At 45.8% G+C, this 60948-nt stretch overlaps 1 protein-coding gene across 2 annotated transcripts; it reads left to right on the top strand.

The window, feature by feature from the left end:
* The first annotated feature begins 551 nt into the window (after positions 1-551).
* TM9SF4 (transmembrane 9 superfamily member 4) lies at positions 552-57404 on the top strand. 2 transcript variants are annotated; one of them, XR_011025288.1, is made up of 19 exons: positions 552-689; positions 14862-14975; positions 15057-15156; positions 21852-22020; positions 26417-26549; positions 32795-32918; positions 34240-34358; positions 34450-34561; positions 35409-35479; positions 35564-35696; positions 39305-39386; positions 40460-40535; positions 42596-42679; positions 43590-43765; positions 46451-46514; positions 48056-48175; positions 51511-51600; positions 51695-57017; positions 57056-57404. XR_011025288.1 is itself a non-coding variant. In XM_068263362.1 (18 exons), exons 1-18 carry the CDS (start codon positions 675-677, stop codon positions 51842-51844), a joined length of 1932 nt encoding a protein of 643 aa, XP_068119463.1. In that variant the 5' UTR covers positions 552-674; the 3' UTR covers positions 51845-57404. The 2 variants fall into 2 exon arrangements, 1 of the variants encoding a protein (XP_068119463.1); XM_068263362.1 differs by having other exon boundaries at positions 51695-57404.
* Positions 57405-60948: the final 3544 nt, after the last annotated feature.

Genomic DNA, 60948 nt, shown 5'->3' with positions numbered 1-60948 from the left:
AGAGAGGCAGGACAGGTGGGGCAGCAGCACTGAGGGGTGGGGCAAGAGAGAGGCAGGACAGGTGGGAACGGCAGCACTGATAGGCAGGGCAGCAGAGAGGCAGGGCAGGTGGGGACAGCACTGAGGGGCAGGGCAGGTGGGTGCAGCACTGAGGGGCAGGGCAGGTGGGGGCAGCAGAGAGGCAGGGCAGCACTGAGGGGCACAGCAGCAGAGAGGCAGGGCAGGTGGGGGAAGGGCAGCAGAGGCAGGGCATGTGGAGCAGCAGCACTGAGGGACAGGGCAGCAGAGAAGCAGGACAGGTGGGGCAGCACTGAGGGGCAGGGCAGGTGGGTGCAGACTGCAGAGCAGTAGGTGGGGCAGCACTGAGGGGCAGGTGGGTGCAGAGCAGCAGAGAGGCAGGGTAGGTGGGGCAGCACTGAGGGGCAGTGCAGGGTAACAGAGAGGCAGGGCAGGCAGGTGGGGGCAGCAGAGAGACAAGGCAGGTGAGGGCAGCACTCAGGGGCAGGGCAGCAGAGAGACTGGGCAGGGCAGGTACACGTTCGGTGATGCCTATCGCTTCTTACACCACGGCAGTCAGCTGACCGGTTTGGTCGCTGGTTGCCATAACAATAAACCAGGCTAGGCCCAGGAACGGGTCACTTCCGCTGACGTCACCAGGGACACGTGGATCCAAGATGGCGGCCGCTGCGGTAAGTGCCCGGCCGGGAGGGTGTTCAAGGGGTCTGGGTGGGTGAAAGGTGACCCGGGAGAAGCCGGAGAGGGGGGACAACTCGGGGAGTGATATAAGGAGAAGCTAGGGCTAGCTAGGCGGAACCGGAAGTCGGCGTGATAGGCGTTTGACACCCGGAAGTGCAGTGTGTGACACCCCTTTCTTTGAAATCAGAGGGGAGCCCCTTGCGAGCAGAATGACCCCCTAAAGAGCAAACTATATTACTGCACCTGTTAACTCCGGAGTGCTGCCCTTTTCCCACCTCCACCCTGGGGTATCACGTTCTCTTCACCCTCATCATACTGGGGTATTACTTCCTGTTTACTCCCACCCTGGGGAGCTGACCCCTTCTCACCCTAGGGTGTTACTTCCTTTTTACTCCCACCCTGGGGTGCTGACCCGTTCCCACCCTAACCCAGGGGTGTTACTTCCTGTTTACTCCCACCCTGGGGTGCTGACACCTTGCCACCCTGGGGAGTTACGTCTTTCTCACCCCATCCTTGGGAGCTGACTGCCTTCTCACCCTGGGGTGTCACTTCCTGTTTATATCCATCCTTGGATGCTGCCCACTTTATACCCCCCACTTGGGAGTGTTGTTTCCTGTTCACCTTCACCCTTGTTTGCTTCCCCCTCCCACCCTGGGGTACTGCACCATCCTTCACTGTTGCATGAGGACCCAAAAAGGAGTGACCCCTGACCCCAGTATTGTCACAATGAAATACTGTGTAATTTGTTCCTCCCCATTTGTTACATGAATGAGTGGCCACTGAAGTTCAGGATGGGCACCCTGGGTGCTATTTGCTTCTGACTACTCGGCTGTTATGGAGCTTTAGATTGTTCCTCAATTCAATGACTTGATTATGCTTTTGTTACATTCCCATTTCATTCACTTTGTAGATATGCTCCGTAAGATACTACATTTTTGTCTTTATGTAGATAGAATTAATACAAATTATATGTAGCCTGTAATGGCGGCAATCCAATGCACTTCCTGACAATTTCCAGTACTGTATTCACAGGCACTCAAAATCCACCTGTGGCTGTATGGTGTGCTGCATATCCTTCTGTATCTTAAAAAAAGATTTTGTTATTTGAGGTTTGTTTTTAAGAATTTTATACACACCAGGGCGCCTTTCACTCATATTGTGTTTTTGTTACTGAAGCTGTTCAGTTACAGCTCTACTGTAACAAAATATAAAAAATACTACACCGAAATGCTCCAAAAAACGCTAGGCATGGTTAAAAAATTGCTCTGAAAATCAGCTTCAAAAACCCCTAGCGTTTGTGGATCCACTAGCGGTTTCTGGTGTGCACTGGCCCTTTGTGCATGTGATTGAATCACTGATTTGTGAGATAGTTTTCCCATGAAAATTAATGGGAATCGGTGGTAATCTTAATTGATAAATAACTTCATTTACCAAACTAGTGAATTGGCCATCAAATGTTTTACTCAGTCATTATTTAGACGTATACAGTCCATTTGTACATTGAAATATAAGGATAATCAAATCATTTTAAAATCATATGGGGGATGGGGTCTTCTGGGCTGTGTACCCAGGCATTCTTTTGCATTTTTTGTCTGCAGCGTACTGCACAGGCGCAGAACTACTGCGTATAACGTAGATTTGATTGACAGCAGTGCTTGCGCAAGAGCACTAGATGAGGTCGGCCTCTACATTGGCGGAAACCCTGGGAAACCCTGGCTGTGAGCAGAGATGCAGCGTGGGGCATGTCAGCTTTAAAAAGACACTGAAGCGAGAATAATTCTCGCTTCAGAGCTCATAGTGCCCCTGCTAAAACGCTGCTATCCCGCGGCTAAACGGGGGTCCCTTCACCCCCAACCCCCCCCCCCCCCCCCTGCAAAATCAACGACCAAATTGGTCATAAATTTTGCTCTTCCTCAGGCAGGGCTAACGGCTGCAGCCCTGCCTCTTAGCACGTCTATCAGACGCGCATCGCCGCCTCTCCCCCGCCCCTCTCAGTGAAGGAAGACTGAGAAGGGCGGGGGAGAGGCGGAGGTACGCGGCTGATAGACGCGCGGGAGGCAGGGCTGCGGCGGTTAGCCCTGCCCCAATGCGGAAGAGATTCCGCGATGTACGGAGGGGATTTGGGGGTGAAGGGACCCCCGTTAAGCCGCGGGATAGCGGCGTTTTAGCAGGGGCACACATGCCCCTGCTAACTATGAGGTCTGAAGCAAGATTTATTCTCGCGTCAGACTCTTTAAAGAGAATCTGTACTGTCCGATTTGTACAATAGAAAACATACCAAATCGAGTCACTTTGATCTCCTGGATACCTCTTTGCTGTTTCTGCCGCTCCCTCATGTTGCAGTATACTACAGGTTTTTACTACATGGTGAATTATCTGCACTCCAGTCTCGGATTCTGGAATTCTCACAGTTTCTCAGCATGTGACAGGCAACTGCCTTACCCCCTCAGCCTCACAAACTGCATCACTATCTGTGAGTAGTGCTGCTCATCAGGATTCCGGATATCCGTGTAACCCGGATATCCGAACTTTTTTCCACTATCCGATTTGGATTCTGGATTTAAAAAAAAAATCCGGATAGCTATTTGCGGATATTTGGGCGGATATCCGGATCTGAAATACTGTAGCTAAGGAGATGACGTCCTGGAGCCAAACGGAGGGCTCCCAGCAGAAGCCCTAGCAACCAATCACAGAGGGGAAACCTGGCCAGCCCCACCTGACCTCATTGAGCCAATCAGAGGGCTCCCAGCCTAAGCCCTGGCAACCAATCACAGAAAGGAACACTGGCCAGCCCCCCTGTATAATGAGGGCTGCCATGATGAGACATATCGTCTTAGCTTGCTGAATGCTCACTGAGAGACATGCTCCAGTGCTGGTGGACTAGCAAGGGGGCTGTCCACAGTTATAAACCTAAAGCTGTTCAGGGATTAACCCCTTCACTACTATCACTACACTATTGTCAAATCATTAATTAGCTGGATTGATGTCATAGTGTGACAGTGTGTGCTCCAGTGCTGCTGGGCCTAGCAAGGCCTGTACACAGTGATAAACCAAAAGCTGTTCAGTGGTTATTCCCTTCACTATCACTACACTATTGTTAAATCATTAGTTAGCTTGATGTCATTTGTGTGACAGTCATAATGTGTGCTGTGCACAGACCAGGCCATCTGCTGCCTGCTGGCCAGCTATTAGCCTTAAGTATAGGTTAGGGATTAGGGGATAGGGTTACTGTGTTATTGTGTAGTTGGTACTGTAGTACTGCAGTCAGTGCTAGTAGTTGTTAGAGTAGTAGTACTACTGTGTTAGCTTTCTACAGAACTGCTGTGCTGTGAGCAGTGCCTGTGTGACAGTTAGTGTGCACTAGTGTATTCTCCTCATCTGTCTGTCACTCTGCACGTGGCACTTGGCATATGGCACTTGCCAAGTGTCACGTGGCAAGTGCCAATTGCCACGTGCCATGTCCGGCATGCTCCTGGCACACATTACACCTGCTGCATTGCCCTGTTCCTGCTGCCAGTGCAGCTCCCACCACCAGGCCACGGTGCCACAGTCCACTGATACCACCTATATTTAACCCAAAAAACAATTGCTGTGTAATATTTTGGAGGTGTCTTGGCTGAAAACTGCCATGTCCATGTTGTGCGGTTGGACTTTGGACACAATGTGGGCTGCACGACTGCTGTCTGGAACCTAGGCCTAATGTTAATTGACAACCAATTTTTTTTATTTTTTTTTGGGGGGGGGGGGGCGGAAATTTTAAGTCCCCACATCATCACCGGCCACTTCCGGTGTTCTATCCGGATATCCGAATTTGCCCGGATATCCCGGATACTAGGGTCGGATATCCGGATCCGAATTGGAACCGGATTTTGTAAAGAGGGTATCCGAGCAGCACTGTCTGTGAGGAGTAAACAAAGCACACAGAGCCTGCAGGGGGCGTGCATAACTTGTATTCATTACAACAGAGACAGCCCATTCTTTCCTGGGTCGACCACAAAGCTTTGCAAAGAAGAGAAGATTAGATGTATTACAGAGACAGTGCAACTAGAAAAAGGCTGCAGTAATCCAGACCACATTAGAACGGGTATGGGAACTTATAGGATAGAAAAAATAAGGCTGAGAATTTTGTTACAGTCTCTTTAAAGAGGAACTCCAGTGAAAATAATGCAGTAAAAGTGCTTCATTTTTTACCATATTTATGTATAAATGATTTAGACAGTGTTTGCTCATTGTAAAATCTTTCCTCTCCCCGATTTACATTCTGACATTTATTACATGGTGACATTTTTACTGTGGGCAGGTTATGTAGCTGCTCCTAGCTGTTTTGGCTGTTAGAGACAGCTGTAAACCGCTAATTTCTGTCTGTGAACATTGTTACATCGTGGCAGTTTGCCCAGAGTACCGCGGTCCCAGAGCTTCTTGTGGGAGGGGTTTCAGCACAAAATCAGTCATACAGTGCCCCCTGAAGGTCGGTTTGTGAAAAGCATATTTCCCATGTCAAAGGGGGTATCAGCTACTGATTGGGATAAAGTTCAATTCTTGGTTGGAGTTTCTCTTTAAAGGGAACCTAAACTGAGAAGAATATGGATTTTTCCTTTTAAAATAATACCAGTTGCCTGACTCTCCTGCTGATCCTGTGTCTCTGATACTTTTAGCCACAGCCCCTGAACAAGCATGCAGATCAGGTGCTCTGACTGAAGTTAGACTGGATTAGCTGCATGCTAGTTTCAGGTGTGTGATTCAGCCACTACTACAGCCAAAGAGATCAGCAGGACTGACAGGCAACTGGTATTTTTAAAAGGGAAACATCCATATCCCTCTCAGTTTAGGTTCCCTTTAAAGGGATACTGTAGGGGGGTCGGGGGAAAATGAGTTGAAGTTACCCGGGATTTCTAATGGCCCCCCACAGACATCCTGTGCCCGCGCAGCCACTCACCGATGCTCCGGCCCCGCCTCCAGTTCACTTCTGGAATTTCTGACTTTAAAGTCAGAAAACCACTGCGCCTGCATTGCCGTGTTCTCGCTCCCGCTGATGGCACCAGGAGCATACTGCGCAGACCAAAGACCATACTGGGCTTGTGCAATACTCTCCTGGTGACATCAGCGGGAGCGAGGATGCAGCTGCGCAGGCGCAGTGGTTTTCAGACTTTAAAGTCTGAAATTCCAGAAGTGAACCGGAGGCGGGGCCGGAGCATCGGTGAGTGGCTCCGTGGGTACAGGATGTCTGCGGGGGGCCATTAGAAGCCCTGGGTAAGTTCAACTCATTTTCCCCCGACCCCCCCCCCTACAGTATCCCTTTAAGGCTCTTTTAAGGGGCTGGAGGAAGCCCCGGGTAAATATATCACACAGCAGCAAAATTTGGTTTATGCTTCCTTTTAAAGTAGCAATAGATGTTGCACCTATATAGCTGTCTGTTCCAACATCTTCTAAGCAAACAGTATTGAAGTCTGATAAAGGCTGCATTGCCGAAAGCTTAGTGTATAAATGGTATTATCCTGATTCAAAACATCTTGGTATTGTTTAAAAGGAAATAAATATGGCAGCCTCCATATAACTCTCACTTCAGTTGTCCTTTAAGCCTGGGGCACACTAGAGTACTATTTTGAGCGATTTTGGAGTTTTGAAAATCTTTTTAAAAATGCTTTGCTAATGCAAGTATATGGAGATGAGCCCACTAGAGCAATTGCGATTCTGAAAATGACAATCGCAGGACATGCAGAATTTTGTAAGCGTTTGGGCTCCAATATCTAGTATATGAGTTGCCTTAATCGCCAGAAAACGCAGCACAAATCACCAGCAAAATGCTGACACAAAACGCTTTGCGATTTCTAGTGTGCCTCTGGCTTTAACCTGCTTTTAAAGGGAACCCGAGGTGAGCGGGATATGGAGGCGGACATGTTTATTTCCTTTTAAATTTTGCACATTGCCTGGCTCTCATGCTAATCCTCTACCTCTCTAATACTTTAAACTAGAGACCCTGAACAAGCATTCAGATCGGATGTCTATGACAAATCTGACAAGATTAGCTGCATGCTTGTTTTAGACCCCACTGACCAGAAAGACCAGCAGGGCTGCCAGGCAACTGGTATTGTTTAAAAGGAAATAAATATGTCAGCCTCCATAGTCTCACACCTCATATTACTTTTAGTTTCAAGAGTTTTTATTAAAACATTTAGTTGGTTACAAAGTCGCTTTTCAAAAGCCCTTAATGAAGGGCGTACCATAACATAAACAGCATAGAAGAATAGTAACATATACTACTCAAAACGAGAGTAGAAAAATGTCAGAAAAACAGTAGTGGTTGTTTACAAACAGTCAAGTGATTTAAACTTGCTATCCGGGTGAGTATAGAGAACAATCAATGAAACACATATTGTTATTCAGAAAGAAAGGGCACAGGAGCGAAGACCCAGCGTATGGGAACAAGAAAGCCAGGGTTGCCATGTTCTGGTGAAGGCATCAGTGGTATCGTTGACTATAGCTAAAGTTCGGAGATTAGCATATCGGTTATAATGTGATCGGTAAGATCTATTGCTAGTGTTGGTTGTTTCCATTGACGTGCAATGTGAACTCTGGCGGCCTTGGCTATATGTTGTGAGAGTCTATGTTGGGGATAATTCCATCCAAGGGGTTTGTCTCCCAGGAGTAGGAGTAAAGGGTCTGGGGAGAGAGACTTTTCTAGAACCGTGCTCAAAATAGAAGTAACTTGATCCCAATATCTTTTTACAATGGGGCAGAACCACCAGATATGATCGATGGTTCCAGGCATGCCGCAACCTCTGAAGCATAGGTGGGAGTTGGACTGTGATATTGCATGCATTTTAATTGGGGTTACATAAGTTCTATGCAGTATTTTGTAGTTGGTTTCAATGTGAGAAAAATAGCTGCTGCCTTTTGTAAGTGTTAAGCAACATTTGGACCAATGCTTGGGGGTTCGAGTAGTGCCCAAGTCCTTTTCCCATTGTAGCATTGTACGAGTTTTTGCGAATTCTAGCGATTGAGAGAGCAGAGAATAGATATGAGATAAGGCCTCCTTCCAAAGCAGGGGTCTCAAACTCAATTTACCTGGGGGCCGCAGGAGGCAAAGTCAGGATGAGGCTGGGCCGCATAAGGGATTTCACAAAAAAGTCAATCGGCAGCTCCCGCCCCAAACCCCGGCAACCAACCCCCCCCCCTCCCCCCCCTTGCATTAATTTTTAATTAAAAATCAAATTTACACGTAAGTGAACTATTTTCCCTATTTTACCTTATAGTTTGCTTCAGTGCTCCCATTACAAGTAATCCGCCGTGTCCCCGCCGCAAAACGAGGGCTGCAGGGCTGCAGAGCCCCCAAATCGCCCGGGGGGCAATCCGCTGGCATTTCCTGGAAGGGGCAGAGCTTTCAGCTTCAGCTCTGCCCCTCCTGACGTCAATCGCGGCGCATCGCTGCCTCTCCCCACCCCTCTCTGTGAAGGAAGAGTGAGAGGGGCGGGCAGAGGCGGCGATGTGCCGCGATTGACGTCAGGAGGGGCAGAGCTGAAGCTGAAAGCTCTGCCCCTTCCAGGAAATGCCGGCGGATTATGCCCCCCCAACCCCCCCCCCCCCCCCCCCGGGCGATTTGGGTGCTCTGCAGCCCTCGTTTAGCGGCGGGAATGCGGCAGATTACTTTGGAGCACTGAAGCGAACTATAAGGAAGCTTTTGCCGGCACGGGCCACAAAATATTGTATCGTGGGCCGCGAGTTTGAGACCCCTGTTCTAAAGGTTGTAAGGCACACCAGGCTACACCTCAGATTACTTTTGAGGCCCCTTTCACACTTCCCACATCCCTTTCACATTACACGGTGTGTCGGGTGCCGTCGTGACAGCGCAAGAGTATCCGTGCAATGTCCGCGTCTTAACTGGAAGTGAGGCATATTTTCATTAGAAAGTATGCCTGACTGTAGGGTTGTACCGCAGTGGTACTGTGTGACCTTTTGGGATCATTGTGGTGCAATCCTATCCTAACAATGGCACCCCAATAGAGATTTCACCTGTGGTAGGTGCCTAAAGGAAAACCGAGTTGAAAATAAACTGACTAGAGATAAACCATTGTATCATACTCATAAAAATGACTTTTAGAATCCCACAGTTTTATTTTCTGTGTATCTGCTAAGAAAAAAGTATGCTCAGCTTTGTATTGTCTCATATGACGTTTTTCAGTATCCCAAAAGCTAATACTCGATCTCTGAACTATTGACCCTTTTTTTGTCTGGCCCCTGCACTGTGAAGCTGTTCTCTGCTTGGAAAGACTTTTATAGCAGTAATTCTTTATCAGTGAGGTAGGCTATAGGTCCCAATAGGAGAGAAACTGTCACTTGCATACCTGAATGTTAACTCTTTCAGGCAGTCATTTGTATGCTTGGCACACTTTACGTGTTTGGTTGCATTGCAATGGGAATGCATTATTGTAACATGCTTGTGCTTCAGTCATATTGCCTTGGAATAAACTTCATTGTATACAAGCCTTTGCTGAGGCCTCTGCGCCTAGCCTTTGTTGTGCTTGTCAGATCTGGTGCTGTCCAGAGACGGATCTGTAATGGCCAGATCCTGGAAACTGCACCTTCATCTGCCAGGTGGTCTTTCCTTTTTAAACAATGCACATTGCCTGACTGTCTTGCTGATCCACTGCCTCCTTAAATTGATACTGAAGCGAAAAAAACCTCATGATATAATGAGTAATAATGAATTGGTTGTGTAGTACAGATAATATATAGAACATTAGTAGCAAAGAGAATAGTGTCATATTTTTATTTTCAGGTATATAGCTTTTTTTAATAACATTGCATCTTTCTCTAATACTTGCAGTTCCCACAATACACTCAGTATTTCATATGATTTCACAAAGCAGGCTAGTAACCATTTTAAACTTTCTTCTCTGCAGAAAAACCGTAAACAAAGAAGAAACAATGAGACAGTTGAGATATGTGCTTCAAAAGACAGTGCTGTCCGTGACTCTGATAAAGTCACAGAGCTCACAGAAGCTCTTTTGCATAGATAAATTAAGTTTCTTAAAGAGGAAGTGTCGCGGAATTCTTAAAAAATTTGAAACACTTAGAAATAAGTACATTTTTCCCAGAGTAAAATGAGCCATAAATTACTTCTCTCCTATGTTGCTGTCACTTATAGTAGGTAGTAGAAATCTGACGTTACAGACAGGTTTTGGGCTAGTCCATCTCTCCATAGGGGGTTCTCAGCATGGCCTTTTTTCTTTATAAAGAGATTCCCTAAAAAAAGATTTACATAAAGATGCTGGCCAGCCTCCCTGCTCGCTGCACACTATTTTTGGCAGTTGGATGGAGCAACTGCCATTCACTAAGTGCTTTTAACCCCCTTGCCGTTCCAATTCTGTCGGCAAGGGGGCAGCGCAGCACTTTTTTTTTTTTTTTTTTTTTTTTTTTAAATCATGTAGCGAGCCCAGGGCTCGCTACATGATAGTCGCTGACAAGCGGCATCCCCCTACCCACTCCGATCGCCTTCGGCGATCAGAGTAAGCAGGAAATCCCGTTCAGAACGGGATTTCCTGCCGGGCTTTGCGACCGGGCGGGATGACGTCGGGACGTCAGAGGGAATCCCGATCCACCCCTCAGCGCTGCCTGGCACTGATTGGCCAGGCTGCGCAAGGGGTCTGGAGGGGGGGGGGCGGCGCGGCGGGTAGCGGCAAATCGGCAGTGAGCGGAAAATGCACGCAGCTAGCAAAGTGCTAGCTGCGTGCAGTAAAAAAAAAAAAAAAATTAAATCGGCCCAGCGGGGCTGGAGAAATCCTTCTGCGCAGGTTACCCCGAGCTGAGCTCAGGATAACCGGCAAGAAGGTTAAAAATAAAGAAAACCCTGAGAACCCCCTTATGACAAGATGGGCTATTCCAAAATCGGTTGGAAATGTAATTTCTACTACGGTACTTACTGTAAGTGACAGCAACCAAGGAGAAAAGTCATTTATGGCTCATTTTAATCCTGGGAGAAAGGTGCATCTTATTTGTATGTGTTTTACATCTTACGATTTTCGCGACAGTTCCTCTTTAAGGGCCTGTTTCCACTACACGCAGATTGGATGCAGAAAAACTGACTCAAATTAATTCCTATGGGAAAATATGCATCAGAAAAATCGCGTTTAGTGGAAACAGGCCCATAGACATTCATTGGAGTCAGTTTTCCTGCATCCAATCCGGCCCTTAGGGCCCTTTTACACTTAACCCCCTTGACGTTCTGATTCTTTCCGAATTTTAGGGTCTAAAAGCAGTGCAATTTTTTGCACCTTTTCAGACACTAAAACCTGGAGATCTGCAGCGGCCCAGCAATCACTCACCTCCCTGAATCCAGCGCTGCAGTTAAGCTCCTTCGGGTGGCGCTGCAACTCTAAAGTGAAATTGCCGGCTGTCGTCATGACGACAGCCGGCGATCTCACCAGCAGGAAGCAGAGCCCCGGAGGAGAGTAAGAAGAATGCCAGCCGACGTCGGGTTCCCCGGGAGGTATGTAGAAACTCTCCCGCTGCGCACATTGCTCTGCATTCAGCCTCCGGCGGCTACCCCGAGCAGAGGTCGGGATCACCGCTCTTAGCTGCGGTTTTCCACCCCGACCCTAGCTCGGGATAACTGCCAAGGAGGTTAATCAGTTGCTCTCAGTTAAAACGGAAAGAAAACTGATTTTCAAAGTAATGCCCATGTTTTCTTATTGCACCTTTTACACTTAACGCTTTTTAACTGAGCGGTTTTTCACAATGCACTGCTATGAATAAAACGCGTACTAACGCACACCAGCTGATTAAGGCCTCGTTCACATCTGAGGAGCGCAGATGGCCATGCGGTCCGAACGCAGTGCATCCGATCGCACGCCATCTGCGCTGCTGCGCTGCTGATCCCATCCATTGACAGTGATAGGATCAGCTCTGTGCTTCCGGGCAAAATGCAGGCAGCAGTACGCAAGCGCTTCCCAGCGCATCGTACTGCTGTGCAGCGCAGTAGATGTTAACGGTAGAAGGGCAGTCTATGCCCTTCTACCGTTCCTGCATTTCAGCACATCATACGTGCTTCTATATCCGCACGGAAGCGCGTATGATGTGAACGAGGCCTAAGTGTAAAAGGGCCCTAACTCTTCCTGTACTGGAAACAACATGACTCCTATCTGTGCTAAGACTGTTTTATTTCGTAGCAGTGCTACACATACAATTTATTATCACATATTTTCACGTCACATTCCCTTTAGTACTGCGCATAGGATGCAACAATTAAGGTAACATGAAAATCTATTGACTTCCTTGATACCGTTCACAATAGTTAAAGAATTCCAGAACGTTACACCTCCAGGAACATGTAATCACGCAAAGCAAGTGATTTCCCGTCGGGTGAATTAGAACTGGCGTCACTGATATGCGTCAAAGTGCAACTTCCCGTCATGCCGTGTGCCATAACGCATGCATGAAAACAGGTTCATATTCGCTTTTGCTAGTAGGAAAGGGCCCTAATACTTTTAGCTATAGACCCTGAACAAGCATGCAGATCAGGTGCTCTGACTGGATATACTGCATGCTTGTTTCAGGTGTGTGGTTCAGACGCTACTGATGCATGATGCCAGGCAACTGGTATTGTTTAAAAGAAAATAAATATAGCTGCCTCCATGTCCCTCACCTCGAGTTTTTAAAGCGACACTTCTGCTTATGAATTCTTTCTTTGTGGCAATACAGCTAAATCCAGGCAGAGCAGAGAGACTGGTGTTATCAGTTGTGGAAAATAGAAGTCCAGCATGCTTTCTCTGCACAGTTTATACTCCCCTATCCTGATTGAGTAGCACAGTGACATAGTATGTAGCAGTTTTGCCTTGCCTTGCCCAACAAAGCTCCCCAGTTAAAAATCTGGAACTGGACACTTATCTGCAAAACGTTACGTTCTCCCTGTGGATACTCTGGTTTACTCCCACATCCCAAAAACATAAATATGAATTGCCTCCCTCCAAAAAAGTCCTTATGCCTGGTACACACCATGCAATTTCCCGTTGAATCGATCATTTCTGACAGGTCTATTCTGGTTTTCAATCGGAAACCTGATCTGACCAAAATTGATTCGACTTGTTGATCTGACGGGAAATTGCATGGCGTGTACCAGGCATTAGACTGCAATCTGAGCATAAGGGCCCGTTTCCACATTACATTCGCATACTTCCAAACAGCTGCGAATTATAACGCGGTTTCGCTTAAAAATTCGCATACAAACGCGTATGAATTTGCACTTGCATGCAAATTCGTTTTAACGTTTTCCGCAACGGAATCGCACCGCACTAGTTGAAACGGGCCCTAAGACCATGACTGACTTTGTTATGCCTGGTACACACGATGCAATTTTCCCTCAGATTGACGGTTGAATCAATTATTTCCGACAGGTCGGAGCTGATTTTTCCGACCACTTCTATGCAAAATTTATCCGAAAAACAATCCAAAATCAGATCGTACCTGTTGGAAATAATAGATTGGACTGTCAATCTGATGGAAAGTTGCACTGAGTGCACCAGGCATAAGGGATTAGGTTGTGAGCTCCTCTGATGGACAGTTAGTGATATCACTATGTACACTATGTAAAAGCATTGCAGAGGATGTTAAAACACTAATAATAATAATACAATAATACTGTAATTTGCCATGGGCCCATTTGAAGTTTTTTTTTGCTTGCTTTTTTGTTTTATTTACTTATCTACTTTTTAGTTCTTAGAGTAATAAACACATAAGACAGATGTTTTCTCTTGAAGTGCTTATTCAGCCCCCTTGTCTTTTGGGAATGTTGCACTCCTGGTGATTTCTCCCAGATATCTCACTGTGGCCATTAACGATACAATGACATGGATGGATGTTTGTCTCCAATCATCGTTGTGATCGATCGGAAACGATCAGGCGTGCCCACTAAGGGCCAAGAACTCCAGGGCTGTGGAGTCGGAGCAATTTTAGGCATCTGGAGTTTTATAAACTGAGGAGTCGGATGATTTTTGCACCGACTCCACAGCCCTGAAAAACACACTAGCTGATCTGATCATATTGACAGGATCGATCCTAAAAACGAATCCACTCCATTCATCTGATCAAATTGGTTAGCATGTTTTTTTGCCATTAGTGGGCATGGCCGATTATTTCCAATTCTACGCAATGATGATTGGAAATAATAGATCATCCGCGGGATTGTACCACTAATGGCTACCTATAGCAAAATAAAGGTGAAGAGTGGACCATGAACTTACTCTACCCAATTCTCATCTCATGCAACTTTTCCCAATAAATTGTGCGCACAAACTACTGGTATTGGAGCTTGATCTCTTTACGCTTGTTACATTCTATAAGAGGATGGGTATATCAGGCAAAGACTGCCATACATGCACACATGGCCATCCAGTGTGGCAAAATGATCTCCAAACTGAATCTGATCAGACAGAGATCAGTTCCTACCACACACAGCAATAGACCGCACTGTTCGATCTGCCGCCACTTGTGCCTTGCTCCCAGTCAACAGTGATTTTCCTCCCTGCGCAATTCATAGTTTCAATCAATTTTTATCAATGATCAAACACGTACATCCATTTTCCTGCAGAATCAATCAAATCTGCCAGGAATTGAATAATGGAAAATGGATGTGTGTGTTTAGCGATGCTTAACTGGGACCTGAACGCCGAACTTCCTCTCTGCTCTAAAACATAAGCAACAGCATAATAACCTGCAAAGAAAAACATATTTCTGTTACAGCTGAGTTACTTCCTGCTTTCATGGCAGTACAGAAATGGTTAACATCCTTCGTTTGCATATTAGCTGTGTCTGCTGAGGACTGCGGAGTTTCTGTTCTGACACAGCTGGGAGCGCAAATTACGCTTGTGATTACTTACAGATGAGGGAAAATTAGACGGGCTCTTTCCTCTTAAAACACACAGGGTACATTTCTCTCTGTTTTCCTTGTCCTGTGCAAGAGTTCAGTTCCAATTTTAAGTATGAAAGCTGTTGACTGTATATATTCTAACAAAAGTCTGAATGAGTCTTTATACTGTATGCAGTGTATTGAGTTTCCCTGCCGTTGAGATAGTAATGTTGGCTTATGAATTGATTTTCATGGTTCTTTTGGCTTTCGTACAGTAAGACCGGTCCTCTATGGCTGAGTGACTCCTTCTGTGTTTTTCCTGTAGGTGACGTGTACCTGGCTGCTCCTTACACTCTGCCTCCTTCATGGAAGCAGCGGCTTCTATGTACCCGGCGTGGCTCCCATAAATTTCCGGCAGGACGCCCCTGTGGACATTAAGGTGAGACGACGGTCGCACAGTCATCGCTGGAGCGTGAGAATTACGACTTCTTACTGACCTTTTGTTTTATTTCTCCGTCAGGCTGTGAAACTGACCAGCTCCCGGACTCAGCTGCCCTACGAATATTACTCCCTCCCCTTCTGCCGGCCGGAGACCATCACCTACAAGGCTGAGAACCTGGGTAAGGAGAAATCTGGGCATAGTAGAGGCCATGGCAGATCTAGAAACTCCTCCTCCTGGTTTACACAAATCACTTTCATGCAGCCATGCAATTATGGGTGTTGCTCATTTGGCTCTACCCTTGCATATACCACCTGTTTTTTTAAAGAGAACCTGTATAAAAAAAAGTGCCCCTAGGAGGTACTCACCTCGGGAGGGGGAAGCCTTAGGGTCCCAATGAGGCTTCCCACTCCCCTGTAGCAGCAGGCAGTCCAGCGCTGGCTCCGCCGAAGTGTCCCAGAATCCTCCCTCGACAAGCCTGACAAGCGCTGATTTATGTACCTTACCTGGCTCCTGCGGGGGCGCTGTAGCGGCTTTCCTGACGGAGATAGGCAGAAATAGCTGATCTCTGTCGGGTCCGCTCTACTGCGCAGGTGCAGTAGAGCAGCCCAACAGCGATTGGCTATTTCTCTGAGGCACAGAGCCGATACTGCGCTGGAGCCGGGAAGGTAAATATTTACATCCTCGCTGTTCCCGGAGCTTTATCTCCGCCGCCGTGGGACCGAGGAGGACGGAGGAAGCCTCAATAGGACCCGGAGGCTTCCCCCACCCGAGGTGAGTACCCTCCAGGGGACGTTTTTCTTGATACAGGTTTTCTTTAAACCGGGGTTGTCGGCCATAAAATCAAATTCCATTTACCCAATGCTCTGTGTTTATTATGCAGACTGCAACCTGACCCTGCATTGCAAGCATTGAAATATAATCCTAAATGTTTCTGCTGTAATAAATCTTATCTAAGTCGGCCTGGCTCTATTTGGTACATTGCCAAGGAGAGGGAAGCTTGTTATCTCCTCCCGCATCTCTGCTCCTCACTGATTGGCTGAGGGCAGTTCATTGTGACACGAGAAGTTGCAGAAATACAATCTATGCTGTGCTCACATGTGTTTATAAAGCAAGCTAGATATGACAGTGCGGTTTCTAGTAGAAAAAAAAAGAGTAAGGGAGGAAATGACATCAGGACTGACTTCAGTCAGAAGCATCAAAGATGGTTAATGCCTGGAACAGCATTCTCTTTATTTACAATATACTTTTCACTGAAATAAAAATGTGGATAGTACATTACATACGTTATGTAAGTAGAACAAGTATTTATCTATTTGTATATGTGTGTTTTTTTCTTTTTCTTGGCATAGTATGCCTGTCCCTGAAGGCTAAATTGGACTTTGCAATGATTTTTTTTTTTTTTTATGCAGTAGGATTTTGGGTACTTGCTTCTCTTTAACAGAACTGGATAAGGGCTCGTTCACATTAGGGCAAATGCATGTCCCTGACCGCCACATTTTTCCAGAGCCTGCATGCGGTGCGGATGGATGCTTATGGAATCAGTAAAGGCATAAGGGATTGAACAGCGTCTGTTCCCACTAGGCTACTCCCCCCCCCCCCCCCCCCTCCATACCTGATCTGCACACCTGTCTTCTGTGTCTTCCGCCGCCATTCAGGTTCTTCGCTTGCTGACCGCTGCTGGGCTCCTGGACAAGCACCAGTATCGGTGTCCCGGCAGAAGCCTAAGGCTATTTATTATTGGTTAGCAAAAGACCAGTAAGAATCATCTCTAGTGCCAAGGAGGATTTTCACTGTGTGAGAATACTTCCTGTCGCTAGGTAGGCTTCTTCTTGATCTAGCCAATGGTAGCCCTATGTTTCTGCTGGGACTCCGAGCTTTTTGCTCTTTTCCCCAAGCGGTGGTGTCAGCAGTGCAGAGAACCTGAATGGTGACAGCAACAGGAGGGGGGGGGGGGGGGTGTGCCAGATGCACAACAGTGAGTAGCGTGAACACACTCGCTGCTTGCTGAAACTCCCTTCGAAATAGCTTTGCAAGTCGTAGTAGCAAATGCCCTCAGTGTAAATAGTGAAAAACGTGATCCCAGCATGTTTGCGATGCTGATCTCGACTTTGGATGGAGATGGGCCCTAAGGGGTGTATATGTTACGGCCAGAACCCTAAGTTTGGCCACTTCGTGTTGTGGCTGGCCACTTCGGGTTCCGGCAGGTCAATGTGTGAAGTGGCCGCTACGCTGCGGCCAATGTTAGAAGTGGAATGATTCCTGTTAAAGGACTTCCGAGGCCAAAAATCAAAATTTTGATGAGTACCTGTCTCTCTTTTAAATCCATGGGCAAGTTCCTCCTCTCCCTCCGCTCTGTTCCGCGCAAATGTATTATTTTCTCTGACCCCAGGTCGGGGCCCGACCCCACTGCACGGGTCGGCTCGTACTCCACTTGCAAGATGGCCGCCGATCAGAGCCGTTGCTGCGCAGTACATATGAAGGCAAGTGCGGCTGCGCAGCTCTCCTCTCGCAAGATGGCCGCCGATCAGAGCCGCGACTGCGCAGTACATGTGGAGGCAAGTGCGGCTGCGCAGCTCTCCGCAGCTGGACGGGGGGCGGAGAGCTGCGCAGCCGCACTTGCCTCCACATGTACTGCGCAGCCGCAGCTCTGATCGGCGGCCATCTTGCGAGAGGAGAGCTGCGCAGCCTCACTTGCCTTCATATGTACTGCGCAGCAACGGCTCTGATCGGCGGCCATCTTGCGAGTGGAGTACGAGCCGACCCGTGCAGTGGGGTCGGGCCCCGACCTGGGGGCAGTGAAAAGAATACATTTGCGCGGAACAGAGCGGAGGGAGAGGAGAAACTTGCCCATGGATTTGAAAAAGAGACAGGTACTCATCAAAATTTTGATTTTTGGCCTCGGAAGTCCTTTAAGATTAATGTATTTTCTGTCCGTCTCTGGCCAAATGTATCAAAAGTTAGTTAATTTAATTTAATGAAATGAAGCCGGCGGCAATGTAACGGATGAAGCCGCCGGCTTCCGTTCTCTCTCCTCCCTCCGCCTTCTTTCCTACCCAATACTGGCAGCCGGGGGGGACATGAGTGTCCCCCCAGAGCCATTCGTCGCGGCAGGCAATCCTGCCGTTCGTTCCTGCAGAGCAATGTCTGAAGCCTCCCCACTCTGCTTTCCTGCAGCCACAAACGACTCGGGGAACACGCGTGTCCTACGGCTGCCCATAGGAGAGAGAGAGGCGAGGGGAGGCAGAGCGGAAGCCGGCGGCTTCATCCGTTACATTGCCGCCGGCTTCACTTCATTAAATTGACTAACTTTTGCTACATTTGGCCAGAGACGGACAGAAAATACATTAATCTTAACAGGAAACATTCCATTTCTAACATTGGCCGCAGCGCAGCAGCCACTTCGCACATTGACCAGCCAGAACGCGAAGTGGCCACACTTTGGGTTCTGACCGCAACATATACATGAAAAGGGACATACTGTTGTATTGGATTACAGACATAACTGGAAGGATACATTGTGAAATCTCTTGGAAAACAATCCTGACAAACAAAATGTAATACCGTACAAAGGTTATAGAGGTGATTAACCTTCCCCCCTCCAACAGAGGATCATTTTAAGAAGAACTTTGCGGTCCATTCAGACTCCATTTTCAATGGTATTTCAATCTCCTCTTAAGAGCATATTGGTCTCGATTCATAAAGCATTACCGAAAGGAGCTGATGCAGAGCAGCTGACTTTACTGAGCATTTTGAAAAATGTCAATTCGTCGAGGCTGTTACCGCATGAAAAGCAGAAATTACCGAGCAGTGAGGTAAATTACCGACTTGTGCGGTAACTACCTCAACACATGTCAGTAAATGTCAATTCATAAAGATTAGAACATGCGACAAAGCCCAGAAACATGTGCAGTGTATACCGGCAGCTCTGAAGTGGCTGAAACATTGCGGTAGCCCATACCTCGCAGAAGCTGAGAGGGATAACCCATGACTAACAGGAGCAGAGAGCCAATAGAAACAGCCTGTGTCTTCTGCTGCTCCCTCTGAAAGACTGTGACTCCTTCTCGGGTGTGTCAAGCTGTTCTACCCACACAGGCAGCGGAGGAGAGCGTGCTGGAACAAAAGAATTCCCCTGCAGCCCTTCAGACTTTTAACCCGTTAGGTTCCTGTTAGAAGATGCGGAGGAGCGAGTAGGGAAATTGCCTATACATGGCATATTTAATGTTTCTTGGAAGTTCGTCTAAACTGTGGCAATAAGATAAAATGTTAAAGGACACCTGAGGTAAAAATAAAGTAATGGAATAAACAATTGCATCTATCATACTTTTCCTAAAATGACTTTTTACGATATTCCACAGTTTTATTTTATATTTAAATCTACTTTTTCAATTTTTACTGTTATATTGTTTTTTGCTCAATGACACATTCATTGAAGCATGCCAGAGCTAAAAATCTATGAACTATTGACCATTTTTATCTCTTTCCTGGTCTGAAGCCATTTTCTGCTAGGAAAGTGTTTTATAGTTGTAATTTCTTATCAGTGAGGGTCACACTGTAGTCCGACCCAGTCCTGACTCGGACAGGAACTGCCACTTACATACCTGATGTTTAACTCTTTCGGGCAGAGAAAGAAAGAGGAAAAAAAAGGAACATAGTTTTTTTCGGTGCTTGGCACTGTACATACACATGTCTGTCTCATCCTGTCACATGTCACCTCGGGTATCCTTGAGGATTTGTAGCCTCAGAGTCCCCCATGCAAGATCTATTAGAATTAATGTCTGCCGAATATGTTAGCTAGCACTAGGCTAGCTAGTATAGGTGGCCCTCCAATCGTCCCCGATCCACCCCAATCCAGCAGCTTATACATTACCCAGCCTGGTTCCAATGATCGGCGCAGTCTCCTCGCACAGCTCCAGTCTTCTCTATGTGGAGGATCGGGACTACGCATGACATCATGTACGATCCTCCCCATAGAGAAGACCGGAGCTGTGCGGGGAGGCTTCGGTGATCATTAGAACCAGGCTTGGTAATGTATAAGTAGCTGGATTGAGGGTGCCGGCCACATGTACTAGTGGTACCTAGTGCTAGCTAACCTATTCGGCAGGAATTACATCTAATAGATTTCTGCTGGGGGACTCCTAAGGCTGCTAAAACCTCTATAGCGGCATGCCGGACACAGTGTCGGGCATACCGTTCAGGAGGTTAAGAAAGACCAATGGACAGATTCAGAGGGAGCAGACAACAAACATGTCAATTCTAACAATTCTATTGTAATGCCGTCACTGCAGGGAACAGCATGAAACAAAACAGGAAAGCTTCACACTGAACAGGTTTCTGTGATTTGAAGCAGGGCTGTGGAGTCGGTACAAAAATCTTCCGACTCCAACTCCGACTCCTCAGTTTCTGAAACCACGACTCCAACTCCGGGTGCCCAAAATTGCTCCGACTCCTCGACACCAACTCCAACACTGACTCCACAGCCCTGATTTGAAGCCTATTTTTTCGGTAAATTGCCGAACTTCTATTGCCCCTGTGAATATTTTTATGAATTGGCAAACAAGTCTACAATACAGAATGCTGTATTTCAACGACCTGGCTTTCTTTCTTTCTTTTTTTTTTTTTTTTATCGCACAGCCCTTTATTATTCGAGGCCATAGTCCGGTACAGGGCCCCATGGAAAGCATGCAGAGACAGGACCTGATAGTTTTCAGCCAAATTTAGAGAAGGAGCAGCTTTACTTTAGGTAAAACAAGTCTGGCACCCTCAGCAAGAACTTTCAAATCTCAGCCACCTATAGCAGTCTGCGATTGAATCTGCTGGACACCACACACACAAATTCCTGTCCGATGTTGCAGTGTAAACCCCCCCCCCCCCCTCCCCAAAATAGGTAGCCTGGAGGGGTTAGCAGGCAGGAAAGGGGGCAGAGGGTGAAGTGGGGGGAAGAGTGTTCAGCAGCCCTCGATCTGTGTTCCCTTTCCAGCTATTAAGTGCAGCAGCGTATATGATTAGGCAGTGGGCGGGGATGACTTACCTCTTCCGCGTTCCAGCATGCGTTCCACTCTCGTCACTTCCTGCAATGCCGCCCACTGTGCTGTAAGTGGACGGCATTGCAGGAAGTGACGAGAGTGGGACACGCTGGAACGTGGAAGAGGTGTCATCCCCGCCCACTGCCTGATCATATGCGCGGCTGCGCTTAATAGCTGGAGGGGAAGCACAGATCGGGGGACCCAGGTGAGGGAGGTCTGAACCCCCCCCCCCCCCGCCCGCCACTGTGCCCTCTGCCCCCCTTCCTGCCTGCTACCCTTTCCAGCTAGGCAGCCCCACCCGCTCACGTGGGTGCTGCCTATCTTAATTATTGTAAAAATGAAGCACTTTTTTTTATTACATTATTTTCACTGGAGTTCCTCTTTAAAGTGTACCAGAGATGTTGCACTATCGCTAATTTATACTTAAAGTACCTGGGGCTTCCTCCAGCCCCATAAGCACCGTGGCTTCCCTCGCCGTTCTCTTCAGCCCCACCGTTCTGGTGCTACGCCTCCTGGGAATCTGGTCAGACGCCACCAGTCGAGGCCGCCTGCGCATGAGCGCCCCCCCCCCCCCCTGCGCTCTGGTCTCTTGGAGCGTTCTGTGCCGGCGCAGAATGCTTCAGGGAACGGGAGCGTGACGAGGGGTGCAGCTGAGCCGCGGCTGCCTGGGATTACCGGGAGTCATAGCGGCATAACGGAGGGGCCGAGGAGGACGGCAAGGGAAGCCATGGATAAGTAAAAATTAGCGCAACTAACCTATCTCTGTTAAAGGTCCCATTTCTGTATACTTAGCTGTGAATAGAGCAGTTTGGCCAGAGTGATCTTTAACCGCACCTCGTATGTTTTTCAGGGGAGGTGCTCCGAGGCGATCGTATTGTTAACACGCCGTTCAAGGTGTCGATGAACAGCAACAAGAAGTGTGAGATTCTGTGCGGCTCTCCCAACAAGCCTCAGGTGCTGACTGTGGAAGAGAGCAAGCTGATCGCCGAGCGCATCCAGGAGGAGTACTACATCCATTTGTGAGTTTCCGGTCTACATCCGGAAATACTGTAATGTTATACTTCAACTCTACACGTAGCTTCCATTCTGTAAAACCCAATGGGTGATTAAAGGTAGGGTCCGAGCACAATAAAAATAAAAAATCCACTCACGGAGTTGCACTGACATCCGGACTGTACTGCGCAGATGCAGAACTGCTGCACTTGCGCAGTACAGTCCGGATGACGTCAGCTCAGCTCTGAGAGCCAATCGCGCAGGACATTGTGCGCCGGAGGGGACCCCAGGCCACCGGAGCTTCGGCGAGGGCACAGGACAGCTGGCAGGGGCTGGAGGAGGCTCCAGGTAAGTGGATTTTTTTTTCTACAGTGCTGGGTTGTGTTCTTTTTAACTGAAGAGGAAAAAAAAAACACTTTAAAGGTACTCCGAGCACCTCTCATGGGCATGCTTTTAAGCCAAATGACTTCCAACAAAGAGGTGCTATGACCCCTCTGGAGAAGCCTCTTGCAATAGCCATGCGTGTCCCTTCCTCTTCCTTCAGCGATGCACTTCTCTAACAGAGAAGACATTGGTGACCTGGAAGTTTTAACATAGCCAAGATGGCAGCCGCTATTTTTAATTTGGTGATTTAATTTTAGGTGATTTAGGCTACAGAAACGTTTTGTAGAAAAAGGACCGCACTCCAGTGCGTGTGGATGCTGGTGCTGGGCTTCCAGGCTGTCCAACAGAAAAGTATGAAGAAGTCTGCACACAGGCTTAAAGGGAACCTGAACTGTGTAAAATTATTTAAAATAAACACGAGGTAACTTCAAATGAACATTACATAGTTACCTTGCCATCAGTTCCCCTCAGAAGTTTACCATTTTCTTCTGACAATGATCCCATCCAGTTCTGACAACATTTTGTCAGAACTGAAATATATCAGTTGCTGTCAGTTATAGCTGAGAGGACAACTGATGTGCAAAGTAATGTCCATGTTTCCCTATGGCTGAAGTGGGCAATGTTACAGTTTAACAGGTGTGCTGACCTGAAAGCTGTTATGGGGTAATGGCCATTTTCAAAATGGAGGACAGTGAATTCCATTGATCAGTGTACAAACAGGACATGGGAGAGGAGAAAGAGATTTAGGAGTAGACTACACGGGAAGTTAGTATGTCTTGTGCATGTTTATTTTGACTATTCATTTTCAGTTCAGGTTTTCTTTAAAGGAACAACCAGTGCTGAATTTATTGTCCCATCACATACATGTGCAATACATGTCCAACCTCCCATCACATACATGTGCAATACGTGTCAGACCTGCAAGGCCTTGCAGGTCGGACATGTATTGCACATGTATGTGATGGGACAATAAATTCAGCCCTGGTTGTTCCTTTAAGCCTGTGTGCTGACTTCTTCTTCATACTTTTCAGGCTACAGAAAGATCTGCATCTTTAAAGGGACACTTAAGTCAAACAAAAAAAATGAGTTTTACTCACCTAGGGCTTCCAATAGCCCCCTGCAGCTGTCCGGTGCCCTCGCCGCCTCCCTCCGATCCTCCTGGCCCCGCCGGCAGCCACTTCCTGTTTCGGTGACAGGAGCTGACAGGCTGGGGATGCGAGTGATTCTTCGCGTTCCTGGCCACAATAGCGCCATCTATGCTGCTATAGCATATATCATATATTATATAGCAGCATAGAGGGTGCTAATGTGTCTGGGAACGCAAAGAATCTCTCGCATCCCCAGCCTGTCAGCTCCTGTCACCGAAACAGGAAGTGGCTGCTGGTGGGGCCAGGAGGATCGGAGGGAGACGGCGAGGGCACCGGACAGCTGCAGGGGGCTATTGGAAGCCCTAGGTGAGTAAAAATCATTTTTTTTGTTTGACTTAAGTGTCCCTTTAAGTACTTCACAGTACTGGTCAGAGTCTTAAAGGCATGCCCATGAGAGGTGCTCAGAGTTCCTTTTAACTTACTTGGGGCTTCTACCAGACCCCTGCAGCCGACCTGTGCCCGCGCCACCACAAAGCGATCTTCCAGTCTCTGCAGCGACCCTCTGTCATTTGGATGCACAGGCCTGGTCTTCATGTCTCTTGATCGCACTCCTGTGGATGTCGACTCGCCAGCTGGCCGGCCAGAAGAGGGTCGCTGCGTGGGCCTGGAGGAACACTTAGTGACAGCACTGGAACAGGGTGGCTTCAGGGGGCTAGTAGAAGCTCCAGTTAAGATAAACTTTTTTTTTTTAACTTCAGTTTAGGTTACCTTTGTAATGTGGTATGAGAATGAAAAACGTATCTCTGCTCTATAACATTAAACTAGGGCTGCACGATTTTAGGGAAAAATCGAAATTGCGATTTTTCTCCCAGAAATTGCTATTTCGATTTTCCCCCATTATTATTATTATTTTTTTTCCCCTCCTCTAAACAAGCTTTTGCACTTGGGGGGGGGGGGGGGGGGGGGGGGGGGGGGGGGGAGAGAGGGCTGCTCGCCAGTAATATCAGGCATGTATGTATGAAATACATTAATGTTCAGCCGACAGTGCGAAGCTGCGCATACTTTCAAGCTTGCAGACTGACGGCTGAGCCGCGCACAGTCGCACTATCGTGGCTGTCATCACCCCCCTGCCCGATTATCAGGGTGCACGGGCTTGCTTGGTAAAAAAAGCAAGCAGCGCTGTTCTGAAGTCTGTCCCTGTACTGCTTCGCTCTGTGCATGAGATCTCGCGCTTCCCGGCGGGCTCGTGCCTCCATGGCTGAGCTAATGGAGGCACGAGCTCGCCGGGAAGGGCGAGATCTCATGCACAGAGCGGAGCAGTACAGGGACAGACTTCAGAACAGCGCTGCTTGCTTTTTTTTCCCAAGCAAGCCCGTGCACCTTGATAATCGGACAGGGGGGTGATGACAGCCAGCCAGGAAAGCAGCCGGGTGGTAATTGTTCTAGGGAGAACACTGCCTTGTTTCTGGCCCCGCTGTGCGCGGATTGGCCAGAAGCAGTGAATATGTATGAGTGTTAATGAGCGGGGGGGGGGGGGGGCGGATCCAATAGAGCGAGCGGCTGGGCACATACAGAAAGCTGTATGTGCCCAGCCGCTCGCTCTAGTGGATCCGCCCCCCCGCTCATTAACACTCATACATATTCACTGCTTCTGGCCAATCTGCGCACAGCGGGGCCAGAAACAAGGTATAGACAGCGGACCGAAAAACCGAGGAAACTGACGATTAGCAGATCGTCTTGCCACGAACCGCGGTTTCGGTTTTAAACCGAAAAACCGTGCAGCCCTACATTAAACAAATGGAAAATTGGTATCACTGGAAGGGTTCATAACTTAAAGTTCCTCTTCACTGAAGCTAATTGATAACATTTCAGGATTGCTGGACAAATTACCTGATTCTCTTGTTTGCGCTGCAAATACTTAACCTCCCTGGCAGTGATCCCGAGCTACACTCGGCCTAGCCGCCGGGAGCTCTACGCAGAGTATAGCGCGCAGCGGGAGCTTTTACTCACCTGAAGGATCCAGACGTCGGTAACTGTTCTCCTTCCTGTCCTCAGAGGCTCTGAATCACTCTGGTGAGATCGCTGTCATTGTTCTCACCAAAGAGTTACAGCGCCACCCAGAGGATGGAGGTAAAATTGCAGTGCTGGAGCCCAGGGAGGTGAGGGAGAGAAGGGGCTGCTGGCGTTCTGGCGGCATGATTTATTCCTGATGTTAGGGTCTGAAACCTTTTTAAAACTACCCTAAAATCCAGGTGGGTTAATTACAAGACAATCTAATAATTTGTAAGGCAATGTTGTCGGTTAGCTACAGTGAAGTAGAATCTTGAATTATGAACCCTTCCAGTGACTTTATATAAATGCTGTTTGTTTTAGAGCAGAGCTGAAATTTTGAGTTTCATGCCATTTTTAATCTTGTCACTTTTGGAAATGCACTTTTTTTTTTGAGCTATAGCATTGTGTTTTGGTGGAAATTGGTTTTGCTTTCCATTTTCTTTTACAATCTGTTAGGGAGCGTTTCCACTAGCGATTAGAATGCGAAGTGATGGCTGCATCACCTCATATCTCTCCACAGGTACTTCCGGTTGTCTTCCAGACAACTGGATGCAGCGTCATGCGGCTTCCCGTTGGCGGCTATCGGGAATTGGAAGCGTGCTGCGGAAAACTGCAGCATGCTTTCCATAATTTCCGGATCGCGTAGGTAAATTTGCAGCAATGGAAACTACTCCATTACCTTGCATTGGTTACAGTTTCCTTGCGATGCGGAACGGTTTCCGCATTGCAGCGTGTCTAGTGGAAACAGGCCCTTAGTCTAAAGTTTTTAGTAAGTAGTTAGTTAGGGTAGTAGTAAGAGTTATTCATCATACCCTGTAAGGTGTTGCACAGATTGTGTCAGAGCTGAAGAACTGAATAAAGATATAATACTAATCAGCATCTGCTGTGTTGGGTTTAGGATAGCCGATAACCTGCCGGTGGCCACCAGGCTTGACGTCCATCTTGGCCACGATGAGGATGACAAGAAGGAGCGGGAGAGGGAGGTGCAGTTTGAGCATGGATACCGCCTGGGCTTCTCTGACAACAACAAGGTAAATGTGCTTTCAGTGAGGCATGGGAAACTTCAAGAGGAACTCTACTGAGTGTAATTTAAAAATCAAGATTGCTCATTTTGTATTATACTACTTTATAAATTATTTAGTCAGTGTTTGCCCATTTATCACAGGTTGGCGACATCGTTAAGGTGCCCATTAACGATCCAATTTCAGAAGTGATACACTGTCCAATCAACTGCCTGATTGTTACAATTGATTGGAAACGATTGTTCGGGCACAACGATGGAGGGGAAAATGATGAGCAATCTAATTGGATCAAAAGAATTGTTCTGAAGTTCGGATTGACGGAATGATCGTATTTTGTCGATCGGCACTATTAACAGTACCCAATCCAATTGATCGGGAGATTGTACTGTTAGTGGGCACCTTTACTGCTGACAAAGTGCATCACTGCAGAATGTTTGTATGTTCTGAAGTGAGCAGGAACATCACATGATCTCCCAGAGTGCGCTGGGGCAGAGAGCTGTGTGACATCATATCCTAGACCGAATATCAATGGGAGCAGAATTCCGCATAGCTAATCAGCCTAGGCTAAACATCACTGGGAGGGCGGGATGATAGATAGAGGAAGTGTTTCTGATGCTGAAATTAGGAAAATTAAGTTAAAAATGAGTCTCCTAAATAATGTATTATAAAACATGTCGGAAACTATTGATTTGACTCGTCGATCTGACAGGAAATTGCACTGTGTGTATTCAGCATAAACTCAGTATAGGGCTGCAATACAACCCAAGCCAAATAGCCTAGAATGAACAAAACACAACCAAGGGTTAATGGAAACCTAAATTGGAAACAAAAATGCCCATTTACTTCCCTTGGGCTTCTTCCAGCCCCCTGAAGTCTTCCTCGTCCCTTGCTGTCATCCTGCACTTCGCTGTTCCTCCAGTGACCCCCTCCAATGCTTATTGCTCAGCCCCATGCCGCGTACCCCCCCCCCCCCCCCCGCCATGCGCTTGCACAGTAAAGCCTCGATCACATTGGGTGCATTCAAAAACGTATTTTAGCGCATGATAAAAAGTGCATGCGTTGATGTGCGTTTCATAACATGTTTCAGTGCGTCTAGTGTGCTTTTTTTTTTTTTTTTTTTTTTTTTTTTTTTAAAGCGGAGCTATTCGTTTTACATGCGCTTGAACATGTTTTTGTTCAGCATGTCAATAAAGATTTGTATTCATCTGATTTTTTTATTTTATTTTATTTATTTATTTTTAATTAGGGGTAAAAAAAAACCTGCATCTCCAAAGTGCATTACTGTGCACTAAAAAAGCGCACCCATTCACTTGCATTGCTGTGCGCTTCACAGCGCAAGGCACAGATATGCATGCAACACCACATTTCCTCAAACGAACAGTAACACGGCACATAGATGTGAACGTGGTACATTAGAATCAACATGCTGCGAAAAGCATACAGCTGCGTCCCTAGTGTGACCCCGAGGCTTAGGCGATTATGTATAGAAGTGATCAGAAAATCAGAAAAACGATCGGATATTAGAGCAGACCTGTGGGAAATTATCTATTGTACCATTTATGTGCTGAGAAATTGTATGGTGTGTACAAGCCATTATGCTATTGGATGTTTAGGTTGCTTGGTTACAGTCAGAGAGGCGGGTGTGGGAAAAAGTAACCCTGAAGAAACGCCCATGGCGTGAAACGCGTTGGTGGGCGGACCATAAGCGCACCTGGACCAGCACGCCTATCATGTACCCATGTGTCTCTTCGGGACTGCTCTGACACCAATGCCGGATGAGTAGCTTTGCAACGTGGAGACCTGAGAGCTGCGCTGGGACACCAGCCGGCCATAGGTCCACAGAAGCTAACTGCGCAGCAATAGAGATGGTTAAAACCCAATTTGCGGGACTAAACACTGCAAACCGGAGAAGTTATTACAGTGACAAACAGCGGACATTGGTGAGAAGGGAGACTTGACATGTTAAAAGAAGGATGATGCTTGAAATCATTGATCTTCCATTGTTAACCATGATGACCAGCAAAGAAAAGCATGCAGCCATCATTGCGTTGCATAAAAATAGCTTCACAGGCAAGAATATTGTGGCTACTAACATTGCACCTAAATCAACAATTTTATAGGATCATCAAGAACTTCAAGGAAAGAGGTTAAATTCTTGTTAAGAAGTCTTCAGGGCATCCAAGAAAGTCCAGCGAGCGCCAGGATCGTCTCCTAAAGAGGATTCAGCTGTGGGATTGGAGTGCAACCAGTGCAGTGGTTGCTCAGGAATGGCAGCAGGCAGGTGTGAGCGCATCTGCATGCACAGTGAGGCGAAGACTTTTGGAAGATGGCCTGGTGTCAAGAAGGGCAGCAAAGAAGCCACTTCTCTCCCAAAAAAACATCAGGGACAGATTGATCTTCTGCAGAAACTATGATGAATGGACTGCTGAGGACTGGGGCAAAGTCATATTCTCCGATGAAGCCCCTTTCCGATTGTTTGGGGCATCTGGAAAAAGGCTTGTCAGGAGAAGAAAAGGTGAGCGCTACCATCAGTACTGTCATGCCAACAGTAAAGTATTCTGAGACCATTCATGTGTGGGGTTGCTTCTCATCCAAGGGAGTGGGCTCACTCCCAATTTTGCCAAAAAACACAGCCATGAATAAAGAATGGTACCAAAATACCCTCCAACAGCAACTTCGTCCAACAATCCAACAACAGTTTGGTGAAGAACAATGCACTTTGCAGCACGATGGAGCACCGTGTCATAAGGCAAGTGATAATTAAGTGGCTTGGGGACCAAAACATTGAAATTTTGGATCCATGGCCTAGAAACTCCACACATCTTAAAGAGACTCCGTAACAAAAATTGCATCCTGTTTTTTATCATCCTATAAATTCCAAAAGCTATTCTAATGTGTTCTGGCTAACTGCAGCACTTTCTACTATCACAGTCTCTGTAATAAATCAATGTATCTTTCCCCTGTCAGACGTGTCGGCCTGTGTCTGGAAGGCTGCCAAGTTCTTCAGTGTTGTGGTTCTGCTATGAACTCCCCCCTCTCTGCACACTGCCTGTGTATTATTTAGATTAGAGCAGCTTCTCTCTTCTCTCTTATCTTTTACAAGCTGGATAAATCATCCTCTGAGCTGGCTGGGCTTTCACATACTGAAGAATTACAGACAAGGGCAAAGCTGTTTGCAGGAAGAAAAGAGCATCCTGAAACTTCAGTGCATGAGAACAGGGGGAAGAAACACACAAATGATCTCTTGAGATTCAAAAGGAATGCTGTATACAGCCTGCTTGTGTATAAATGTATTTTCTATGTGTGGACATACTGTGCATCAACCTACTTCCTGTTTTGGTGGCCATTTTTGTTTGTTTACAAACAAACTTTTTAAAACTGTTTTTAACCACTTTTAATGCGGTGAGGAGCGGCGAAATTGTGACAGAGGGTAATAGGAGATGTCCCCTAACGCACTGGTATGTTTACTTTTGAGCGATTTTAACAATACAGATTCTCTTTAAGGCCCATACACACGTCAGATTTTTTTTAAACGACGGGTCGTTTGGACGTTCAGTCGTCCGGACGTCAAATCGGGGTGTGTGTACAGTCCGTCGTTCAGGTGATAAGACTGGTTTTGAACAATCCGCCTGGCGGATCTCTGAAGACCAGTCTTATCACCTGAACGACGGACTGTACACACGCCCGATTTGACGTACGAACGGCCCGTCGTTTAAAAAAATCCGACGTGTGTATGGGCCTTTAATCCCATTGAGAACTTGTGGTCATTCCTCAAGAGGCGGGTGGACGAACAAAAACCAACTAATTCTGAGAAACTCAAAGAAGTGATAAGGAAAGAATGGGTTGCTATCAGTCAGGATTTGGCCCAGAAGCTGATTGAGAGCATGTCTAATCAAATTGCAGAGGTCCTGAAAAAGAAGGGCAAATACTGACTCTTTGCACAAATCTCATGTAATTGTCAATAAAAGCCTTTGAAACGTATGAAGTGCTTATAATTATAATTCAGTACATCACATAAACAACTGAAACTAAGATCTAAAAGCAGTTTAGCAGCAAACTTTGTGAAAACTCATATTTTTGACAGTCTCAAAACTTTTGGCCAATACTGTAGTTTTGGAAAAGGAAAATATAAAGATGGCAAACATTTCAAAGCATGGTGAACAGTGTGAATTCATCTGTGTGTAGAAAAAGCTAAAATACAGGCGCCCCCCTAATTACAAACTGCTTCTGTTCCAGGAGATTGTTTGTAAGCTGAATTTATATGTAAGTTGAGTCCTGTGCTATACATAGTGAAACGGGGATATATGATTTACTTTCGGACAACTCTGCATTTGGGTGGCGTAGTGGTTAGTGCTCTTGCCTTGCAGCACTGAATCCCAGCCAGGGCACTATTATTATTCTTATTATTATTTATTATATTTATATAGCGCCAACATATTACGCAGCGCTGTACACTATCTGCATGGAGTTTGTATGGTCACCCCGAGTCTGTGTTGGTTTCCTCTGGCCACTCCGGTTTCCTCCCACGTCCCAAAACCATACAGATAAGTTAATTGGATTCCCCCTAAATTGTCCCTGGACTACAATACACACACTACATGATACATAAGGCCCATACACACGTCGGACTTTTGCGAACGACTGGTCGTTTGAACGTCCCGTCGTTCAGTCGTCCGCACGCCAAATCGGGCGTGTGTACAGACTGTCGTTCGGGTGATAAGACTGGTTTTGAACGATCCGCCGGGCGGATCGCTCAAGACCAGTCTGATCTCCCGAACGACAGTCTGTACACACGCCCGATTTGGCGTGCGGACGACTGAACGACGGGACTTTCAAAGGACCCGTCGTTCGGAAAAAGCCGACGTGTGTATGGGCCTATACACAGACATAGGACTATGGTAGGGATTCAATTGTGAGCCCCTCTGAGGGACAGTAGTGACAAGACAATATACAGTATACTCTGTACAGCGCTGCAAAAGATATTGGCGCTATATAAATACTAAATCATAATTGAAACATGTAACCTAAACAATTTTTTCTACTTACAATAGTTTATACGATACAGTAACATGTAGATTTTAGGATAAATCTAAGTGGGAGAATCTGAGTCAAATGAACTTTGCATACACAAAAATCATAATGTATCAAAATGTATTTTAGATTCTTAGACAAACATAAACAACTAAAGATGCAGGATAGCCATAAAGCGCAAAATTGTAACGCCTAACAACAAAAATATGTAAAAACCAATAGCACATTAAATTTTGTACAAGACGACAACTTTGTATGTATGAAAGGTTGTAATTTGAGTGGTTTGTAAGTGGGGACTGCTGGTAATGTTTTAGGTCCCCTTCTTTAGTGCATATACACTGTGCGTTGAGGAAGGGGACCCTGTGTGCCCCAAAACATTATGATTTTTGGTGCTTTCTACACACTGGGGGATACAATTCTATTGTTTGCTGTATTCTGTAGCGTTGTCAAGCCTCTGCTGGGAATCTAGTGTGTGTACAGTTGCCCTGATCCACCTCTATGATCTGCCTGGTTGGAACGCCTCAGCCAAATGCAAGCTGATGACACTGTTCTCCTACTCCCCGCGCATGCTACATGCCACCCATTCACGCCCTGTTCTGTCGGCCCTGTTCTTTCATAGCAGCACACCTATACAGCAGTGGGCCCCAAACGTGTGTGCGTGCGTGCGTGCGCACGAATGCACTTTAAAGTGGACCTGAACTCTTGCACGGGACAGAAGGAAAACCTAGAGAAATGCACCCTGTATCTATTTAGAGAGTTTGGCCTCTAATTCCCCCTCATCTGTGACTAATCCCCACTGTAATTTGATATCTCCCTGTGTCACATGACTGCCATGGCAGAGACGGCCGATGAGCTCATTTGAAAGCACAGGATGTTAATAATATGTCTGCTTCCAGGAATCAGAAAATAGGAACAGTGCACATTTCTTTTAGGATTTATATCAGCTGTAACAAAGAGATGTTTTTCTGTAAAGGTTATTTTGCTGTTGTGTATTTTTTAGAGCATAGAGTATGTTCTGAGTTCAGGTCGGCTTTAACCCTCGGTTGTGGGTTTTGACCATTCTAGGATATCCGGCTTGTTGTGTATTGCTGTAAGACAGCCCTATACTGAGAGATTATGAAAGCAGTTGCGAGTATCCTAATTATAAAGAAAGGTGGTTACCATGGCTACCTGGTGACCATACCCCACTTTACTGATCCTGCTGTCTTCTTGTGTCCGTCTAGTTCTACCTGCACAATCACCTGACCTTCTACCTGTACTTCCACCGGGAGGAGGTGGAGGAGAACCAGGAGCCCACGTTCAGGGTGGTGAGGTTTGAGGTGGTACCACAGAGCATCAAAATGGAAGGTAAGAAAAGTAACCAGTGAGGATTGTAGGCTCCGCCCCTCTCATGTTGTGTTTTTGTGAATGCCTCTCCCACTGTAAACCACTCCAGCTAGTACCAGCTAGGTAATTGCAGGCACGACATGTGACCTCACTGGACAAGCACTTGATGCTGGATCTGGGGTATTGAATAGATGGCAACCCCAATTCCTGATTACCATGAGGATGGGATAACATACCTGTTGGGAGGACTCGCTGGTAGGTTTTGCTTTGATTGGATCAGTAACAATCTTGGATCTCATTCATGTAGGTGTAAAGCCTTCTACTCATGCTAGAGCAGCTGGATATCATACTGGTTAAGGTTGCTGCCTTTGACCAGGGTTCGAATTGCAGCTCAAGGCAGTACATAAACAGTCAGGAGTTTTGGGCAATGCTCCCTAATGATTCTGATCACCCGTGGAAAGGGCGTAAGCGGCTGCAACTCTAAGGTGCTTTGAGTTCACCAGGAGAAAAGCGCAATATAAATGTTATACAGTATATCTTATCTTGTCTAGAAGGTTCACAGCCAAGGCAAGAGGTCATGATAGCTTCTGCCAAGAATCCAGTGGGCCTCAGATTATCTTTTAAAGGACAACTGTAGTGAGAAGTATATGGAGGCTGAGATAATTATTCCTTTTAAGAAATACCAGTTACCTGGCTATCCTTCTGATCCTCTGCCTCTAGTACTTCTAGCCATAGACCCTGAACAAGCATGCAGCAGATCAGGTGTTACAACAATACAACAAGTTGCCTGGCAGCTCTGCTGGTCTACTTGGCACTACTGCAGCCAAGTAGACTAGCAGAGCTGCCAGGCAACTGGTATTGTTGAAACACCCGATCTGCTTGTTCAGGGTCTATGGCTAAAAGTACTAGAGGCAGAGGATCAGCAGGACAGCCAGGCAACTGGTATTGCTTAAAAGGAAATAAATATGTCAGCCTCCATATCCCTCTGGATTCAGTTGTACTTTAATACTTCAGCAAGGGATCAGCATAGAGAAACCCTAACTTCCCACTCCGATCTTAACATTTTCCTGATGACACCTAACACTATCATCTCCTCTCCTAACACTAACCTCTCTTCTCCTATGACCAATCTACCCTCTCCTAACGCTAACCTTCCCTCCCCTCTCCTAACGCTAACCTCCCCTCTCCTAACACTAACCTCCCCTCTCCTAACACTAACCTCCCCTCGCCTCTACTAACACTAACCTTCTCCTCTACTAACTATAACCTCTCCTCCTCCAGTATCCAAAAGTAAATGCAAGATCAGTTTTAAGTGGATTTATTTTAATTTTGCTTTTTGTAGATCTAAAAGGCACGGAGGACAAAGCCTGCACTGTGCCAGAGAGCTCCAATTCTGCCCCTCAAGAGATCGACCCTGCTAAGGAGAATAAAGTACTCTTTACATACTCTGTGCACTGGCAGGTGAGATCACAAAGAATCTTTTTGCTATAGTGGTGCAGAGAATTGTGGGTAATGAAACTGTTGCTAAACGGCCATCTTTTTCTTCCACCAGGAAAGTGTCATAAAATGGGCATCTCGCTGGGACACCTATCTCACCATGAGTGATGTGCAGATTCACTGGTTCTCCATCATCAACTCTGTGGTGGTTGTTTTCTTTTTGTCAGGTTTGTGGAGGATTCTGGGGCAGCTGCAGGGGGCCCTTACTCTTGCTGAAAACCACTGCGGGCTGATAAACCTTCTGAGCTGTTCACATGATTTTTAGATACAGAATGTGCTAGTCTGCTTTGTAGTATAAACCTGTTTTCCGTTCTGAGAGTCCTCCTAACCAGGGGAGGACTGGGACCTTTTGGCCTGGGGGAAACACAAACTAGAGGCCCGTTAGCATGGCAGCCCCAGCCCAAATGACATCACACACGCACCCAACGTTGTATATGCCAGTAGCCACGTGTAGCGCCAATGCGAAAATACAGAAAGAACACTCTAGGGACAGCGTGACAGGTAAAGTACAGGCATCGGGGGGGGGGGGGGGGGGGGGGACATAATGCATTTTGAGGGACAAAGGCCAGGGTTTACGTCGTGTGAATCATTCGTGGTTATCGCATGCCGTGATTATCTCACCTGACAACAACATTGGCCTGAGATTTCCCAACATCTCAGATTGATACATTCAACCAATTTCCACCCAAATTTTTTTAACCGATTCGATAATATCAAAACGGTTGGTCGATCGGCTGTCATGTCAACAGATGTATGGCCACCTTAATTCCCCAAAGCTCATTCCCCCACACATACACACACTTATGTCCTTCCCTTCGCCACCATCTCTACTAACCCTCAAATATGCCACTCTTCCACCTCGGATATCCCCTCCCCCATCACCAGACATATCCTTACTGATCTCCCTGCTGGCACCATGATCCCTGCCACGTTTATGCTAATTGCCAAAGTTTCGGTATCCCTCCTTCTTTGCATCAACTTTTACAACTATCTATTGCTTCTTGTGTTTTTCAGGTATTCTGAGCATGATCATCATCAGAACATTGAGGAAGGACATAGCTAACTACAACAAGGAGGATGATATTGTAAGTACTTGTGTTGGTGCCTTCTCATCCCCAGTCACGTGTGACCTTCTATCCTCTCACCACTGTCTTGTCCTCTCCGTACAGGAAGACACAATGGAGGAATCCGGATGGAAGCTCGTCCATGGTGATGTCTTCCGGCCACCCCAGTATCCCATGATCCTCAGCTCTCTCCTTGGTTCTGGCATTCAGCTCTTTTGCATGGTGCTCATTGTTATCTGTAAGTATGTCAAAAGCAACCCCAGACATGGACACCTTCTTGAATTATAATTTTTTTTCACCTATTGTTGTCCATGTAGCGGTAGTAGAGATGGTATTATTCAAGTTTGCATGCAAATTGTGTGCCGCTTGTACAATCAAATGAACAATCAGTAGCCTCCCTGGTGGTAATGACGAGGCTGACTTGTTGGTAAAAAATTTGTTACAAGGGATATTGACGAGCTAGGTTCGTCTATGCTGAAAACAGGCCTAGAAAGAGTTATGTTTTCACCACCTACTGACAGTAGGCACATATTACAGGCAGCATTACAAAACAGTCAAGTTCTGTTTTCGAATACCATACTGTATATTGTACAGAGAATGACCCTTATTGCCACATTGGTCTGAACTCGGCTGTGACGGACTATAACGACCACCAGGGCTATGAGTTGTGCAGCAGACCAGAGTGTGTAAAATGGCCCAATGACAATCCCTAAAGATTTGGCATGTCGGACCTTTAGCTATACCTAAGCATGGCCCAACGGCATTGTTCTTTGCACCTCCCCACCCGCTGGAAGCTGCTAAGTCAGATGCACTTGTCATCTTTTCACCCCCCGCGCATCGCAACAGAGGCGTCGTCAGCCAAAGCTGACAGTGCACTAACGACACTGTACTGAAGTGTCAAAAGCCTTTGCACGCGATGCATCTTTTGCTATGCAGGGGGGAGAAACGATGAGCGTGTGTAATGGAGAAGTTTCTCTTGGTGGGAGCAGCGAGAACAATGCTATTGTGCTGTGCTCGAGAATTGCTAAAAATGTAACAGGCCGGATCGTCATGCAATTGTTGTGCACCTGATGTAGTGACGCTGGTCTGACCATAATGACCACCCCCGCCATGGCAGTCGTTATGGTGCACCACTCAGAGTTCAGACCAGCGTGTGTATTGACCTTTTAGGGCTGGTTCAGGTGGATGTCTCAATCACCTGCCCAGTGTCTTGTCCAAATGCTTTTCTGCAAGAGTGCAGAAAAGTATTTGCTGACTTTCAATGGCAATTCCCAGCGATCGTCATTTTTCATCCCACAGGGGGACACAGGAGTGCGGTGCTACCCCAGAATGACCAGACCCTGCTGCTTCCAGACAGTGGAAAAAATAAAGATCAAAATGCTGCTTTTGCATAAATGGCGGTAAATGACGTGCAAGTGTGCGTGTGAACTGGCCCTTAGTTGTTGTACCACACGAAAGAGATGTTATAGGCAAACACTGTACGGTATTTATTTCTGCATCTGTAGATTTATTTCTTCATCCATATTTGAGGAGGATTTTTCTATTTGTGATTAAAAAGTTGAAATTTTAATTTTTTGACATGATTTTGTCTTGAAACTTTTATTATACTCAAAATGGATACTAGACCCTTGCTTGACGGATTTTAGTAAGTTGCGAGCAAAAATTTCTCAAAAATTAATTGAACCACTTTTTGCACAGAAATCCTGCAGAAATTGAACACTAGGGAGGTTAACCCGCTTCTCTCATTACACTCACATCAAGCAGCATTACAAACAACTAGGTTGCAAAATGATGCGATTGAAGAGAGGGGACAATGCAAAAGTATGTGTACTAGACCCTTTCACCAGCGATGAGGTCTTTTCGGTAAGGGTCCCTACTCTACCTATACCAGTCAGCACGCAAGCAAACATTTTATGCTCATAACCTGGGTTTGCCGTGGAGGCCTGTCAGGCTGTACCACTCTAGGGAATACACACATGTACATATATCAGTCTAAGATAGCAGGGAGCAACAAATTGCACTGCTTATAACCTTTTGATGAATGGTCTGTACTGGCACAGGGGACAGTAGAGCTACAGGCTTCAGCCAGACCACCATGGCTGTTAAAACATGTATAAAAGAAAGTAGGGGCTATGGTCACTCTGCTTAGGGGGCCATGAGTTTAAAGTGGTCCAATTTACATATAAACATTCATTAACCCTCTGCACTCATGACACAGAGAGTTAATTGTTTATATGTAAATATGACCACTCCCCTCGGCACCTGCTATGCCATTTGAAATAATTGTCCCTAGGCAGGATGAGTATGTATGGACAATCAAATGCACTTCCAACCAATTGTGATTGGCCAAATGCCATGCTGCATACAGTTTTCATAAAGTTTGCAGGTGAGCTGGCAAATTAGCATCTCATTCACCAACTCCAGTGGGTAACATTGCTTTGTCAGGTGACCAGTGCTATTTGGCCGGTGGAAGCTGCTGTCATAGTGGCCCTTGTGCAAGTAGGCTTGTTACTGTCTTATTACTCGAGGGGTCCAAAATCAGCAGCGTTAGTTGGGTTATGTGTTGTAGATCACAAACAACAATAGGAAACTTAGTAAAGGTTCCCAAAAATGGAAAAGTTGGCGCGCTCCACACTACAAATAAACCTATTGCCCCCACCTGTAGGTATGCCGCATAGGTAAGAATATCACATTAATATTCAAATGTCATAAACAGTAGTACAAAACCTTGTGCTGCCTTACAGTCCACTATATTATCCACAAAGTTCCACCTTATACCAGGCTTCCTTTGGTTTCTTCACCCCTTCAAATCCAATGCACATCAAATAAAATTTAAGCATAAAAAGTTCATCGCATAGATTGCCATACACCAGGAATCTTCCACCATCAAAATCCCTGTGTGGTACATTAGGATTCACCGTCTTATTCATGCTCCACCACCTCTAGGGACCACCCTCACCTTTTGCAATGGCTGCCCCGACCCACAGACAGCTAGCACCACTTTATATCATCCAATCCGATCTAATAAGCTTCCCGATTCCTTCAATCTTATGGCGATGTCACGTATGTATAAAAGGAAACAAACTTATCATGGCGTAGATATGCTCAAATAGCCTTGAGGGGAGACACCACTACCAGTTAATCACCGTGTCTGGAAAAACGGGGGCCACCACATCCACAACTGTGTACCCGGCACCAACAGGGACCGTGCTCACTTTATTTCTCTGCTGCCCAAGCCACAGACAGCCTCAACCACATATGTGCACAGCTCTTTACTCTATGGATGGTTCCCCTGCTGGCTTGTGGGTCCCTCACCATCTGCCAACAAACAGTCCACTGCAACTGGATAAGCTCATATAGAGTAAAACCATTTATTAAAACAAATAAAAGAAAGTAGCGCTACTCACAAAAATGAATTCAAACAAGCATGTGTTAAAATTCCGAGGACGTCTCCTCCTGAGCACTGAAAACACCTCCTGTCCGTTAGGCCACTTCCTACGCGTTTCGTCCAATGACTCATCAGGGCCTCTGATTATAGTTTATAAGATCGGATTGGATGATATAAAGCGGTGCTGTCTGTGGGTTGGGCCAGCCATACCAAAAGGTGAGGGTGGTCCCTAGAGGTGGTGGAAGTTTCAGCGGGTGGAGTGGAGCGCGGCAGCCAGAGGCGTTGAGTAGGGTGAGATGACCCCATCTGCTGTGGTCTGTTTACACCGACCCTCGGTTTTGACTCAGGAAATACTGAATTTCGCACTCGCCTGCTCATCGTTAGTGTGTATGTGTAATATGTATTTTATATTTAATCTGATGCATTGACATGAGACTTCTGGTTGTTTTCTCTTCCAGTTGTGGCCATGCTTGGAATGTTGTCTCCGTCCAGCAGGGGCGCTCTCATGACCACAGCCTGCTTCCTCTTCATGTTTATGGGGTAAGATGCGTGTCGCGTGTCTTGTGACATCTGACATGAATAATATTACATATATAAATTTAAAAATTCTGTGTGGCTGTGTAAGCACTGCTGATAGCAGGACAGCCATAAAAAACAGTAGGGCATCATTTCTTTGTGAGAAAGCTGAATGAACCACATTTAACGTCACACTGACATTGCTGCTTTTTTATACTTCACACCTAGATTTTTTTTTTCAACCCTACTATCAATATGTAGTGGAGCAGAATAGAAAATTATTGCACCAGTGGCTACTCTTCATGAAGGATTACGAACATGAGAGACCCTCTGTATGGTCAGGCTGACCATACAAATCTTGCAATAAAATCTGCAGTGTGTCTACTCCCTGCTTTCATGGAAGCAAATTTAGGATTATCATTCTGTGTTTACAAATTAGCTGTTTTGCTGTGACAGAGGAGATTCCTGAGCTGACACAGCTGCAAAATCAAATTACACTTGTGATTAGTCACACATGAGTGGGAATAAGACAGCTAAACTTTCTAAATACCTGCAGTGTGCATTTCTCTATGTTTTCCTTCTGTCCTGTACAAGAGTTCGGGTCCACTTTAACAGGATTTGGATATAGGTTCAAATGAACCTGACCTGCTGCTATAGAAATAGTAGTTGCTTATTCTGACCTTTTTTTTTTGTTTTAGATCATATTATTGTGCTTATCCTTATCTATTCTATAGAATAAAGTTATGTACACACATGCAAGAATTGTTGCCCATCTGGAATCAGGAAACGATCCCTATGGCGATAATTTGGGAGATGTTGTGCAGTCACATCCCTAACCTTGAGCCCAGCAATGAGTTCTGTTGCTATGGCGAGAGGGTGGAGTAATGATGATCAGTGTAAGACTTCTGTCGGTCAAGGGGGTTGAAAATAGCATTGTGATCAGTTGTGCTCTGGCATTAAGGATGCCTGAGCAAGATTTATCGGCTGCCACTGTACACATACAACGATCATTGGCTGAAATGGTCATTTTTATATATGTACCTTAAGCCTATTGTCAGGTTCCTTGCTCCCCCTCAATAACGGTGTTGTCATTTCAGTGTGTTTGGCGGGTTCTTTGCCGGACGTTTGTATCGTACCTTGAAGGGGCATCGGTGGCGCAAAGGAGCTTTCTGTGTAAGTAATGGAATGATGATCACCTTCACACACCAAGTATTCTTCCAGTGACCCAAGTAAGGAGTGAGACTTTGTTAACTACAGCTGATATGCAAATTGTATTTAGCCTCCAAATGAACCAATCAACTTGCACTTCTCCTTCCGTAAGCTGGGCGACTCTTTTTGGCCTTGCGCCTTCTTTGTCATGCTCCCGCGGCTGGGAGCATCCTGTGCATGTGCGCTAGCAAGAGCACTCCCAGCAACGGGAGCGCATTGGAGGAGGCGCGCGGCAGGGGAAGCGCATGAGGCGATCAGAGGTGGACGGCGGCGAGGGACCAGGAAGACTTCAGGGGGCTGGAAGAAGCCACAGGTAAGTAAATGGGCAATTTTTTTTTCGCTTAAAGGGAAGGTTCAGGGAGGGTGGGGAAAAATAAAAATCAATTTCCACTTACCTGGGGCTTCCTCCAGCCCGTGGCAGGCAGGAGGTGCCCTCGCCGCCGCTCCGCAGGCTCCCAGTGGCCGACCCGACCTGGCCAGGCCGGCTGCCAGGTCGGGCTCTTCTGCGCTCCAAGGCCTTGTACTTCTGCGTCCCACGCCGGCGCTCTAACGTCATCGGACGTCCGCCGGGCTGTACTGCGCATGCGCAGTAGTTCTGCGCATGCGTAGTACAGCCCGGCGGACGTCCGATGACGTCAGAGCGCCAGCGTGGGACGCAGAAGTACAAGGACTTGGAGTGCAGAAGAGCCCGACCTGGCAGCCGGCCTGGCCAGGTCGGGTCGGCCACCGGAGACCACCGGGAGCCTGCGGAGCGGCGGCGAGGGCACCTCCTGCCTGCCACGGGCTGGAGGAAGCCCCAGGTAAGTGGATATGGATTTTTATTTTTTCTCCACCCTCCCTGAACCTTCCCTTTAAGGTTTCCCTTAACCAGTTCACCCCCAAGGGTTTTTATCCTAACGGACAAGAGCAATTTTCACCTGTCAGTGCTCCTCCCTTTTATTCCCTAATAACTTTATTACTACTTATCACAAGAAAATGATCTATACCTCGTTTTTTTCGCCACCAATTAGGCTTTCTGTGGATAGTACATTTTGCTAAGAATTTTTTTATTCTAAATGAGTTTTAATGAGAAAAACAGGAAAAAAAAGAAAAAAATCATTTTCTCAGTTTTAAGCCATTATAGTTTTAAAATTCAACATTCTCCTGTGGATAAAACAAACACGTTTTATTTGCCCAGTTTTCCCGATTATTAAACCGTTTAAATTATGTCCCTATCACAATGTATGGCGACAGTAAATTATTTTGAAATATAAGTGTTATTTTTTTGTTCTGGACATAATTACAAGCCCCTATGTAATTAAAATTAATTTCCCCCCCACAAAATATAGATTAAAAAGGCGGAGTTCCAAAGGTAACTATTTTTTTTTTTTTTTTAAGCTGATTTTTTTTTTTTACAAGTGGTTTTTTTTTTTTTTTTTTTGGGGGGGGGGGGGGGGGGGGGAGGTTGGAAGTGTAATTTTATTAATGAAGTGTATGTACTTGAAAATGTATGTATTTTGTAGATGTAATATACTTTTTGGCCACAAGATGGCGCTAGTGAACACTCGTTCTAGCAAGTGTTCACTTTTTTTTACACACTTTATTTAATTGTTACATTTCCTGTTTATTTGAATGGACGTAGCCGCTGTTCGCGGTCACGTCCATTCACTCCAGGCACTGCGATTGGGTAGAGGACCGTTCGGTCCTCTTCCCCAATCACTCAGCACGGGATCCTGACGGTAACAGCGGCGGTAGCGGCGCGCACACGGCGGTAGCAGCGGCGGGAATGCATGACGTATTAAAACGTCATGTTGCCGTTAATAGAGGTAAGCATGACGTTTTAATACGTTAGGATGGCGGTAAATGGTTAAATCGTTGTGGCAAGTGCTTTGATGTTAGACGGTCCCCTTTTTGTTTTTTTAAATGTGTGACTTCCATTGACTTGTTTTATATGATAATGAATTGAAGAATAAAATTATTAGCACGTTATAATTGGGGGGAGGTAGTTCTTTTCTTTACTTAATTGTCAATTCTTGTGTCCTCAGACAGCGACGCTGTACCCTGGAGTGGTTTTCGGTATTTGTTTCGTGCTGAATTGCTTCATCTGGGGTAAACACTCTTCAGGAGCGGTAAGTCGGATTCTTCGGTAGCCTCTTTAAGAATAAAGTAAACCTGAGATAATCGTAACAAAAGCATTTATACTTAGGGCTTCCTCTCCTCTTCTCTCCCCACATCTCCCCCTACATTTTATTACCTCGCTAGCTGGGTTTGTTGACTTCCTGTACAAATGTCAGATGCTGCTTGACTGGAGTGTACAGCAGTTTATGAGCTGTCCAAACTTCTCCCTCTATCCAGGGAATTGCATTAACTGATGTAACTTGGGGATGTTCCATCTAAAGTACTGTCGAGTTTTTCTTTAAAGGGAAGGTTCAGGGAAACCTTTAAAAAAAATTAAAAATCCATATCCACTTACCTGGGGCTTCCTCCAGCCCGTGGCAGGCAGGAGGTGCCCTCGCCGCCGCTCTAGAGGCTTCCGGTCGTCTTCGGTGGCCGACCCGACCTGGCCAGGCCGGCTGCCAGGTCGGGCTCTTCTGCGCTCCAAGGACGGGCGCTTCTGCGTCCCACGCGGGCGCGCTGACGTCAACGGACGTCCTCCGGGCTGTACTGCGCATGCGCAGTAGTTCTGCGCCTGCGCAGTAAAGCCCTGAGGACGTCCGTTGACGTCAGCGCGCCGCGTGGGACGCAGAAGAGCCCGTCCTTGGAGCGCAGAAAAGCCCGACCTGGCAGCCGCCCTGGCCAGGTCGGGTCGGCCACCGAAGACGACCGGAAGCCTCTGGAGCGGCGGCGAGGGCACCTCCTGCCTGCCACGGGCTGGAGGAAGCCCCAGGTAAGTGGGTTTATTTTTTTAAAGGTTTCCCTGAACCTTCCCTTTAAACACTTATTTGCTTTGGAAGCCATTCAGGAAGTTATTTGGTAATCTTGTAGATGTGAGCCTTTAGTGGTTTTGCTGGTTAAGCTAACCTGTCTCTGTCTGTCCAGGTCCCGTTCCCTACCATGGTGGCACTGCTGTGTATGTGGTTTGGCATCTCTCTACCGTTGGTCTACCTCGGCTATTACTTTGGCTTCCGTAAACAGCCATACGACAATCCCGTCAGAACCAATCAGATCCCCCGGCAGATCCCAGAACAGCGCTGGTACATGAAGAGATTTGTAGGGTAAGTTCCTGTCCACTTTATTTTTTTTTACTATAGAACATTCTCATAAATCTTTCTGCAGACCAGATCAGAGCAGTGTTTTGAGTCTGGATTTGCTTCCCAACGCCTGTTACAACAGTATTGACATTCACCTTACTTTTGGTTCTGCTGGGAGCTGAAATGTGGATAGGAAGCGGAGTGACTTCTTAGTTTGGTCACAGACAACAATAATAACTTGATATAAGCTCTATGCCCTCTGTGCTCAATCAAAAAAAGAATGATTCAAAGTGAACCCAAGGCTGATGGAAATTAAGTCAGCTGAGCCACTGCCTCGGCCTGTGAAGCATGAGGTCATGAGTTAGACTGGGTTAGAAAAGTTAGATGCTTGTCTGAGAGTCTGTGTGCAGCAAGGTTCGGTGGGGTTGAGGACCCAAAAAGCCTCTGGGCTATCCAGATGCTTCCCTCTACCTAGGTAAGTATCTAAAAAAAATCTTCTTTTTTTTCCCTAATGAGCCCCAGGTTCACTTTAAAGCAAACTTGTAAGATTGGGGGGGACGTTACATACCTAAGTGGAGTTAAGCATGTGGGTGGTTGAGAGGCGTTCCAATCCATCCACAAGCCCACTGTTCCAGTCCAGGGTTCCTCTAAGCTTTTTTTGGTCTGTTCTTCTGGTCGCCCTCCTCTCTGTGTACGAGTGCTCGTCCACAAACGGCTTTGTGCATATGCGCAGGAGTGGCTGTACTCTTGCATGCACAGTAAGACCGCACTCCTATATGGAGGGGAGTGCAGCCACGAACAAGAGGAAGGTTCCAACCAGTGGCAGTGGGGTCAACAAAGGGAAGCCTCTGGCCCATTCACAGGCTTCTCTCCATTCAGGTAAGTACTGTATGTAACTTTTAGGTTTTTTTTTTCTTTAAATTCTATTTTAAAAATAATCTCCAGTTTCCCAAAGTAAAAGTGAAATTCTTATCAAAATATATATGTAGATCTAGTATTTTAACAAACTTCATCAAACAGACCTTGGATTAGTCTGGAGATTCTTGCGTCACTGCTCAGTAGCTCTGCATGTTTTGGTGTGCACAAGCATGTTGTTGACCATCTCCAGACTTGACCACAAATTGGTTTAGCCCAAGGTGTTACTTCTTATTGCAAAGGAAATAAAATGGACAAATTGGAATTCAATTACCCCTGAATTTGTGTGGACAAAAGTGAATTAAGCCCATGGTGGGCTAAATGACCTGCCCGCTGACCTTGTCTGTGCTGCTCATTGTCTTTGGGTTCCCTCATGTTTCCCTTCCCTTTAATATTCAACGGGCTACTACTTTGGAATAATCTGGAGGAAGTGCCTGTGAACGTGCACAAGTGATTCTGAACTCCATATACTCCATATACCCAGTGAAGAGAAAGAGGAAGACAATGAGCAGTCAGAGGATGGTCAGCAGCAGGTAATCTAGCCCACTATTGTCTTAAAGAAATACTTGAAGATGAACTGTCGCGAAAATCTTAAAATTTTAAACACCTACAAATAAGTACATTTCTCCCAGAGTAAAATGAGCCATAAATTACTTCTCTACTATGTTGCTGTCACTTATAGTAGGTAGTAGAAATCTGACATTAGCGACAGGTTTTGGGCTAGTCCATCTCTCCATAGGGGATTCTCAGCATGGCCTTTATTCTTTATAAAGACATTCCCTAAAAAAGATTAACATAAAGAAGCTGGCCAGCCTCCCTGCTCGCTGCACACTATTTTGGCAGTTGGACGGAGCAACTGCCATTCACGAAGTACTTTTAAAAATAAAGAAAACCCTGAGAACGTCCCTATGAGAAGATGGGCTAGTCCAAAATCTGTCGGTAATGTCAGATTTCTACTACTTACTGTAAGTGGAAGCAAACATAGGAGAAAAAGTAATTTATGGCTCATTTTACTCTGGGAGAAATGTACTTGTACTTTGTATGCGTTTTTTTAAATTTTAAGATTTTTGCTACAGTTCCTCTTTTTAAGGCTGAAAAAAATGATTTTAACTTGCCTGGGGCTTTTTTCAGCCCCCTGGTCTCATACTGTGCCCACAATGTACTCCTGATCCTTTCTGGCCAGCAGTGGTGGCCACCGCACAGGCCAGAGGGGACCAGGAGGACATTGTGGGCACAGGGCGAGACCAGGGGGTTTAAAGAATCCCCAGGTAAGGTAAAATCCATTTTTTTCCAGCTGTAAGTATTCCTTTCAAATAGTATGCTAGTATAAAAGACAGAGCCTGTCATGCCAGGATCTGTCTTACTGATGCAGGATTGTGTGGGGGTGGGGGGTTAATAGTTACTTGATTGGCCATATATAATTCATTCAGGTGAGTACCCTGTCCCCCCTGCAATATGGCCATGTTGTGTTTTTAAAGTTCTGCTAAGCCTCTGGTCACCCCCATCTGCATTGCCGCGGCTTAATTGGTGGCTTCTGAGCTTAAGGGGTGGGCCGCAGAGGTGTCCTAAGAGCTTCGTAAGACTTTGAAAACATGCTGCGACTGCATTACTGAGTAGGAGGGGGGCGGGGCATCACCTGTGAAGGAATTATAGCCGGGAACGCCAAGACTCTCCCAATCCTGCATCAGTGACATGACAGGCTCTCTTTTAAACCGGAGGTATTCTTTAATTTTTTTCTATACTTTACCTTAAGATAATTTCTACCTCTGTAAATGATCTCTTTCCATTTTTCAGGATCCTCATGGCTGGAATTTTGCCGTTCGGAGCCATGTTCATCGAGCTGTTCTTCATCTTCAGTGTAAGTATCGCGCTCTGGGGTACAGATGGTGTCAGGAAAACATGTTACGGTCAGTAAAACCTTTGTCTGAACTGGAAAATATCTAAGAGCCTCATCACCACTCTGTGGGCTGGGTGGGCTCAGTGATGTACACCCACTTACCAAGGCGCTATTGCTGCTCTAGACCACTTAAATGGAAGGTCCAAGCAAAATAAAAAAATGAGTTTCACTTACTTGGGGCTTCTACCAGTCCCATGTAGCCATCCTGTGCCCTCATAGTCACTCACTGCTGCTCCAGTCCCCCGCTGGCAGCTTGCTGACCTCGGAGGTCGGCGGGACGCATTGCGTACATTTTTACGCATTCTCGCTAGTGCAGGAACATTAACACATACATTTTTACGCATTACTGGTTCAATGCGTACATTTTTACGCATTGAACCAGTAATGCGTTAAAATGTATGTGAGTGACTACGAGGGCACAGGATGGCTGCATGGGGCTGGTAGAAGCCCTAGGTAAGTGAAACTCATTTTTTTATATTGTTTGAACCTTCCCTTTAAGGACCAGGCGAGTTTTGATTGATCTGTGCTGCGTGGGCTCTTCAGCCCGCAGCACAGATCAGGATAGAGCCAGGGCGATCAGACTTCCCTTTTTTTCCCACTAGGGGGATGTCCTGCTGGGGGGGTCTGATCACCGCCTGCTTGTGCCTTGCGCTCCTCAAAGCCCCCCTCCGCAGCGCTATTCCGCCCACCCTCTCCTTCCCTTCCTCTCCTCATCACTGTGGGCGGTACGGGACGACGTTCCGTCCTGTACCGCCTCTGATAGGCTTCAGCCTATCAGATGCCGGCGATCCCTGGCCAATCAGAGGCCGGGGATCGCCATTCTCCATTACGGCGCTGCTGTAACCGCCATACGATGTAAACACGGGATTATTTCCCCGCGTGTTTACATTTCGCCTGCGAGCCGCGATCAGAGGCTCGCAGGCTGTTCACGGATCCCCCCCGCTGTGAACTGACATGGAACGTTTCCGTGGAAATCCACAAACGACCAGCCGCCGCCTATCGGCGTTGGCTGGTCGTTAAGTGGTTAAAGTACCGATGTTCCGGCTGTTTAGCACATCACCGCCATCCTCTACTGCACTTCCGGTTACAGGGGGTCCTGCGACAGATTGCACTTGGACACAATCATTTTGATGCTGAATCTTGTGATTGGCACCTAACAAGGAAGTATGCATCAAATACCTGCAACCAGTCGTGAGCAATCGATCCAGCTGTCAGAACTTGAATACCTAACTATTTCAGTTGACTTCCTTCTGCAGGGTTTTTTTTTTTCTTTAGTGTGTGTGATCAAGTGATTCTTGCAGCAACCAAATCACTTTTGGTTCACAGAGTTATTTATATTCCGCAGTGATGACCAGTTGGTTGTGATTGTGTCGCTGGGGTGCAGAGCATGGATTGGTTGTTGTGATAGTGTGTCCGAAGCATAAAGTAACCAATCCGAGTGCTTATAGGCTGCGCAGGTGTGACTGAAGGTCACTCACCAGTTCCCACTCTGTATTTTACAGGCCATCTGGGAGAACCAGTTTTATTATTTGTTCGGTTTCCTGTTCCTGGTCTTCATCATCCTGGTGGTATCGTGTTCGCAGATCAGCATCGTCATGGTCTACTTTCAGCTGTGTGCAGAGGTGAGATGTCTGGGGAAGAGGCGGGGCCAACAACAATGGGGGCAGTTCTCAAGGAGTTTTCTCCCAGGAGAAGTTTTTGTATCTTTATATTTTTGTTTGGGCGTGTTCATATCGCTATGTTCTAATGGATTGCGTTATCCTGATACATTTTCTACTCAACGTTTTCTGGATACTCTGTGACTCTTTTGATCTCTGTGGTGGGACATGTTAAAAGGGGATAACCGAAAGCATTAAACCCTGCATAAAACTAGTAGCTAAAAACATGACTGTTTTACAAGTTACTGGAAGGGTTAATCCTAAAACTTTTCACTTTGTTTAGAAGCTAATTGATAAGATTGCCATTTCCATCCAGGGTTATCAGTGTCTTCAGCTGTACTAAGCTGTGTATACAATGCAGTAAAGTTTCTACTGTATCCATGGGAGAAGTAGAGATCGTTCTCTCCTTTATTTGCTCAGTAATTACTTAATTACATGGCAATCTGATAATTTGACCTGCAAATATTATCAGTTTGCTTCATTGAAGTGCTGTCAAGTGACACGAATCAGCCTGTGGTATACAGACAGGCAACAAATCTCTGTCTTGGTCGCTCTGTCCATACATCGCTAGATGTGTTTTATACAGTGACCAATTCTGATAGAGTTAACTACTTTTCCTGGTCCCGTGGAGTTTACTATAAAGTGATTCTAGCGTATTGTTTTTTTTCCCTGAGCTTAATGTTTTAGAGAAAAAATGTAATTTTGTGTTTCATCCCACTTAAAGTGACACTGAAGCGAAAAACTTATGATTAATTCTATGTGTAGTATGGGTAATTAATAGAACATTAGTAGCAAAGAAAATAGTCTCATAATTTTATTTTCAGGTATATAGCTTTTTTTTTTTTTTAATAACATGGCATCATTCTCTAGTATGTGCAGTTTACAACCTACACTCAGCTTTTTAATTGGTTTCACAGAGCAGGCTACTGACCTTTTCAACTTTCCTCTGCAGGAAAACCACAAACAAACAAGAAACAATGAGACAGTTTGAGATAAGAGCTTCAAAAGACAGTGCTGCCTACAACTTTTTTTTTGGTCCTGGAGCTCAGTGATGCTCTTTTGCATAGATAACTGAAGTTTCTTAACTCTTCCTGTACTGGAAACAATATCAAACTCATATCTGTGCTGCTAATGTTTTATTTCTTACGCTAGGTACACACCATACAATTTTTCCAAATTGATTATTTCCAACATGTCCGATCAGAATTTCAATCGTTTTTTTTTTTATTTTCCGACCGATTTCCGTTCACTTTTATGGAAATCGATCAGGAAAACCATTTTAAAAATCCAGCTCGGACATGTTGGAAATAATCAATCTGGCAGCAAATCTTCCAGAAAATTGTATGGTGTGTACTTAGCATTAGCTGTACTACACATACAATTCATTATCTCGTAAGTTTATTTTCACTTCAGATTCCCTTTAAATGGGAGTACTGCAATGGGGAGACTAAAATAATCAAGAGCCATATAAGGAGAGTGTATTTTAATCAGAAGTAGTACAAACAGTGCTGTATAATGAGGGGGATTGTGATGAAACGCTATTCTGAGGAAGCACTATAATGGAGCCTTGTAGTAACCACCAGTGTTCAGGTCGGATAAATGTGGGTCACAAACCACTTTGCATCCAGACGTTGTTTCCACCTTTATGCACCAGAGCAGTTTTGACATTTACCTATGTCCCTATTTAATCAGCAATAACTTCATCCCTACTTATGAGTATGACACCTAAATGAAATAAGTATCACTTTTTTTCAAGACTAACTAGGCTTTCATTGTATGACATTTTTTCCCCTCACACATTTCTTAGTTTTACTAATTCTAGTTTAAAAAAAAAAGCGCTATTGTAGATAAACGCAAATTTTGTTCTGCTATTTCTACTGTTTATCCCAAAACTTAAAGCAAATCTGTACTGTAAAATTCTTACAATAAAAAGCATACCATTCTCTTCAGTATGTTCTCCTGGGCCCCTCTGTGCTGTTTCTGCCACTCCCTGCTGCAATCCTGGCTTGTAATTTCCATTTGTATGCAGTATTTACAACCAAAAGACACAGCAAGTGATAGGCTGAGAGTAGCTCAGTGTGTGAATCAGAGTGTGCAGGGGGCCTGGAGAGGGTGTGTATAGCTTCTATCCAATCACAAGCAGCACAGCGCATTCCAGCCTGACTGCCTCAGCCCGACAGAGCCGACAGAGGAGAGAAGATTAGATCATATAACGTACAACAGATAGCACAGCCACTGTGCAACTAGAAAAGGCTGCAGTTAGACAGAGCACATTAGAACAGGTATAGGAACTTATAGGATAGAAGAAATAAGGATGGAATTTTTGTTACAGAGTCTCTTTAAATTACATTCCTGTCACAATTTATGGTGAAGGTATTTGATTCTGAAATAATGCTACAGTGTGTATTTTTTACTATGAACTGAGAAAATGTAAAAGTATTTTTAATGGTAAAAATCAATCTCATTGGCTCAAGGAACATATACTCCCTTTCACCAATTAGTGCTGCAGCAGATAGTGACGGAGGTTTTGCACAGGAGCAAGCACAATCGTGCACAGCTGTGCTACAGCTAAAAGACGTATATGATGGGGTAGAAATATTGTAGCAGTGGTAAAAGTGGGATTATACTCCCAAAACTAACATTTCAGTAACTACTCTGTTACATAAAAGAACATTTGAAAGCATTCCCTGTGTGTTAAAATGGTTTTCCACTGCAGAGAGCAGTACTGGCTTGCTTATCTCTTGCTAATAGGCAAATGTTAATCATTTTCTGGCTAGGAGACACTCTCAGCCTGTGTCTAGATTCTGCTCCCTCCCTCTGCTGAATAGATAAATCACCCTGGCAACAGCTGAGTCACTTCAGCAGAAAAGGAGGGGGCAGAATGAAGACACGGGCCGTTGAGATTCTTGCCGGCAATTATTACACTTGCCGATTAGCCAGAGATTAGCAAGCCTATACTGCTCTCTGAAGTGAAAATAAACATTTTTACATACAGGGAATGCTTTCAAATGTGTTTATGTACCCAGCATTTGGAATTCAAATAAAAGAGTTGCATTATGGTCCTCAGCTTTACGTTTGTTCACTTTGTTGGACTGGTGAGTGGTTGGACTTTAGAAATCATGGCCTCTGTCACAGAAGACCAAGGTTCGAATCACGTCGCTTCCTATTTAATAAGTCAGCACCTATTCAGTAAGGAGAAGCGCTTTGAGCTCTGGCGCTTTGAGTCTGCCAGGAGAAAAGCGGGATGGAAATGTTCTGTCTTATCTAAATATGTTAATGAATTCCTCTGCATTTCCTAGGATTACCGCTGGTGGTGGAGGACGTTTTTGGTGTCTGGTGGATCCGCATTCTACGTGTTGATCTACGCCATATTCTACTTTGTAAATAAGGTGCGTGTCTCCAATATGTAATTTTCCTTCTGGATTGAGTCACGTAGTTGTATAACCTTTGTCTAACCCATCACATTATCTCCACGCCTTGTAGCTGGATATCGTGGAATTCATCCCGTCCCTCCTTTATTTCGGTTACACTACTCTCATGGTCCTCTCCTTCTGGCTCCTCACCGGCACCATCGGCTTCTACGCCGCCTACATGTTCATCCGCAAAATCTATGCGGCGGTGAAAATAGACTGAGGCAGCGCTTCCCCCTGCGGTACAACCCAGCACAAGGCAGAGCCGGACTCCTCCGCCAACACACCACCACCACCAGGGAAACCGTCATCCAATAAAAAAAACATCATCCTCATCCAGAATGTAACGTTTGGTACCGTATCCATGGACGGGGGAGGGATGGGGTGGGAGGGACAAGGAGATTTCACCTGACTGCGTTTTAAACCTTCTTGGTAATCCCATTTTTCCAGTGGCGGGTTTTTTCCTTTTTTTTTTTTTTTTCTTTGGAAATCATTCCCATCTTTAATGTTGCGTTCTTTTTTCTTTTTCTGTCTTTTAAATTATTACTGTGGGGTCAAGATCGAATGGTATGGTTTAGAAGGTGGTGTTTTGTTTTTTTCGGGGAGCGTACATTGACTTTTTTTATGTAGTTGAGAGAGCCTGTGGTGGAGACGAGAAATCGGAATGATTTGGGAGAGTTCTCTGCTTACGCCAAGCCTTGATCTGGCACTGAAAGTTGTTTTTCTCGAACGCTAATTGCGGGCAGTATGAAGAGATGAAAGCTGGTGTGTATGCGGTGCGCTCCAGCGTTGACTGGGAGTGCCAAAGCCAACTGGCACTGTCAAGATCTGTATGCCAAGGACTGCCATAAATGCACTCAACGTGGGAAGGTGGCTCTTGTACGGTTTATCTGTGGGTCCAGGGTTGATAAAGGAATTTAAACCGCTCACGGTCACTGTGGATGAAGGAACGATTATTACAGTGAACGGTTTTGTCCATAATATATTGGTTTGTGCCACAAATTATGATTTTTTTGTTTTCCCTCTGGCTTTTCTTGGTGGGGGCTTATTCAGCACCTAATATCCCAGTTTCAAGGGCCCTTAAACAACTACATTTTATGTAAAATATGTAAACTTTTTGGGAAAATTTTCTGAACCAGACCTATTTCAATGTCACACCAGGGAGACATTTTTATATGGCCTTAGCGGACATCCTGTCAAAGTGTACCTGTTATATGCCTGCATTGCTAGATCCATAAACGGAGGTGTATATCATAAAGTGGAATTTCAAGCAAATTTTAAAAAAATGGCTTCCTCCAGTCCTCATTGCTTCTCTGCTCCTCTTCCAGGTCTGTTGTCCTGTAGTCCAGCTGTGTCTTTGGCGTACATTTGCATTGGCCTCGTTCAAATTTCGGCGCAGGGTAAAGCCGAAAGACTGATCACCATTATGCAGGCAAACTCCTGCATGACGTTGTCGCAACTTGGGGGGGGAGATGCATGATTCGGGCAACGGCTATTGCCGACGGCCAAATTGCCTTTTTTTTTTTTCTAGAATTTGAGTTCCGGCTATGGCTGGCAGCCAAATTAGTCTCTGAGCGCTGACATAGCCGTAATTTTCATTAGCTGATTCGTGTCTTTATGTCCTCACTGCTTTGCTGATTGGGTAGTAACTCTGTCATTCTGAGCTACCCTATAGAGCGAAATATCAAAATTGGCGGCACTGAAGGGTTGACTTGGTTTTGGGGCTCTCAAAATCTTCACAACTCAGACAGCTGAGCAGGAAGATGAGCAGAGCAGCGGGGCCTGAATGGAACGTCCCTGGGGAGTTGAGCAGAGTATTGCTTCTTCCACCAACAGTCTTTTTAAAAAGATTCCCAAACTTTGACTTTATCCAACTACAAGATTTTTCTCCCCATTATATTGACTTGGGAAAGCTGCAGTGAAATCTAACTATTGCATCTCAACTCTGAGGCTCAGGAGTAGTCAAGGCTGAGGAATTCTTGCAGGCTAGTTTATGCAAATTGTAGGCATCTATCTCTGTTTAAAGTAACCCTAAACTCTTGGACAGAAAGAAAACAGAGAAATGCACCCTGTATGTATTTAGCCTGTCTAAATACCCCTCATCTGTGACTAATCACAACTGTAATTTAATCTCACCTGTGCCAGCTGGCTGCCTCGGCAGAGCAGCTAATTTGTAAACACAGGATGTTAACCCTATGTCTGCTTCCATGAAAGCAGGAAGTAGACACACTGAAGGTTTATTGCAGGATTTGTATCCGCTGTAATAAAGAAATGTTTTTTTCTTTAAAGGTTATTATGCTGTTGCTTATCTCTTCGAGCAGAGCGGAAGTTCTGAGTTCAGGTCCACTTTAGGAGAAGCCACCAGGGCAGCTTGGAGATGCATATGAACTGAGCTGTTCACTGCAATAGTTGTATCCCGCTGCAGCTTTTTTGGGGGGTTGTATCAGAGGGAGGAATAGCTTGCCGGGAAAAAAAAGCATTTGTAACTCCTGTCTCACCAAGGGAACGACAAAGCATTAATTATCGTGTATCCACTACAAGTACGCTTTACAAGAAATCTGTTACAATCATGTGCAATCGAAACTTAGCAAAAGCTCATTATTGGAAGCTACAATCTGTGAATGCTGCATGTCACAATGATCAGGATATTAAGCAAGTAAATAAATGTGCAGATATTGACGCTCCTTGGGAAAAATTCAGCTCCGCCCCTTTTGTCTTGTACATTTTTCCATTTCTTAAAGGGGAACTCCTGATACTTGCAAACAATAGCCCCGTGAGAGTCATTGGTATTATTTGCACAGGCGTCTGCTGCTACAGTCATTGTATTTGCTGCCTTAAAGCGGGATTGTCAGACACAAAATCAAGTTCCATTTACCCACTGCTCTGTGTTTATTATGTAGTCAGAACCTGACCCTGCATTGCAAGCATTTCAATATAATCAAAAATGTTTCTGCTTTAATGAATCTTATCTCAGTCAGCCTGGCTCTATTCTGGTACATTGTCAGGAGAGGGAAGCTTGTCATCTCCACTCCCACATCCCTGCTCCTCACTGGTTGGCCAAGCGCAGTTCAGTGTGAGGATGAGAATGCAAAAGCTGCTGAAATATGATCTGTGCTGTGCTCACGTGTTTACAAAGCAAGCTAGATATGACAGTGCACTTTCCAGGAGGGAGGGGGGGGGAAGAGTAAGGGTGGAAATGCCTGGAACAGTTTTCTCTTTATTCACCATATCAAATTCACTGAAATCACACAGTGGACAGTGCAATACATATGTTATATAAGTAGAAAAAGTATTTATCTACTTATATATGTGTTTTATTCCTAGATAGTATGGCTGTCCCTGCTGCTTTAACTGTACCTTTGGGTCATAGGTTCCCATCAGAAGTGCTGGAAGAGGTGCGACTACTACACAGTGTATCTGTTACACCTGTCTGATAACAGCGCTGCCCCCCGCCCCCGCATAAGGAAAAGCTACATTTCATTTAGTTGGACCAAAACCCTGATATCTCCTTCCTTCTGATTGCTTGAACGTTTTTTTGCTAGAAATTGGACCGATAGTGGCCACCTTTAGCAACACTAATTAAATGCCTCTATGTTGAAACATACATATGTGAATGTACCGGTACAGTTTTTACAGCCCTTTAATTATAAGCTTCATACTCGCCAAGGGATTGCTGTCCCCGGCTGGACTCGATCCCTGGGGTGACAACGCATAGCTGTACAGATGCGTCACTAGCCTCCAGGCTAGTGGGCCGCCTGTTGCTATGGACGGACAATGAGCAACACACGATGGAGCAGTTAACCGTGGGAGGGGGGGATCTAGGAGAACCATGCGCTCAGGGGCTGCTCAGGCAGATCGCTAAAGATGTGGCATGCCGGATCTTTAGCAGACGTCGGGTGGCTGCTGTACACACACCAGATTATCTCTATATTCTTAGCTGAGGCGGTCTTTATCAGCCGCCATGGTTGAGTTCAGACCACCGTGTGTTCGTAGCGTTGGTTGTTTGGACAGCAGACAACGCTTAGAGTTGAGCTTTCCTTCTTGGACTGTTAAAGGACAAGGGCAGACAATGGTGTTTATACAGTGGGAGAGAGAGAACACTTTTATATAGGAATCTGAGGATCTTAATTTCTGGATGTAATGAAAAACTATTTTTAATAGGTTACCTGGCCACATGGAAAGCAGTACCGTCCCATTTCTGTGACCAGAGATCCATGTTAATTCTACAGCTTCGGGTATATGACAGTTTTGCGGCCCAGTGTCAGACCTGATCCATATGACCAAACCCTACCTCTGCACTGGAGCAGAGGCTTGCTGTTAATCATGTGGATAAGGGGGTGTGGCCATACCCTAAAATGCCACACCTTCACCCACTCACTTGACCCTGGGAGGCCTGTTGTGAGACAGGTGTGTGAGTCAGGGGTGTGGCTTCAGAGGCAGGTGATGTGATAGGTGAGTTGTTTAACCAGTAGCAGAGAACCGCAAGTCTTTACATTCACTTTTGACTTCAGTAGCCCAGAGATTCAGAACTTGCTGATTGTTTAGACATGACATTTTCACTGATTGTAGCCTCTGATGATATCAGCCTCTTTTAGTGTAAGATAGCAGTCAACAGCAGCAGAAGAGTTAAATGCACAGCTGTGAATATTAGCCTGTTTCACGTAAGAACAGTATTTTTTCCCCTTTAGCGGCCCTTTTGGACACTACATAATGGAGGTGTGTTCTATGTTTGTCAGGAGGGAAGGACACGGATGAGGTCTCTAGATTGGCCAGCTTGGCTTGTTTCCCAGCCAATTGGAAGCTGTGCATTCCTAAAGCCCAGCTCCAGGATTTTTTTTTCTTCCTGTGTAGTTTTATTACAAAAAGGTGGGCGTCCCATGATTCCTTGAGGCGACTTCCTGCTTGCCGATCCCCGGGCTGATGCAAGGATCCTTTCCCTGTATGTGCGGCGTCTGCATGAACTGACAAATTAGACCCGCCCACATTGTGCCACATTGCTGAGAAAAGACTCTCTCTCTTAGACTGCACTTTAAGCCGGCACTCATAATTGACATATCAGTCCAGCTTCTATCGGGATCCTCCTTCATCGTCTTGACCGAGGGCACAGAATTGATGATGGCACTGGGGGGAGCGGTGTACAATCAGCATTTGCGTAGCTTTCTACTGCGCAGAGCGGTACAAAGCTATCTGTGGCAGCACTGTGATCATTTTTTTTCAATCCTCTTTACCCTCCATTTTCGATCAGGGGAATATCTATCATTTACATAATGATGTGGCGTGGCCAGCCTTATGGGGGAGGGACAGGAAGTCAGGTGACCAGGTATTAGTCAGCTTGTCGAGGGACAGGAAATCAGGTGACCAGGAATTAGTCAACTGCTGGAGGGACAGGAAGTCAGGTGACTAGGAATTAGCTGGTGGAGGGACAGAAAGTCAGGTGACCAGGAATAAGTCAGCTTGCGGCAGCCATGTTTACATGAGGTAGCTCTGCACAGGAAGTCCAGAGGCCTCATATTAGATTCTAGAAGGCACTGGTGAGATTATGAATGTTGCCTATACGGATGAAGCCGCTCTCTCGTACTTCTTAGTGGCGTTTTCACGTGAGAGTTCATCTTGTAATATGGCAGCTTGCTTGGATAGGGTCCCAGTATGCTTTAAATTTGTGTTCCAATTTTAAATGAGTATTTCCCATATGAATGGAATGATTTGTCTTCTTTTTTTTAAGTTTGATTTCTATATATTTCATCTTACTGTCCTTTTTGTAAATAAATGCCCTTTCCAGTGTTTTTTATGATGTACAGTCATTGCCGTGCGCAAAGAAAAAAAGGTGTATGCGCTGTCCAGAAAAGTGCTGAGAGCAGGCGAGGAACTGCATGCAATTACCAAACGCCAGGACCTCGGTGAATGATCCCAGCTGTGTGTGTGTGTGTGTGTGTGTGTGTGTGTGTGTGTGTGTGTGTGTGTGTGTGTGTGTGTGTGTGTTTTTCAACCAACTGTAGTCTTATCATAATCTTTTTAAAAGTTTCTTGCTGGAAAGTTTCTATAAAGCAAACCTAAAGTGAAAATACACTGAGATAATGAATTGTATGTGTAGTACAGCTTAGAAATAGAATGCTAGTAGCAAAGCCTCAAATTGTTTTCCAGTACAGGAAGAGTTGAAAAAAAAAAAAAAAAAAACTTTAGTTGCCTATGCAAAAGATCTTCTCTGAGCTCCCCGACCCACTGGGTCCGAGACAGTCCTGTTTTCTGAAGCACTTAAACATCCAAGAAACAGTGAGAGAGACAGCTTGAGATAAGGTTGTACTGTAGGAAAGTTCAAAGGGTCATTATTTCTGCTTTGTTTTATAGTTTAAAATACAAGAGTGTGGTTTTAAAACTGCAGATGTGACAAAATGATACAGCGTTCTAAAAAAAAAAAGCTATATAACTGAAAATAAAAATATTCAAATATTCTTTGCTACTAATGTTCTATTCATTAGCCATACCACACATTCAATTCATTATTTCAAACTTTTTGTTTTTGTTTGTTTTTTTTATCGCTTCAGGTTTGCTGTAAAGTGTATCTGAGATGATTGGGTCAAAAGCATGTTTACTTACCTGGGTCTTCTTCCAGCCCCCTGCAGTCCATCTTCTGCTTACTCAATGTTCACCTGGTCCCCTTTGCTATGCTTCTGTCAGCCCCGTAAGGTCCGCGACTCGGCTCAGTCGCTGACTACTGCACATGCGCAGTGCTGGATGCGCACACCCCATGATCACTCTTCTGTAGAGGGGAGCGTTCTACGCATGCGCAGTTCATCAGGACTGTAACAGCGCATCCTGAACGTCACAGGAGCACAGTGGATGGGACTGGGAGGATGGTGAGGGAGCTGACACAGTATGGGGGGCTAGAGGAAACCCCAAGCAAGTAAAAATCCTTTACTCACATTCATCTGACGTTTTCTTTACAAAAAAAAAAAACCTGAGATGGTTCATTATGCCTAAATGATACGTACCTGGGACTTCCTTCCTGAGGACTGTGGCCTCCCCATCCTCCCTGGTTGCTCCGTTGTGTGAAGATTGCCTCTGGTGTCTTTCTCAGTTGTGGTGTTGTGTGTATGTGCAGGCACAGAATGCTCACAGCCGTGCAGAACACCATGGCTGGCCCCAACTGAGGAAGATACCGGAGGCGACTATGGGACAACGGGGAGCCAACGATCCTCACGGGGTGACAGGAAGCCCCCGAGTACAGTGTACCGTCTCAGGTCTACTTTTAAAGTGTATCTAAAGTGAGGGGGAAGTTAGATACTTACCTCGGTAGTTGGAGGCCTTTGGATGGTTCAGAGGCTTTCAGGATTCTTTTACAGCCCACCGTTACAGCGCAGGGTTCCTCTAAACCTATTTGACATGAGCCAGTCGATGTGGTCTTTTCCGGCCGTATATCTGTACTGGTCATGCGAGAGTGTGGTCTGCGCATGCCCAATAGATCAAAGAGAGCTTTGTTCTACTGACATGCACAGACCTTACTCACGGGATGTGCTTGTCCACGACCACGTTCACAACTAGAAGTAACTTGCCTGACTGACACAAGTTGAATAGGTATACAGCAGGGCTGTCCAACTCCAGTCCTGGAGGGCTATAGCCATGCCACTGTTGAGGATGGACTGAGACATTTGTTCTACGTGATGAAGCACACCCTTCCTGATTCAGTCCCAGCAATTAATTTGAGCTGTGCAAACATTTTGAAGACGTAGGCCCTTAATGACTAGATTTAGATAGCTCTGGGGGACCCTGTGCTGGAACACTAGGCTGCAGGAGGATTCAGGAAGCCACTGGACCCACTACTGAGGCAAGTATAACTTTTTCTTACAGAAATGTACTTGAAAGAGATCCTCTAGCTGATCTAAGTATATGAATCTGCTACTATATCCTGAAAGAGAAGTACTGGTAATTACTAAAGAAGCTGCTGGTGGTTCTCACCCTGTAAAGGTTTTCTTTGACCACTCCAGCTCCTCTATGTACCTGATAATGCAATAACTATGGAAATGTTACCAGGATTGTCTACATTACAGTGATGCCTGTTCTCTTCATCTTCAGTGAGGTAGTTCATGGGACCACATCCTGGGGGTCACCAGCAGCAAAATCAGTGCCCGCTATGGGTTGCAGCCCATTTTTACTTGTGTAGTAGCCTGGTGAAGACCGGTTGGCCATATGGACTCCGGGCCAAGAGACAGCATCACACTAACCACTGGTGACTGTCAATAGTACCTGTGTAACAATCACACTAGGCAGCTGAAAGCTGTATTAAGCCATAGCTTTGTGGGAGCCACAGCTCTGCCTTCTGCTTAATCCCTCCTCACTCCCTACCTGATGAGTCATGCTGTCTGCTCCAGTGTTCATCTAGAGAAAAGACAGCTGCCCTGTGTGTTCAGTGTAGTCAAGGACTGTTCTGATGCAAAAAAAAAAAAAAAAGTACTGTACATGGTATAACATGCTGCCATCAAAATATCATCCCCATCTAATGCAGGGCTGTGAAGTCATCTGACTCCGACACATCAGTATATGAAACCACTGACTGACTCTAGGTACCCAAAATTGCTCCGACTCCACAGCCCTGGACTAATGTGTGTACAGAGAGGTGCACAGCCAGACTTCAGCCGCATAGTCCTCATTTAACTGTGGCCCTTAGTACTGTTCAGACAGATGCAGCCAAATCACCCGTCTGTGTTCACATAGCGCTGTACAATCTGTAGCGTGCAGATGGTGCCTATGTCAGCACATGGGGTGCCCAGATTTCCTGCGCCATTTTTGCCTTGCTTGTGGTAGGCCATGCAAGATCACATAGCGTGGTCTGTGCACTAAAGCTTTTTACACACGTCAGATGGTAGTAATTCAAGACAAACAACTCCTCGGCATAAAGAAAATGGAAGCGAATGACTGCAAAAGACGATAAACGATGGTTTTCTGTCTGTGTAACAATCATTCATAATCAAGTGTGTATAGGAATCTGTAGATTGTGCAGGAAACATCTGAAAAGTGCAGCGCCGTGAAAACAAGTGCCGTTTCTGACCGCGCTCACATCTGATGATTCATCGGTAGTGTGTTGTGTGTATGCATGCCATCACAATCGCCGTCTATTTTTAGAGACTTCCATCTGATGTGTGTAAGAAGTGTAATTCAATAGCTGCAGACCTCTGAAATTCATATAGACTTGAAAATAGTTAAGGGACAGTTCATAGAATGGGTTTCCACGACAGCTGCGGCCAGGCCTCACATTGCCAAGCGCAATGGAAAGCATGCTGCCAACAGACTGTAGAGCGGGGGAGGCGTGTTATCTGGAGTGACGACTAGGGA

The sequence above is a fragment of the Hyperolius riggenbachi genome, chromosome 12 (assembly GCF_040937935.1).
Source record: "Hyperolius riggenbachi isolate aHypRig1 chromosome 12, aHypRig1.pri, whole genome shotgun sequence".
NCBI classification, from domain to species: Eukaryota; Metazoa; Chordata; class Amphibia; order Anura; family Hyperoliidae; genus Hyperolius; species Hyperolius riggenbachi.
This window is presented reverse-complemented; position numbering and strand designations above follow the sequence as displayed.

What these genes read in the sequence shown, in the direction of transcription:
- TM9SF4 (XM_068263362.1), top strand. An exon ending in GCTTCTCTGACAACAACAAG is followed by an intron (nt 26,550 to 32,794) that starts GTAAATGTGCTT and finishes GTGTCCGTCTAG; the next exon opens with TTCTACCTGCACAATCACCT. An exon ending in CATGGTGCTCATTGTTATCT is followed by an intron (nt 35,697 to 39,304) that starts GTAAGTATGTCA and finishes TTTCTCTTCCAG; the next exon opens with TTGTGGCCATGCTTGGAATG.